Source organism: Dendropsophus ebraccatus, chromosome 4 (assembly GCF_027789765.1).
Source record: "Dendropsophus ebraccatus isolate aDenEbr1 chromosome 4, aDenEbr1.pat, whole genome shotgun sequence".
NCBI lineage: Eukaryota > Metazoa > Chordata > Amphibia > Anura > Hylidae > Dendropsophus > Dendropsophus ebraccatus.
This window is the reverse complement of record NC_091457.1, coordinates 20,876,360-20,948,448: the sequence shown is the minus strand read 5'-3', so window position 1 is coordinate 20,948,448 and position 72,089 is coordinate 20,876,360. Positions and strand designations below refer to the sequence as shown.

The 72,089-nt window shown below is 46.0% G+C and overlaps 1 protein-coding gene across 1 annotated transcript; it reads left to right on the top strand.

Moving 5' to 3' along the window:
• The first annotated feature begins 29,270 nt into the window (after nucleotides 1–29,270).
• On the top strand, nucleotides 29,271–43,853 carry LOC138789214 (protein kinase C delta type-like). Its single transcript, XM_069967824.1, has 3 exons — nucleotides 29,271–29,872; nucleotides 42,591–43,309; nucleotides 43,557–43,853. The coding sequence occupies exons 1-3, from the start codon at nucleotides 29,272–29,274 to the stop codon at nucleotides 43,851–43,853; spliced, it is 1,617 nt and encodes a 538-aa protein (XP_069823925.1). The 5' UTR covers nucleotide 29,271.
• The last annotated feature ends 28,236 nt before the right edge of the window (nucleotides 43,854–72,089 follow it).

The window sequence follows — 72,089 nt, the reverse complement described above, 5'->3', positions numbered from 1 at the left end:
TGATCACCAGGCCAATTATTGTTTTTGCGTTTACGTTTTTTCCTCCTCGTGTTTAAAAGGCCATAGCGATTGCATTCTTTTACCTACAGACCCACACGAGCCCTTATTTTGTACGACACTCATTATACTTTGCAATCACTGACTTAATTTCTCCATAAAACATGCAGAAAAACCAGAAAAAAATTATTTGTGTAATGAAATTGAAAAAAAGAAGCAATTTTTTACACTGATCTCTCATGGACATCTATGCAATACTTATAGATCTATGAGGGAACTATTGCTCTGAGCTGCCGAAGCCCATAGCAATGGAATGCTGAGCCGGGATCAGTGCCATTACGGCACAACGACCTGGCCCATCAGCAAGCAGGGATTGCCCCATAGCGATCGCATCGCGGGGTGACAATCCCGCCTTTAGACCACCATGGATGGAGAACACAGGCCATTTAAATGCAGCTGAAAGCTGCATTTAAATGGCTATTTAGCGGGCCACGGCAATTGGACTGTGACCGCTAGAAGGCTCAGTCCCCAACATGACCCCCCTCTGAACTTTCCTACCCACCCTGTGGGTACGTCCTGAGTTAAGGGGTTAAATGGTTAATTAGTCATAACGAAATAATCTGATAGCAGCCGGGAGCTGCACAGTACAGCGCGGCTCCAGTCATACCAGGATTCCAAGTGTCATCAAGTTTCAGAATGTCTCCAGCATCCAACACAGTCACTTGCAGGAATCAAGAAGGGATAGGAGACGTCAAGGAGAAGAACAAGGAGGCATCAGGGTCATAGGCTGCACCACCTCTACAGGTAAGAAGCGTCACACCTTCTGTACTGTATCTCTATAGGCATGTGTGAGATTTTTTACACTAGTAACCAGATTTCCTCACATCCATGAAAACACAGCCGGCCAGATGGCACCCTGTATGTAATTTGCTTTTGGCGTCCTGGGTACCCAGGGCCTCTATATCGTAGGTAGGCCCCTCTGTGCCCCTATATAATAGTAAGGTCCATATATAGGATAGGTCCCTCTGTGCAGTGCATGTATAAGACCCTCTATACAGTCCCCATATAGTATTAGGACCCTCTGTGCAGTCCCCATATAGTATCCATGACCGTGCAATGTCACACAGTAACTTATTAGTATCACTTATTACTTATTAAATGCTTTTATATAGAGATAATAAAGCTCGGCCTGCACCCCCCAAAGCCCCATAACTAAAATATGTTTCTCTATAATGAATATAAACAATTGATTCTTAACAATTTCCCCCAATATTGTTAGTAAGTTATATGGGCCCAGATTATTATATCCAATTTCCATCTATTTTATGATCCCACCGGCAGCACTTCTGCCCTCAGGTGGTCCCTACACTAACACTGTATATGTAGCCCAGGATCCATGTGGTGTAAAAGCTTTATCACCTGCAATGTATAGTCAGTCCCTGTAGAGAAGCCCCTAGCAGACAGGTTAGAGGAATTGGAGGATAATAAGAATAATAGTGTTAGTGTAGGGACCCATCTGAATGAGGTGGCCGTGACGTGGCAGATGGGCTCGCACAATGTGATCAATTGTGCGCTAAGAACCTCACTCCTAGGAACGCTCATTCCTGATAATCGGCAAAACGACCAGTGATCAGCTGATCAACGACCAACTGTAAATGTGCGGCCAATAACCATGAACTGTTGGGCCATCTAAAAGGACGACTATTGATCAGAAAGATCAGCATTCGTTTGTGGGGCCTTTACACGGCACTAAAGAATCAAGTGGCCGAGCTGTACGTCCGATCCTTGTATTATTTGTGCAGCAATGGAAACTGATAGCACAGAGCCACAGATATGTATATAGGATATGTATATACCTGTTGTGTCAATTTGCAGATCACAGCAGTGCATACTTACCTAGTGCGCTGCCGCTGTGATCCAGCATCCCACTTTCCGACTCTCCCATTCAGCTACTATTGCCTTCAGGCTCCACCTCCTTTGGCTGTTTATCATTCTAGAGAGAGGCTACCCGCCATGTCTAGTCATCTAGTCGTCTGGTAGGGTGGCTGTCCGTAACTAGTCACAGCTCTCTTCCTCTCCAATTCAGCTGGCTCCACCTCCTTCGACTGTCAATCATTCTAAAGGAGGCTACCCGCCATGTCTAGTCATCTAGTCAACTAGGTATCTGGCCGGGTGGCTGTCCGTAACTAGTCACAGCTCTCTGCTCGTCAGCATGCTCTGCAGGGATGATTGACAGGCAGAGAGCAGCGACTAGTTACAGGCAGCTCTCAGATGACCCCTCCCCCCCTTCTTGGCCTCGCGCACCGGAATAAAACCACTTTTTCCCCTTTGTAAAGCTACAGCTGCAGACATGGCTGGTGGCCTCGGGGAGCAGCACAGTAGTCTATACTCTGCAGCTGGGAAACATATCAGCACAATCTTGGTTCCCTTTAAGAGATTAATAGAAGCAGCTAAGGGAAGGATTTTCCTCTGCGTATAGTTTGCATTTTGATTATCTCGAAAGGGGTTCTCCACAGATTACAGATTTATATTCATTACATATTTCTTTGTAAAATAATTTTAAAAAAGTATAGTTTTTTTATTTGCGAATACTACAGTACAGTATAGTAAGCTCCGGCCGCTTGCTTCATTGTGTGCTAGGAGAGTTCTGATGCGAGCACGCGCTGATACGCCCGAATCAGAACACTGCGGCCGGAAAGATGATCCGGCCGGTGCTTAAGTAACAGCCGAAATGATCTTTGCAGAGACCGGCCATTCCGTGACTTGGCCGGGTCACGGAACGTCCGGTATCTCATGTAGTGGGAACATGGCCTAAAAGTTATTAAATAAATCATAGAAGAAAAGCTTATTGAGAGTCTACCATTAGATATATGTATACACACACACACACACACACACCGTATTTTCCGCCTTATACACTTTTCTTTGGAGTGTCGAAGTGGGAGGAAAAAGTTCATGTGTCCTATAAAGCAAAGTTAAAGGGGTATTCTACCTAAGAGCTGACCAAGTGGTGAGGAAAGTCAATGGCTGATCACTACTGCCGGGAACCATGCACCTGTGCTCGGATCGCTGTCTGGCAGGAACAGCCCAACTGGAACACGAATGGAAAAGATATTAAGCAACAACTGTAGTCCAATCCTCACGTCTTTGTATAAAAACACACTCCAAAACCTTCAGACCAACATGTTTCAGGCTCGCAGGTCCTTGCTCATGGTATTCCACCCCCTAGGGCGCATGCCCGCCAGCTCAGTTAAATTTAAAGGGGCAGTACACTCTTAACTTGTCTTTGCTCCTAGCACAGCCCCTATAAATATCTGACCCTGCCCTGACCTCCCCGTTGGTGCCTCTGCTTAGCTATCCTTAGAGTATGGCCCCAGCTCTGCCGTGATTCCTGCCCGTGGTTCCTGCACGTCTCTGCTGCCAGTGGTTCCTGCTGTCTGAAACTACTGCCCTGGTTCCAGCCGTGAGTCCTGCTGTGATCCTGCCTGTGTGTAGTGATTGGGGTCGCCTGCTGCAGCAAGTCCAATCCACTTCGCGGCGGGCTCTAGTGAAAACCAGAGGCGCCTTAGAATTCACTCCCTGGTGCAGCTTTGACATCGCTAGCGGTTATTCAGCGGATCCACTACTCCAGCCATTACATTATGTCTTATCCTCCAGAGCTGCACTCACTATTCTGCTGTTCCATTATGTCCTATCCTCCAGTAGTGTCCATATTAGGACATAGTCAGAAGTACGAGTCAAGAATCATTTCTACACAAGTGTGACACCTGACTCTTATACCTCAGCATTGACAACTAACTTCTGACAACTGACTATTGACTACTGACAACTGACTTTTGACTCCCGACAACTGACTTTTGACAACTGACGTTTGACTACTGACTTGAGACATCTTATCTCTGAAATGTCAGCAGTAAAGTATTACAAGTCCCTATTTTGTTGGAGTTTCACTTTAATTGCTAGGCAGCAGCACAGGGTGCCGGTTGTGACATTTTCCACCTCCAGCCCCACACATCCCATCCCTGGCAGCGTGATCCCGGCAGCTGCAGACAGAGCAGTGGTATCAGTATGCACTGAGCTCTAGTATGCAATCAACCAGCGCCCCATGCGCTCCCGTCTCTCACAACATAAATAACGTCCCTGCCCAGACACTTATTCTTCATGCAGAGAAGCTTCAGGGCTCCACACATTCAGTCAGCAATTTTAGTGCTTCTGTTCCAGGTCAGCAATAGGTCGGCTATTTGCAAAACTGAAGCAAATACAATGTTTCAAAACTTCTGACAAGTTAGAGATCAGATATCACTTCATTTTGTTACCTGAATACTGAAAGTGAAAGTGAAACTCAAACTGAATAGGGACTTGTAATACATAAGTGCTGACATTTTAGAGATAAGATATTACACAGGGGTGATTCTAGCCTCTCTGCTGCCCGAGGCGAACTATAGAATGACGCCCCCCCCCCCCGTCAATCCGCCCACATTATAATCCACTACTGCCCCCCCCCCCACTGCTGTCCCCAATAAACATAATGTTTGGTCCCTTTCTGCACAGAGGATGTCAGGAGAGGAGGGGGCTGACTTTATAGGAGAGGTCCCAGCAGCACAGAGGATGTCAGGAGAGGAGGGGGCTAATCCTATAGGAGAGGTCCCAGCAGCACAGAGGATGTCAGGAGAGGAGGGGGCTAATCCTATAGGAGAGGTCCCAGCAGCACAGAGGATGTCAGGAGAGGAGGGTGCTAATCCTATAGGAGAGGTCCCAGCAGCACAGAGGATGTCAGGAGAGGAGGGTGCTAATCCTATAGGAGAAGTCCCAGCAGCACAGAGGATGTCAGGAGAGGAGGGTGCTGATCTTTTAGGAGAGGTCACAGCAGCACAGAGGATGTCAGGAGAGGAGGGTGCTGATCTTTTAGGAGATGGTCCCCCTCTTCCCCCCTTATAGATGGTCCCCCCCCCCTTATAGATGGTCCCCCTCTCCCCCCCCCTTATAGATGGTCCCCCCCCCCCTTATAGATGGTCCCCCTCTCCCCCCCCCTTATAGATGGTCCCCCTCTCCCCCCTCCCTTATAGATGGTCCCCCTCTTTCCCCTCCCTTATAGATGGTCCCCCTCTTCCCCCCCCCCCTTATAGATGGTCCCCCTCTTCCCCCTCTCCCCCCCCCTTATAGATGGTCCCCCTCTCCCCCCCCTTATAGATGGTCCCCCTCTTCCCCCCCTTATAGATGGTCCCCTCTCCCTTATAGATGGTCCCCCTCTCCCCCTCCCTTATAGATGGTCCCCTCTCCCTTATAGATGGTCCCCCTCCCCCCCTTATACATGGTCCCCCTCTCCCCCCTCCCTTATAGATGCCCCCTTATAGATGGTCCCCCTCTTTCCCCCTCCCTTATAGATGGTCCCCCTCTTCCCCCCCCTTATAGATGGTCCCCCTCTTCCCCCCCCCCCCTTATAGACAGTCCCCCTCCCGCCCCTCCCTTATAGATGGTCCCCCCCTTATAGATGGTCCCCCTCTTCCCTCTCTCCCCCCCCTTATAGATGGTCCCCCTCTCCCCCCCTTATAGATGGTCCCCCTCTTCCCTCTCTCCCCCCCTTATAGATGGTCCCCCTCTCCCCCCCCCCTTATAGATGGTCCCCTCTCCCTTATAGATGGTCCCCCCCTCCCTTATAGATGGTCCCCCTCCCCCCCTTATACATGGTCCCCCTCTCCCCCCTCCCTTATAGATGCCCCCTTATAGATGGTCCCCCTCTTTCCCCCTCCCTTATAGATGGTCCCCCTCTTCCCCCCCCTTATAGATGGTCCCCCTCTCCCCCCCCCTTATAGACAGTCCCCCTCCCGCCCCTCCCTTATAGATGGTCCCCCTCTTTCCCCCCTCCCTTATAGATGGTCCCCCCCTTATAGATGGTCCCCCTTTCCCCCCTCCCTTATAGATGGTCCCCTTCCCCCCCCATAGATGGTCCCCCTCTTCCCTCTCCCCCTCCCTTATAGATGGCCCCCCCTTATAGATCGTCCCCCTCTTCCCCCCCTACCTTATAGATCGTCCCCCTCTTTCCTCCCTCCCTTATCGATGGTCCCCTTCCCCTTCTACCTTATAGATGGTCCCCCTCTCCCCCCCCCCCTGCACAGCAGATAAAACAAAAACAAAAAACAGCACACAACTCACCTGCCCTCCGTTCCCCCGTCGAGCCTCTCTGGTCTGGTCCAGGCTGATGTGCGGCTGCCCGGGGTGTCCCGTCCTGTCCCCGGCAGCGCGCGCATCAGAGAGCTCCCCGTGTGCCTGTGGCTGTGACTTCCGGCGCACGGGGATCTCTCTGATGCGCGCGCTGCCGGAGACAGGATGGGACACCTCCGGCAGCCGCACATCAGCCGGGGGACTAAGGCTGCATTCCCATGTTCCGTGATCCTGACGGATCACGGACGTGGAATGCATTTACCGGAGTCCCCCCGCGCCCGGACAGCATCTGTAATGAGATGCTGTGAGCGGGGGAGACTGTATTCATAAGCGCCGCGCTGTAGTAACAGCACCGCGCGGCTGATTCATTACACCGCGGCGCTTATGAATACAGTCTCCCCCGCTCACAGCATCTCATTACAGATGCTGTCCGGGCGCAGGGGGACTCCGGTACATGGTACAATCAGTGGCGGATTATAATGTGGGCGGGCGGCCGCCCGAACCGCTCATATTATAGTCTGCCACTGAATGCCGCCCCCATGAAGACAGCTGATGGCGCCGCCTGAGGCAGACGACTCAGGTCGCCTCATGATTGCGGCGCCCCTGATATTACACATCATGTGATAGGGACTTCAACAGGAGAGAAGTATACAAATGGATGGCTTCCAAAGGCGCCTGTACCCTTCAGGATCCAAGAAAAGCTGCGTCCAACAGAAAGTGCACAGCAACTCTTTTATTGGTTAAATGGAGAACATTTTTCTAGGTTATTGGTGCCCTCTTCATTACCAATAAAAGAGTTGCTGCCAACTTTCTATTGGACTCAGCTTTTCTTGGATCCTGAAGGGTATGAGAACCTTTGGAAGCCATCCATTTGTCTACTTCCATCCTCTTGATCTACTTACCGGACCCAGGAGGGCGTTCCGAATGGTGGCGGCAGCTCCCCATCTACTTTCACGCTGTATTTTGAGTTGTGTCAAACAACACGACTGATCCAGGTGACCAATACGGAGCTGTTTTATTCTTAATAAGTTTTTAAAGGATCTAATCGCACATGCGAGCACCCCTGCTTTATTTATTTTTTTATATGAATAGGGACAATAAATATCTATAGTACAAGTGATTTTAAGAAACTCTGTAATAACACATGCTCATATCTCATTAATCCCTAAACCAGGGAAACATCCGGCTGATTGCGGAAGTTACCGTCCTATCGCTCTTCTAAATGCGGATCTTAAGTTATACACCAAGGTGCTTGCCTCCCGACTGTCGAGATGGTTGCCCCAAATTATAGATAAGGATCAAGTAGGCTTTGTCCCGTGTCGACAGGGGGGAGACAACACAAGGAGAGTGATAGATTTGATAGATGCAGTTAACAGGGAACACGGGTCTGCACTCTTGTTAGGCCTCAACACGGAGAAGGCCTTTGACCGTCTGGGATGGCCCTTTATGACAAGGGTCTTAGAGACGTTTGGCATTCGGGGGGCATTTCTCAGAGCGGTTAGGGGCCTTTACTCTACACCAACTGCCTCTGTCAAGTTTCCCCACGCCATTTCACGTACGATCCATCTCCATAATGGCACCCGCCAGGGGTGCCCCCTATCGCCGCTAATCTTTGTAATGTGCATTGAACCCCTGGCGGCTGCCATCCGCAATCACCCCGACATACATGGGATCCAAATCCGAGGGAAGGAATATAAGTTATCCCTATTTGCTGATGATGTGTTACTGACTGTTACCCAGCCGCATATCTCCCTTCCCAACCTTCATACGCTTCTGTCTACCTTTAGTCATATCTCCGGGTACAAAATAAACGCCTCCAAAACTGAAGCCCGTCCCATAAATATTCCTGAACCTCTTCTGTCTACCCTCCGCGTGAATTTTAATTACAATTGGAAGGATGTATCTCTTAAATATTTGGGGGTACAAATTACAAACTCATACTCATCCCTTTACATGCGTAATTTCCCAAAATTATTTGCCGAAATTCGGTCCTTGCTGGACAAATGGAACACGTTACCCATCTCCTTGCTGGGGCGTATAGCGGCAATCAAAATGACGATTCTCCCTAAAATCCTCTACTATTTCGAGACCCTCCCAATTCATGTGCCTATGAGTGCTCTGAAGGCAATCCAGACCTCCATCCTGCGCTTCGTGTGGGCACATAGGCGACATAGAATTGCTAAGAATATCCTGCAGGCTCCTAAATCTTTGGGAGGACTAGCCTTACCTGACTTGACCTGTTACTACTCACCTGCGCCATATCCCAGCTTGGTCAGCGCCTTTAGCCTACACGAAATGGATGATGCTCGAGAAGCTCTGGATCGCCCCGATACACCCTAATTCCCTTCTATGGACTACCCAGAATACGCCTTTGCAGGGTCCAATCTTGGGACCCATAGCACACACTCGACAAATATGGCATACGTGTATAAAAAAGTTTCCATTAGCTTCTAAAAAATCCCCTATGACCTTCCTCCTGTACCATCCGGACCTCCCGGTCAGTCTGACTAGCAATATGGCTAGGGTTTGGCAAGCTAGCAAACTATTTAGATTGGCTGATCAGGGGCGGATTAACGTTACCATAGGCCCCGGGCTGTTCACCAAGCCTGGGCCCCCCAACCCACTGTAACTATGGCGGCACTAGCCTGGCGTTCATAGTACAGTATAGATAATGTCATGATGTCCTGATTTGTGCAAACTTGCCATGAAAAAACTGTGATTTTTTTGCAAATCATGGCGGAAGTGTAGCCAGGAGACAGTACACCACTGAAAGTATAAGTCTTTTTGGGTGGTCATGGGCCCCCCAGGAGCTCGGGGCCCCGGGCTGCCGCCCCGGAACGCCCCTATTGTAATCCACTACTATCGCTGATATTGTAAACCCTAGAGATAGAACCCTCCTACCATTCTCTACTTTAGCCGCTGATCATGAGCTACCTCCCGCAGCACAGTATCACAGTAACACCCTGCAATCTTCTCTCAGCAAGTTCCTAGATAAGCACTGACCTTTCTGACCCCTGAATCCAGCGGTTTAGGTGCCCAGACAGTCTACAAACAGCTGATCTTCATGTCTCTTCTTCCCGCTCACTCATCTCCCTCGGCCCCTCCCCCCTCTATAGGGTATAATGGACAAAGCAGAACCCATCTTCACTGGCTTCTCTGTAATGAAGATGGATTTGCCTGATAATGAACAGATAAGAAGTCGGGGGGGGGGGGGGGGGGGGGAGGCTGGGAAAATGCTTTTTGATTACAGAAAGAGGCTTTTTTGCCTTGTAAAACCTATTATACAGTTTCTTAAAATCGCTTATACCACGGATTTCTGCAAAAAAGAAAAAAATTACAGTTACGCTTTGACTACTGACATTTCATAGATAAGATAGCACACATTATTTTATCAGAAGTCAGGTATACATAGTCAAAAGTCAGTTGTCAATGGTCAGTAGTCAGGTATAGGTAGTCAAAAGTTAGTTGTCAATGTTCAGTAGTGAGACGTCAGGTAGAGGTAGTCAAAAGTCAGTTGTCAATGGTCAGTAGTCAGGTATCAGAAAATACTTGTCACACTTGTGTAAAAATGATTCTTGACTTGACACTGTAAAGATGAGCGGTGACACAGCCGCCGCCGCTGTAACAATGTAGCTATTTGTCCAGATCTCATCATCCACAGATCCAGCCCCAGGAATTCAGCTCCTTTGTCTCCATCTGTAGGAGTGTGACTGCTCCTCTCACTAGGGGGATAGGAGAGAAACAGTAAGTGAATAGTAAAGGGGTTTGCTGCATCTAGAACAGTTCCTGTGTCTCTCCTATCCCCCTTGTGAGAGGAGCAGTCACACTCCTCCAGATGGAGACAAAGGAGCTGAATTCCTGGGGCTGGATCTGTGTATGATGAGATCTGGACAAATAGCTACATTGTTACAGCGGCGGCGGCTGTGTCACCGCTCATCTGGACTCACAGCGGCGGCGGCTTCATATCCTGCTAGGGTTCTATTACACAACACCTACTTTTCCACCCAAAAATAGACACATGATACCAAGTTATATTAATTTAATCTTTATTCATGATTATCCATATAAAAATATCTAAACACCCCATAAAAGCAATGATGGTTTGGGGTTACTATGTGAGCAAGTGTTAGTACAAGGTCATTTACATATGAATAGTTACAATATTCTATAAAGTATTCTCAGGGATTGTAACAATCACTAAAGAATAGTAAAGTGCATGCGCCTAAATAACAATGGCAGTAACCACAGTAACCCTCAATATCACATTGTTCCTACTGGACAATCAATAAAGTGCATAGTGTGATATAAACTATATAGCTGCCAGAGGTAACGTGCTATACCTCAGGTGGTTATATATTTTTCTTATGACATATAACATACTATAATGTAGATAATATAATATAGATAATTTTTGTGACTGTATATTAGACTAATAATAGTTATTGTTATAGCTGTCATCTATATAGGTTTATTACACTTTTCTATCATATATTACATATTGCTCTGGCACTTTCTATCTGGAGAGTAGATGGGGATATAGGTGATCTATCACACCTGTAAGGAAATGGAAGAACTTATGGAATAGGATGCCGCTATCTAGGTCAGATAAAATAGGGTTAGTCAAAATGATTTGGCTTCCCCAATTGTTGTATGTCCTCTCCAATTCTCCAGTTTGGATTAACAAAAACATATTTAAAAAAATGGAAAGAGTATAAAACGAGCTTATCTGGAATCAGAAAAGAGTAAGGTTAAAGTTGGATATACTGCCGCTTCCTGGGTGGTGGGTTGGATGTACCTTATTTGTTTGGGTACTACTTAGCTTCATACTTAGCGTGGTTAAAAAAGTGGAAGATGGTGGATTCCCTGCAAAACTGGGTCACAGAAAAGAGGGGAGTGACAGAGGATATTTTTGAGGTATTAGAGGGGGAATTAAAGACTGTATACTCAAAAAACTGCTTGAGAGGGTTAGTAGTGAGAGTGTGGAAGGAGGTGAGAAACTTAGCAAAGATTACAGGGGCAATGGAACACACTCCACTGCTGCGGAACAGTGATTTCCCAGAAGTAGGAAAAGTTCAGGATTTGGGGTACTGGACTTCAAGGCGGTTGGTGAAAGTGTCCCAGTTTTGTAGGGAAGGTAGAATAAAAGAGTACGGAGAAATAAAGGAGATAGTAGATAGTGACATTTGTCGACTGAGATACCGACAGATCAAAATGGCCATACAGGGGATTGAAAATAAGGAGAGATTGGTGGTTAAAAATTCTTCACGCAGTTATTGGAGATTAAAGGACATGCAAAAGGTAAAATAGGGAAACTTTATAGAATTTTAGGACAGATGAAACAGGAAAATCTAGTAATTAGGTCACAAGTTAAAGAGGACCTGTCCCCCCCCCCCCCCCGTGCCGGGGTGACAGGCTCCCGACCCCCCGTTACAGCCAGCTATACTCACGTGATCCCGACGGGCCCCGCTTCCTGAGCCGGTCGGGTCCCGGAGATATCAGCGCCCGAAGCCTGGCGCGCGCACTGAGAGGTAAGTCCGATGCCCATAAGGTTAGAATTGGTTATCATGATAGGATCAGGGAAGGTGGAAAAGGAGGATATGGGGATGAAGAGGGGTAAAATTGTACAAAGATTGAGATGTGAATGGGGGGGTATACTGCGGGATTGCTGGAGGGTGCCCAAGATTGTAAAATTGGGGCTGAGAGACTGCCAATCCCTGTCCATGTATAAAAGTAATGAATAGTAATTGTGGTAAAGAGAATTTTATGGCGAAATGAAGATTAAGTAGTAAAAGTAGGTTAGGTGGAGATATAGTAATAGATAACGGATAGCAGGGTACTGGTTGGGGCATTGTGGTCAGTGGCCTCTTAGGTTGAATGGGTTGAGTAATTGTGGCTAAGCAGGTCAACTGAAATAAAATGAAAATAGAGGTGGGCGCCCCACAGAATGAGTGGTATAATCTGGTTGGTGGTGGGGTCTCTTGGCAGGGGTCCTCAGTTGCCGCAGAACGGTGCAAGAATTGGGGCATCTGACTCAGCCCTCGTGGCACATGAGGATATGTGAGTTGGAATGCCCGGTAGTTTGAAGACTAGGCAGGTGGAGTGGATAAGGTCCCTAATATAGGGACATTCGCTGTACCAAGTCGGACTTCAGTGGATGGGTGGAAGGGGCACCCACAAAAATAAGAGTGTGGCCATGACCGCTTAATTTGTTGGATGAATGTGGTTAAGGATTGTAAGGTGTTGGAGGCCGCTGGGTGCACTGCTTCATCCAGTACAATAAATAAATGGCCTGAGTCATTCCTCTTGAGGAGTGTTAGTAGGTAATATCACAGATTGTTGAGAACAAATTCGTTTTGTAGTGGTAGGTGTTGGATGCATAAGAGGCGAAAAATAATCATGGAAAAGGGAGAAGCAGTATCTTTTGCAAGGGGCTAAATTTTAGCGGGTCCAGTGTAAGAAGCATTAGATGACCTAGAAGCATTCTCGGGGATACCCCCTCTTGAAATTTGGTATAGATGTAATCTTCCTGGATACACCCCTCTGTTTGGAATAATTCAAAACTACTGTTCTTGATCCTATATGATTTTAAACATTAAAAAAAAAAAAAAAAAAGAAATAGAAGGACTATTGGTGGTGTGCTTTGTCCAGCTACAGTGCGGCTACTGACGTCCCATGTATCAGACAGGATGGTGACCGGAGGAGCACGCACAGCTGGCGGTCAATGAGCACGTCCCCTCCGTGTGGCCTCAGTATCCCTGCTGTGTAGGTCCCTGATGTCATGGCTTCTCGGACATGCGCGCCTGGGTTGAGCGGCCGGCACAGATGTGACGTCCCTTTGACTTCCGTTACTGTGTGCCGAAAATCCTAAAGAAAAGGATGCAATGGAGTCAGATAGAGACTATAAAAGGGAGAGGATGGATGTGGATGTGTGAAACGCGCGTCGGGACATCCAGCGTGTGTGTGCGCCACCATGTGATAATGGGTGAGGGCAGGAGAACAGGACGTCTGTGGGGAAGTTAATGCAGATCTGGGCCGGATACAGGTAGATATAAGAGAGAGTATATTACCCTGTACTAAAAGTTTATATGACACTTGGACATATTTCATGGTCACTACTCACATTTTATATGGTCATTTCTGTAACATTTTGTAGTTATTATATTGTATCTTATGTTTTATCTCATCCTGAATAAATAGCACAAATGTCCTGGAAATTCTGCCCATGGTTTGTTGGTGTATAAAGTATTGCTGGGGGTTTCTGTATATAAGTAATAGACACTGACACCTAGTGGCACAATAGGGATATAGCATATCTTTCATTATCTATTGCTTGTGAAGCTATTGTTGTCTGATTTATTGGTATCCTGGCAACCACAAGTACTAGGTATTACTGGTATCCAGGCAACCACAGGTACTAGGTATTACTGGTATCCAGGCAACCACAGGTACTAGGTATTACTGGTATCCAGGCAACCACAAGTACTAGGTATTACTGGTATCCAGGCAACCACAAGTATTAGGCATTACTGGTATCCAGGCAACCACAGGTACTAGGTTTTATTGGTAATGCTATCTAGACAACCTCAGGTAGTAGGTGGTATCCAGGAAAGCACAGGTATTAGGCATTACTGGTTTCTGATACTAAGCTTTACCTGTATCCAGGCAACCACCAATACTAGGCATTAATCGTATCCAGGCAACCACCAATACTAAGCTTTATTAGTATCCATGTAACAACAGATACTAGGTTTTCTTGGTATCCAATCAACCACAGGTACCAGGCATTACTAGTATCTGGGTAACCACCGGTACTAAACTTTGCAAGTATCCAGGCAACCAAAGGTACTAGGTATTACTGGTATCCAGGACACCACAAGTATAAGACATTACTGGTATCCAGGCAACCACAGCTACTAGACTTCATTGGTATCCAGGCAACCATAAATACTAAGCATTACAGTTTTTTTCTTCCCATAGACTTGTATAGGATGGGGGGCATAATGGCGTCTTCCCTGTGCCCCCCCCCCCCCCCCCCAATTCTTTACTTCAAGAGTCACTGTCGTGATTTTTTTTTTTTTTTTTTTTTTCAGAAATCAATAGTCCAGGCGATTTTAAGAAACTTTGTATTTGGGTTTATTAGGCAAATATGCCATTATCTGCATTTTAAGAGCCTTTTCCCAGGTCTCCCCCTCCTCTCCTTTCTTTCATCCACTGCTCAGAATCAGGACATCTCAATCACACACATCCTGTCTGTGCTATGGAGAGGGGAGGAGAGATGGAGTAGAAATGTGGCAGCAGAGAGCAGAGAACAAAGGATTACACAGCGGGGGAGCTATTCAGAGATCAGAGAGGTCAGTAGTGACTGCAAAGGAGAGAGCCCTGTGATGTAGCTTTTAATTAACTCTTTCTTGTCCTGTTTTGGTGTCTCATTTCCCTCTCTCTATAGAAGAACAATGAAGACAGGGGGGAGAGCTTCAAACTGCTTTTTCATGATAAAAATTCATTTTTCGGCTAATAAACCCAATTACAAAGTTTCTTAAAATCGCCTGGACTATTGATTTCTGCAAAAAAAATTTCACGACAGTGACTCAGATTCTGCAACATGACTTGTAATGGAAGAAAAAACATGGGATAAAACGCAGATAAAATATTGTCTATATTTATTTATACTAAAGGAAGAAAACACCTGAAAATCTGCTAGAAAAAACACCACAAGCAGGAAAGACTACTACTATATGTACCTGTATATGGCAGAGCCCCCCTTTTCATAGTAAGGGGGACAGACAGATTTGTATCCCCTCTTCTAGCTTAGTGTTAGTTAAGGCTTTTAGGGCGGTTGGTTTAGTCCTCGGATGTTCTCCCCCGTTTTCTCTCTACAGATGGTTTGGCTCTTCTGGAAGTTTCTGTCTCTGGGCAGTATATGGCAGCTGTCTCCCCTGAATGGCGGCTGTCAGCCAGCGGGAAAAGCAGCAGTTACTATAAGTGGGGGTGCGGAGGGTCCGTGGTCAGTCGGTGACGGTCACTACAAGAAAGAAGAGCCCGGCCGCCATTATTATGATGACGTCCTCCATGTGGCAGCGTATAATAGTGGCAGCTAGTCTCCCAGCTCTGGCAATGGCTCATGGGATTTTATGTTTTCTTTAAATTAATTTATTAAATATTTATTTGCCATTTGCTCTGTTATTTTATTGTCCTTTATTAAACGAATCGGGGACGTTCATGTGTTTGTTTATTTATTTATTGGGGGGATTGCAGCTCCACACAGAATATGACGTCCTGACAGGCACGGCCATGTGTGACTGACATCATGTAATGCCATGTACAGTACCAAGGCTGACAGGGGCGGCCGCCATATTGTCACCTGGGGAACAAGTTCACAGCGATGGCCGGGAGTAGCCACCAATCCTCAGGCAGCCGTCACATGGACTTAATCCGGTCCGGGTTTTATGTTGCAGATTTGAGGTATTTATATAAATTGATGGAATCGGCAGCATCAGATCCGCAATGGACTAAGTATGTGTGAACGTGCCCTTAAAGAGAAGCAGTGAGGTCCATACCAGGTGCGGAGCTGCAGATCCCAGCAGACAGGTGCTGGGGAGATAGAAGTGACAGGACCTTTAGCCCCGCTGATCACCGCTTGTAATGTGTTATATTTGTCCTTTTCGTTACCAGCTGAAGTGTCACAGAGGCGGAGCCAAGCCACAGCCCCACCTCCTCCCGCCCCTTCCTACACTGAGTGACACACAGGGCGGTGCTGCTGCTGCTGTCGCTCTGACACTTCAGCTGCTTATGAAAAGGACGACTTCAAAGGTTTACAAACGGCGACTAAAGATCCAGTCACTTCTATCTCCCTAACACCTGTCTGCCGGGATCTGCAGCTCTGTACCTGGTATGGAGCCGACATATTCCCGATATATCGGGGTTATCCAGGAATAAATAACACACCGCTGATTCTTTTCTAACAACAGCGCCACTCTTTTCCTTCTCCTTTGTGTGTGGTATTGCAGCTCAGTTCTATTTAGGTGAATGGAACCAAGTTGTAATACCACTCCCAACCTGAGGCCAGGTATGGCGCTGTATTTGGAAGAAATCAGCACCAGGGGGCAGAAGGCTTCAGCCATGTCATGTATGGAGACTGATAACAGCGAGGCAATAGCTGCACATGTGCATATTGTGATAGTGAAGCATTTACCTAACAGGGAGATACCCTCTCAGGCAGTCTGTGTATTATACACATGTCCAGCTATTGCCTCTCTGTTATCAGCCACCATCCATGACATTACACACCCTAATATCCCATTGTGACAGGTTCTCGTCTCCTCCGTATCCGGCAGCTGTGATGTCACATAAATGTTTGTGGACACATTCTGAAACCAACTATGAATTGCACAGAAGCCGCTGGGCCACGGTATATGTTGGCATCCCCTACTGACAGGTTTGTGATGTCATCTTCTCCCTTATAGGAAGAAATGGCCTCCATGTCACCTTCATTATACTAAACAATGGAGAAGCTTCATTTCCAAAAGCAATAAGGGACCTCCGGATAGTCTCCATATTACAGAACAACGGCCGCGGTGATGCTGATGCTGCGGGACGTGTGCCGGTTATTGGGATGGACAGGATTGTCTCTCTGTGCCCTATTCCTGCTGTTCATTACCCGAGCAGAGCTCCTATATGACCCCCTATGTGTATATATATATATATATCCTGCACAGCTCCTATATGATCCCCTATGTGTATATATATATGATCCCCTATGTGTATATATATATCCTGCACAGCTCCTATATGACCCCCTATGTATATATATATATATATATATATATATATATATATATATATATATATATCCTGTACAGCTCCTATATGATCCCCTATGTATATATATATATATATATATATATATATCCTGCACAGCTCCTATGTGATCCCCTATGTATATATATATATATATATATATATATATATATCCTGCACAGCTCCTATAGGATCCCCTATGTATATATATATATATATATATATATATATATATATATATATATCCTGCACAGCTCCTATATGATCCCCTATGTATATATATATCCTGCACAGCTCCTATAGGATCCCCTATGTATATATATATAAATATATATCCTGCACAGCTCCTATATGATCCCCTATGTATATATATATATATCCTGCACAGCTCCTATATGATCCCCTATGTATATATATATATATATCCTGCACAGCTCCTATATGATCCCCTATGTATATATATATCCTGCACAGCTCCTATAGGATCCCCTATGTATATATATATATATCCTGCACAGCTCCTATATGATCCCCTATGTGTATATATATATATATCCTGCAGCCTCTAGGTAAGGCTATTCAGGAGTAACACTGATGTCATGAAGCAATAAGAAGCCCAGTGACATAATGTTTTCTCCTCCAGCCATCAGCCTCCTCCATGCTGTACACTGCAGCACATCTCACCCACCTACTGACTCCTTTATTAGAGAGTTATCAGCTCCGCTCCGGGCCCTTTCCTGGACCATGTGACCTGCGCCCAGAAATACTATAGGGGGTCTATAAAGCAGAACCCCAACCCCTTCCTCAGATCAGCAGGAGACACAGATCTAATAACATAGTTAGGTAGAAGACGGCACTCTGTCCAGTGAGTGGTGCTCGTGGTAGGAGGAAAACCCACGCACTGTAGAAGATAAATCCCGGCACTCACAATAAGGTAATGATTCTTTTATCAAAGTGATTCAAGCAGGTACATGTGAGAGGAAGTGTTTAGGCGCTGATGAAGGCTATAGGCCGAAACACGTCCTCTCACATGTACCTGCTTGAATCACTTTAATAAAAGAATCATTACCTTATTGTGAGTGTCGGGATTTATCTACTACAGATCCAACAACATGACCCCCACTATATCTAATCCAGTGGTGTCAAACTCAAATACACAGTGCGCCAAAATTAAAAAAATTGGACAAAGTCGCGGGCCAACCTAGATAATTATTGAAGCACGAATGCTGCGGTGCTGGCACTGTCAGAGCAGCGTGCGTTGTTCTTGGCACTGTCAGTGGTGTGCGTCTCCCAGCCCCGTGCACTATGATAAATGACATGATAAATTGCTATGATATGATTACACCACAACCCATATATTAGCCCCCCCAAAAAATTGGCCCACATAGTAGCCAGCCCCCCAAGTTTCCCATATAGTAGCCAGCCCTCCCCAATAGTCTCATATAGTAGCCAGCCCTCCCCAATATTCACATATAGTAGCCAGCCCTCCTCCATAGTCTCTTATATAGTAGCCAGCCCTCCCCCACAGTCTCTTATATAGTAGCCAGCCCTCCCCAATAGTCTCATATAGTAACCAGCCCTCCCCAATTGTCTCATATAGTAGCCAGCCCTCCCCTATAGTCTCTTGTATAGTAGCCAGCCCTCCCCCACAGTCTCTTATATAGTAGCCAGCCCTCCCCAATAGTCTCATATAGTAGCCAGCCCTCCCCAATTGTCTCATATAGTAGCCAGCCCTCCCCTATAGTCTCTTGTATAGTAGCCAGCCCTCCCCATAGTCTCTTATATAGTAGCCAGCCCTCCCCAATAGTCTCATATAGTAGCCAGCCCTCCCCAATAGTCTCATGTAGTAGCCAGCCCTCCCCAATAGCCTCATGTAGTAGCCAGCCCTCCCCAATAGTCTCATATAGTAGCCAGCCCTCTCCCATAGTCTTTTTTGTATAGTAGCCAGCCCTCCCCAATAGTCTCATACAGTAGCCAGCCCTCCCCAATAGTCTTATATAGTAGCTAGCCCTCCCCAATAGTCTCATATAGTAGCCAGCCCTCTCCAATAGTCTCATATAGTAGCCAGCCCTCCCCATTAGTCTCATATAGTAGCTAGCCCTCCCCAATAGTCTCATGTAGTAGCCAGCCCTCCCCAATAGTCTCATGTAGTAGCCAGCCCTCCCCAATAGTCTCATGTAGTAGCCAGCCCTCCCCCTAGTCTCTTATATAGTAGCTAGCCCTCCCCAATAGTCTCATGTAGTAGCCAGCCCTCCCCAATAGTCTCATATAGTAGCCAGCCCTCTCCCATAGTCTTTTTTGTATAGTAGCCAGCCCTTCCCAATGGTCTCATATAGTAGCCAGCCCTCCCCAATAGTCTCATATAGTAGCCAGCCCTCTCCCATAGTGTCTTATATAGTAGCCAGCCCTCCCCAATAGTCTCATATAGTAGCCAGCCCTCTCCCATAGTCTTTTTTGTATAGTAGCCAGCCCTCCCCCATAGTGTCTTATATAGTAGCCAGCCCTCCCCCGTAGTCTCTTATATAGTAGCCAGCCCTCCCCCGTAGTCTCTTATATAGTAGCCAGCCCTCCCCAATAGTCTCATGTAGTAGCCAGCCCTCCCCAATAGTCTCATGTAGTAGCCAGCCCTCCCCCACAGTCTCTTATATAGTAGCCAGCCCTTCCCAATAGTCTCATGTAGTAGCCAGCCCTCCCCAATAGTCTCATATAGTAGCCAGCCCTCCCCAATAGTCTCATATAGTAGCCAGCCCTCCCCAATAGTCTCATATAGTAGCCAGCCCTCCCCAATAGTCTCATATAGTAGCCAGCCCTCTCCCATAGTCTTTTTTGTATAGTAGCCAGCCCTCCCCCATAGTGTCTTATATAGCAGCCAGCCCTCCCCCATAGTCTCTTATATAGTAGCCATCGCGGGCCAGATGTAATTAAAACTCTGAATTGCCTGGTGGGCCACAAATAATGGCACCATGAGCCAGAGTTTGACATGACTGATCTAATCCATAGGACTTGTACCCTGAACTTGCTGGATGCTATAAAGTTTCCTTGGCAACCGACCACCCCGACCTCTGCTCTAAAACATAATCCGCTGTATGATATAGCTGTACTGAGCGCAGGTCACATGGTCCAGGGATGGAGCGGAGCCCATAACTCACTAATAATGGCAGGACAATGAGATGTGCTGCAGTCTACAGCATGGAGGGGGCTAATGGCCACAGGGAGAACAGTATGTGCCAGTGCTGCTCTATGGGGGCAACTCACACAGGATATATGATACAGCAAACTGCAATAGACATCTCCATAACAGGGACCACCATAGACCCCTACAGTAGTGTCAGCTGTAAATGCCCCCATAAGAGTGACAGACATAAACCCTCTCATACCAGTGGCAGCCATAGACCCCCATAATAATGGCAGCTATAGTATAGAGCACTTCCCAATAACAGTGACCGCCATAGACCTCCCTCATAGCAGAGACCCTGACCCCCTCCCCTATAATGACAGCCATTGCTTCTCTATAGCTTGTCTCCTATAGGACCCCGTACAGAGAGAGTGACAGGACCCCCAGTAGTAGTAGAAGGGCCCCCATAACACAGAACAAGGAGCAACATACAGCAACCTCTTACAGGATCCACTCCTAACCCAGGAAGATGGAGGCCGCATCAGTAACATGGAGCAGGTGTGTGTGTGGGTTATACTGCCACCTGCTGGCTGCACCTGTCATACCTCCAGCAGCCTGGATGTAGGGGCAGCATCAGTAACATGGAGCAGGTGTGTGTGTGGGTTATACTGCCACCTGCTGGCTGCACCTGTCATACCTCCAGCAGCCTGGATGTAGGGGCAGCATCAGTAACATGGAGCAGGTCTCTGTGTGGGTTATACTGCCACCTGCTGGCTGCACCTGTCATACCTCCAGCAGCCTGGATGTAGGGGCAGCATCAGTAACATGGAGCAGGTGTGTGTGTGGGTTATACTGCCACCTGCTGGCTGCACCTGTCATACCTCCAGCAGCCTGGATGTAGGGGCAGCATCAGTAACATGGAGCAGGTGTGTGTGGAGGTTATACTGCCACCTGCTGGCTGCACCTGTCATACCTCCAGCAGCCTGGATGTAGGGGCAGCATCAGTAACATGGAGTAGGTCTCTGTGTGGGTTATACTGCCACCTGCTGGCTGCACCTGTCATACCTCCAGCAGCCTGGATGTAGGGGCAGCATCAGTAACATGGAGCAGGTGTGTGTGTGGGTTATACTGCCACCTGCTGGCTGCACCTGTCATACCTCCAGCAGCCTGGATGTAGGGGCAGCATCAGTAACATGGAGCAGGTGTGTATGTGGGTTATACTGCCACCTGCTGGCCGCCATACATAACATGACATGTCTTACTATCACATTGTGACATATTCCATCTCTTTTCCACATAAATGTCTATGGACACATTCAGAAAGCAGCACTTCCCATAATGTCTGTGATGTCATCACTAGAGATCAGCACTGCCATGAGATCATGCATATTGTGAGGTCATCAAGGAATTTCCACCAATCAGAAAACAGCAATGCCTATAATATATGCGATGTTATGGCTTGGATTTTCCACCAATCAGAGAGCAGCACTCCTATTAGGTCATACATATTGTGAGGTCATCAGCTAATTTCCACCAATCAGAAAGCAGCCCTGCCCATAATGTATGCAATGTTATGGCTTGGAATTTCCACCAATCAGAGCGCAGCTCACTGGGTATAAATAGCTGCACACAGCTGCTTGTGGTCATTCTTCACAGAAGCAGCAGCCAGAGAGGACCAGGAGAGGAAGCAGCTCCAAAGCCAGAAGCAGCATCCAGGATGGATCAGCATGAGGAACTGCGGCATTCAGGAGTAGCATCCAGATGGATCAGCATGAGGAACAGTCACAGATAGCAATATCCAGGATGGACCAGCAGGGGGAAAAGCTACAGGTGTCCTGCCGCTGACTGGCTGAGTGGGCCTGGAATGTCACATGTTATGTATAAATGTAATGGATGGTTTATGTCCTGTATATATAGTTTGGAGATGTTGTCAATAATGTGTGTAGTGTTTAAGTAATGTAGAGATGCATTATGTAGTATATGTCCTGTATATAGTGTGAAGATGTAATATATAGTGTATGAACTATACATGTAGTGTGGAGATTTAATCTATAATGTATGTACTGTATATATAATGTAAAGATGTAATGTATAGTGTATGTGCTGTATATGTATTGTAACAATTTCATTTATAATTTATGTCCTGTATATGTAATGTAGAGCTGTAATGTATAATGTATATACTATATATGTAGTGTAGAGCTGTAATGTATAATGTGTGTACTGTATATATAATGTAAAGATGTAATGTATAGTGTATGTACTGTATATGTAGTGTAGAGATGTAATAGTGTATGTACTGTAAATGTAATATAGAGATGTAATGTATAGTGTATGTACTGTATATGTAGTGTAGAGATGTAATAGTGTATGTACTGTATATGTAGTGTAGAGATGTAATAGTGTATGTACTGTAAATGTAATATAGAGATGTAATGTATAGTGTATGTACTGTATATGTAGTGTAGAGATGTAATAGTGTATGTACTGTATATGTAGTGTAGAGATGTAATAGTGTATGTACTGTAAATGTAATATAGAGATGTAATGTATAGTGTATGTACTGTATATGTAGTGTAGAGATGTAATAGTGTGTGTATTGTATATGTAGTGTAGAGATGTAATAGTGTATGTACTGTATATGTAGTGTGAAGATGTAATGTATAGTATATGTACTGTATATATAGAGCCAGGGAGGTAAGTGCATGTTATTCTTTTTACCCATCATGTAGAGCTGTAATGTATAATGTATGTACTGTATATATAATGTAAAGATGTAATGTATAGTATATGTCCTGTATATGTAGTGTGGAGATGTAATGTAAAGTATATGTACTGTATATATAGAGACGGGGAGGTATACGTGTTTTAGAGATAAACTGTAATTTATATACTGTATATTTAATGTAAATATGTAATGTATAATTTATGTTATATATGTATTGTAGAGATGTATTCTATAATGTATGTACTGTATATGTAATAATAAATAATAATAATTATATTTATTTGTATTATTTTTTATTTTATATTTATATTATAATATTTTTTTATATTTTATGTTTATATTGTAATATAAAGATCTAATGTTTATTGTATGTACTGTTTATGTAAAGTGAAGAAGCAATGTATAATGTATGTCCTGTATGTGTAGTATATGGATGTAGATATTGTGTACACACTGTATATGTATTGTAGAGATGTAATGTATAGTGTATGTACTGTATATATAGAGCCGGGGAGGTAAGTGCATGTTATTCTTTTTACCCATCCCATAGTATATGTCCTGTATATGTAGTGTGGAGATGTAATGTATCGTGTATGTACTGTATACGTGTTTTGGAGATAAACTGTAATTTATATACTGTATATTTAATGTAGATCTATAATGTATAATTTATGTTCTATATGTATTGTGGAGATGTATTCTATAATGTATGTACTGTATATGTAATAATAAATAATAATATTAATAATAAATATATTTATTTGTATTATTTTATATTTATATTGTAATATTTTTTAGACTTTTTTTTATATTTTATGTTTATATTGTAATATAAAGATCTAATGTTTATTGTGTGTACTGTATATGTAAAGTGAAGAAGTAATGTATAATGTATGTCCTGTATACAGTATGTAGTATATGGATGTAGATATTGTGTACACACTGTATATGTATTGTAGAGATGTAATGTATAGTGTATGAACTGTATATGTACAGCCGGGAAGGTAAGTGCATGTTTTTTTCTCCCACCCCACAGTGTATGTCCTATAGTTGTAATGTATAAATGTAACATATAGTTTATGTCCTGTATATATAGTTTGGAGATATAATTTATAATGTGTATACTGTTTAAGTAATGTACTTGTGCATTATATAGTATGTCATGTATATAGTGTGGAGATCTAATATATAATGTATGTCCTGTATATGTAATGTATAGATATAATGTATAGTGTATGTCCTGTATATGTAATGTATAGATATAATGTATAGTGTATGTACTTTATATTTATAGCCGGGAAAGTAAATGCTTCCTATTTTCTCACCTACCCCCATACTGTATGTCCTGTAATGTATAAATGTAACATATAGTTTATGTCCTGTATATATAGTTTGGAGATCTAATATATAATGTATGTACTGTATATGTAATGTAGAGATCTAATGTATAGTGTATTTACTGTGTATGAAATGTAGAGATGTAATCTATAGTGTATGTACTATAAATGTAGTGTGGAGTTTAAACCTATAATGCATGTACTGTATATATATATATATATATATATATATATATATATATATATATATCATGCAATGATGTAATGTATAGTGTATGTACTGTATATGAGGTGTAAGAATTTTATTGATAATGTATGTCCTGTATATGTAATGTAGAGATGTAAGGATGTCGAGGAGGTAAGTGCATGTTATTTTTTCACCCACCCCGTATTGAATATCCTGTATATGTAGTTTGGAGATGTAATGTGTAGTGTATTACTGTATATGTAGAGCTAGGAGGTAAGTGCATGTTTTTTTCTTTACCTATCCCATAGTGTATGTCCTGTATATGTAAAGTGAAGAATTCATGTATAATGTATGTCCTGTATACAGTATGTAGCATATGGATGTAGATATTCTGTACACACTGTATATGTATTGTAGAGATGTAATGTATAGTGTATGTTCTGTATATGTAGTGTAGAGATGTAATGTATAGTGTATGTTCTGTATATGTAGTGTAGAGATGTAATGTATAGTGTATGTTCTGTATATGTAGTGTGGAGATGTAATTTGTAATGTATATACTATATATATAACGTAGATGTGTAATGTATAGTTTATGTGCTGTATATATTGTAGAGATGTATTCTATAATGTGTGTACTGTATATGTAATATTAAGATCTAATGTATAGTGTATGTACTGTGTATGTAATGTGGAGATGTAATGTATATTATATGTCTTGTATATGTAGTGTGGAGATGTAATGTATAATCTATGTCCTGTATATGTAGAGCCGGGAGGTAAGTCCATGTTATTTTTTTCCCCTACCCCATAGTATATGTCCCACATGGGCTTTTCCCACATCTATCATGATCCTAAATTGTCTACTGTATCTGGTTTTGGAGAGTAATAAAGTTCCCCCCCTAGAGTCCATGTCCTTCTAGAGATATTGTCACCAATTCTAACGTCATCGGAGCGAGCGGATCCCGTGAGCACCTGGCAGAAGAGGATCCACAGACCGAAGACCATGAAGAGCGGACCCCCAAGTACCATCAGATGTCTTCAGCATCACCAAGGACACCGACACCTGCAGGAAGGAAGGAAACAGGAAGAACAACATGGACGGAGCCCTGCACAACAAGCCAGTAGGCTGGCACCACCACAGGTAGGTGGAGGCGCTATAAGATCTGCGCTGTATGAGGCATGTAGGAGATTTGTTACACCGGTGACCAGATTTTCTCCCATCCATGACCGCACCAGCTCCTAGTGCTGTGCTGGATGAGAGAGAAATAAACTGATTTCGTGTTTTTTATTCCATGCCTCTAATAATTCCATCCTTCTGGTACTATATACAGACTTATACTATGTGTATAGTACAGGAATATATACCGGTGATTGGATTTCCCTGGGTCACTGACAATGCTGTCATGGGTCTGGGGAAAGAGGTGAGAGATGGCCGGCTATTAAGGGGTGGAGGAGGCCGGATTTTTTTTTTTTTTAACCCTCATTATCTGTTTTCTACCTTCCATGAGTCCGTATCAGTGTGATATCCCTGTTCATGGACCCCGCAGCTATGACCAGCATCTTCATATCTTCTAAATTTCCAATTTCGGCTCCCATGATGGGGCATTAGGGGGGGCTGGCCGGGCTCCTTTCAATAAATTATTTGACGATATTGACACAAAATGGCGCCGGCTGAAGAACCCGTGGTCAACGGTGATCAGGTAAGTATAGATGTACAATACTTCTGCCGGGGGAAATCAAGGGAGAGATAGGGAAGGGGGGCAAAAGGTATTTGAAACACATTACAAAGTTATATAAATCTGTAATATGTTTCAATTACTAAATAATTTTCGCTGGAGTCGTACTTTAACCCCTTAAGGACCTGGCTCATTTTGTTTTTGCACTTATGTTTTTTTCTCCTCGTGTATAAAAGGCCATAGCACTTGTATTTATTCACCTACAGACCCAAATGGCGTCTTATATTTGGGAAACCAATTATACTTTGCAGGGACACACTTTCCATAAAATATAACTGCAACTCTCCATGTAGAGGCCCCTGGCTTCACAGATACTCTGAGGTGAGCTGGGAGCAGATATCTGGGTTCCCCGACTGTACCCCTACTGAACCTTCTTTTCTTTCCGTTTCTTCCCTTTCCTATCTATATGTTTGTTTTTCTTTCCTTCGGTGTTTTGTGGTTTTTCATAAGTATGACTTATTGCTTTACACTTGTTCAGAGAAAGACCAGCAGACTATATGACGTAGTAGTGTATTACATGTCATAATAACCAAAGGGTTTTGTTCCTCTTTCTCATGCCTTATTGTTTGAAATGCAATGCCATTAGCCTTATTCTGTACAGGCTTTATGTTGTTTTGTATGTATATTATGCCTTTCTTAAAAAATTTTCAGGATGTGATTGAAAATCTGTGCCTCTACATAGTAGTAAGGTCTATAAATAGTATCAGGCCCCTCTGTGCAGTCCCCATATAGCATCAGGCCCCTCAGTGCAGTCCCCATATAGTATCAGTGCAATGTCACACAGTAAGGAGAAAACGTATTACTTACAAATGCTTCTATATAGAGATAATAAAGCTCGGCCTGCACCCCCAAAGCCCCATAACTAAAATATATTTCCCTATAGTGAATACAAACAATTGATTCTTAACAATTTCCCCCAGTATTGTTAGTAAATTATATGGGCGCAGTTTATTATATCCAGTTTCCATCTATTTTATGATCCCACCGGCAGCACTTCTGCCCTCAGGTGGTCCCTACACTAACACTGTATATGTAGCCCAGGATCCATGTGGTGTAAAAGCTTTATCACCTGCAATGTATAGTCAGTCCCTGTAGAGAAGCCCCTAGCAGACAGGTTAGAGGAATTGGAGGATAAGAATAATAATAGTGTTAGTGTAGGGACCCATCTGAATGAGGTCGCCGTGACGTGGCAGATGGGCTCGCACAATGTGATCAATTGTGCGCTAAGAACCTCACTCCTAGGAACGCTCATTCCTGATAATCGGCAAAAGGACCAGTGATCAGCTGATCAATCCCCAACTGTAAATGTGCGGCCAATAACCATGAACTGTTGGGCCGTCTATAAGGGTTCGGCCAATGCAGAAATCAGGAATTGATGATCACTGCACATACGCAGGGGCGGACGCAGACTGTATATTGTGTGTAGGGCCACCAGACAAAAAAGACGTTAGTGAATATTGTCAGGAAGATTTAGTAGGAATAGAATGGCAGCTTGTATAGAATAATAAGCTATTTCTGTCAGTAGGTTTTGTAAATTTTGGGGTGTAACAGTCACAATTATAGGACCAGTCACCGACACCCCCTTACTGGTAATCAGCAATCCAAGGAATTCAGATTTTTCTATGTCCTTTTCCTCTTGGCTCCTCTGACACCTGATGGAAGCAGAACTGGCAGTATGGAAGCATTTTATTCTCTTCCTGAATAGAATGGAATTCTAGTGATCTGGGATGGAAGCGGGATCCTTGGTGACACAGACAGGACTCATTGGCCTCCAGTCCATGACACCTCTCTCTCTCTCTCTCTCTCTCTCTCTCTCTCAGTGGTTAATGTGTATTAGAGGTCACTCTCTTTAAACTACTCCCTACCTCTACGCACAACAGAGATGGTTTACTTAAAGGGGGTTTCCATGCTTAAAAAATATTAGCTGCTTTAGAAAACGGCATCAAGGCCCCATAATAATCAAAGCTCTATTTGCTGGGTGGTGATCGGCCACAGCTTTTATTTCTCGGGAACCAATCTAACTGTAACCACCTGGCAGGCAACGTCCACCTCACATGTCTGTAGCACACAGTGTGGTGATGATGGACTCCCACCGCTCACGTCCGACCTGCTCCCCCCATCAGATATTCTCCGGCCGCTGTGACTGACCTGATACAGCAAATTATATCACATACATTTATATTCTCTCTCGCAAGAGGTGACCGCCCTACCATACCACACACAGCGCTTTCTGTTACACTACCAGGGAGGATTAGATGGACGGACTAGATTTGTTGTTAGTGAATAGGTCCAGATACTGGAACATGATTTTTTCTTCACATTGTTGGTTTGTTTTCATTTCATGTTATTGTGGGGCGGCCATCTTGCCTGAGCTCTTTCTTACAGACATGGTTTACGGACATGCTTTACGGACATGCTTCATGGACATCCCCAGCCCCTATTCTCTGTACATAACTTCTATTAAAAAATCTCAAGTCTTTTAGTATATATCAGCTGCTGTATGTCCTGCAGCATGTGCCGTATTATTTCCACTCTTAACACTATATATATATATATATATATATATATATATATTATTATTATTTATAAAAACAAACTATTAAAGAAAATATGATTTTATTTTTTTGTATATTTCCAGTGACTGGCAGCAGTAAGAGGAAAGTCGCTGGTTACTGTGGCATCTAGATGGTAAAAGCCGTGTGCCAGTTACTTCCAGTGTCCAAACAGCCTCAGTGACAGAACTGGGTAGAGACTTGCTGTAATGTCATCCATGGGGCCATCTGCGGCCTCTGAGGCTACAATGAGGCTACACTGGTATATTCTGCCATAGACAAACTGTAAGAGGGAATCAGCAATGTACAGTACACGGCTATACACATAGTATTACAGCATACTGACCAATGCATAGTCCAGGCCTCTAAGGCCGTGTTCCCCAACTCCAGTCCCCAAGGACCAATAACAGGACGGCTTTTATTATATCAGAGCTCATCAGTATTTGTAAGCTGAGCTGTGATTGGTTACTATGGACAATAAGGAGAATCTTACTATAAGACGGCTGATAAATCTCCCCAATGGTTTTCTGTCACCTATACATGTAGAGTTAGTCCTTGTGGGAACCAAAGTGAAGCCGCCATTATACTACTTGTAATCCATATCCCTATAGCCCATAGAGGTGAATGGGATCACTCACTGATCACATGACCATTGCCATGCATGCGGCCAGGGCAGCTGAGATGTTATCAGTGACTGTTGCTAGGAGACAGAGAGAGTTGTTTACTGGACCAAGGCAGAGCGCCAACATGGAGGACCAGGAGGAGATTGTGAAGAGAAAGGCAGCGAGGAAGAGGAGAAGACTCATCTTGGACTCATCGGATGGTGAGAAGACTTCAGTGACGAGCCAAGGGAGGAAGAGGAGACGGGAAACCTTGGGCTCTGAGAAGACACCAAGATGCACCGTGGACTCATCGGACGATGAGAAGACTTCATTGAAGAGCCAGCGGAGGAGGAAGAGGAGCTCTGAGAAGTCCAACCATGGAGAGAACAGACAGAAGAAGGAAGACATGGCGAGGAAGAGAAGACCCATCTTGGACTCATCGGACGATGAGAAGACTTCATTGAAGAGCCAGAGGAGGAGGAAGAGGAGCTCTGAGAAGTCCAACCATGGAGAGGCCAGACAGGAGAAGAAGGAAGACATGGCGGGGAAGAGACAGGCCAAGAAGAGGCACATCCTGGATTCTGCAGTGGAAGAGAAGAAGCCGCCAATGAAGATCCAGAAGAAAGAAGAAAAGCAGGAAGACCAGGCCGGCTCAGGTACACCCCTATATGTACACGTATATATGTATATGCCTGGGACATATGGGGGTTATCATGTACTCAGCACATTATGGCTATGTTCCCAGTACAGGATCATAGTGGGGACTGGCGGCTTTTTCGTAACAGTGATCATGATGTTACGAGACGGCCGCCATTCCTATCTATGGTCCTGTAGTGGGCACATGGCCTATATGATACAACTATAATATGGGGGGGGGGTTACTTTGCTGAATGTTTCTCAACTATTGCTCCAATTTCTCCAATACACCGGCCACACTGCCACCAGATTACTTATGTATTTTACAAAAAGATGAGGCCTAAGGTAAAGAGGTGTGGCCTACGGTAAAGAGGTGTGGCCTACGGTAAAGAGGTGTGGTCTGTAATATACCATAGAGTCCCCACATTGTGACAGTAAGTTATTATGTGATGTATAGATGGTACACAGCGTTTCCTGCAGTATAACTTTTGTTATTTGTTGATATAAATCATTGGCTCGATAATTTTTTGCTTTTCTGTATGTTACAATGTGTGACCCTGAAATGCCGTCCTTTCTGCTAGCAGCCCACTGGATGGCTAAACAGAGAAGGAGCAGGGATGTAGATTTTAATAAATTATAATAAATAAATTATACTAAATCTTTTGAAACTATCTATCCTCCGGCTCCGGCTCCTTGTGCAAACTCAAAGTGTCACTCTGGTGAAATGCTTTTTCTTTTACATCAACCGATATTAGAAAGTTTAAAAGATTTGTAATTTACATTTATATGAAAATCTCCAGTCTTCCAGTACTTATCAGCTGCTGTATGTCCTGCAGAAAGTGGTGTATTCTTTCCAGTGTGACACAGTACTCTCTGCTGCCACCTCTGTCCATGTCAGAAACTGTCCACAGCAGGAGCAAATCCCACATAGAAATCCTTTCCTGCTCTGGACATTTCCTGACATGGACAGAGGTGGCAGCAGAGAGCACTGTGTCAGACTGGAAAGAATTCACCACTTCCTGCAGGATGTACAGCAGCTGATAAGTACTGGAAGACTGAAGATTTTTAAATAGAAGTAAATTACAAATCTGTAGAACTTTCTGACATCAGTTGATTTAAAAACTTTTTTTTTAGCCAGAGTTCCCCTTTAATGTTACAGGTTCCCATCAAAACAGAAGAGGGCAGGGGAGCATCAGGATAATAGGGGCAAAGCCTAGCGGCTGACACCGCACTACTGATACCGGGCAGATGTAACACATAAGATAGGAGGTTACTGATGGATAGATGAGACGCTCCGGTCCTGCTGCTCCCCCTCATGACTGTCAGAATCCTACAGCGGCTGCTGTGTGACCAGGAATCCCCTTCTCTATGCATCTCACTGAGACTCCCATCCAGTATCTCATAGAGAAGCCATGGAGAAGGAGACCTGGGATCACACAGCCGTCACTCCGGGAATCACACAGACACAACAAGGCTTAAAAGTTGCATCAAAATTGGGAAAATGGCAAAAATGTCAATTTCTTTATTGTAGATTTTAAATCTTTGTCTTCAGTAAATCTTGTTGGCGCCTCCCGCTCCCATGTGTTACGTCTGTTTTACCCCTCAGTGACAGAACGAATTGTAGCTTTGAAAAAGGATAAAAAAATGTTTCCATCATTCAGTATTTTTTCCACTTTTTTTAACCCCATTCACACTGGGATGAAAGTAATATAGTATGTTATATTGCTCTGGTTGTAACAATTGTGGGAATAACAAATACTGGTTGTGGGGGGATTTAAAAATCTCCAGTCTTCCAGTACTTATCAGCTGCTGTATGTCCTGCAGTGGTGTATTCTTTCCAATCTGACACAGTGCTCTCTGCTGCCACCTCTGTCCATGTCAGGAACTGTCCAGAGTAGCAGCAAATCCCCATAGAAAACCTTTCCTGCTCTGGACAGTTCCTGACATGGACAGGGGTAGCAGCATAGAGCACTGTGTCAGACTGGAAAGAAAACACCACTTCCTGTAGGACATACAGCAGCTGATAAGTACTGTAATTCTATCTTTTAAAAAATATATATTTTTAATCATTTTTAACATATTTATGGTACAAACACGATGGACGGGAAATCCCACCGTAATGGTAAGTTGACAGTATATGCCAACCGGCCCAACGTAGGCCGGAAGCGACACAATAATTAATGAAAATAAAAACATGTTACATCAAGGAGACCCAAAAATGTCTGGACAGGGGGCATGTGACTAGACCATGTACCAGGTCCGTGCATCTGGCATTACAGTCAGGGCAGGCCTCTATGCGCTCCGGGTTCACTGGAGTCCTGGGGAGGGTAAACCCATAGGTTGTGTGATGCATGATTTTATACTGAGATTCCCTCCAGGTCTCATTTATCACTGCCTTACGCACTGCCAGCCAGCCATCTATTATGGGTTTAGTGAGGTCCTCTTTATCAAAGTAGGACTCCCAGTATTTAAAAACATGCCATGTCTCAAGCTTGATGACTTGCTGTCTAAGGGCCCAATAAAGGTAAGATAGAGAGTGTATAGGCACTTCCACTCTAATAGCATCTTCTATAAAGTTCGACTTGAAGAAGGAATTTAAATCCCTACATCGTGCCCGTAGAAAGGATGTCACCTGGTTGTATAACAAAAAATGGCCCGAGCCCAGAGAATATGTTGCCTGTAATTCAGCAAACCCAAGATATCTATGTTCATGGTCGTGGAGGATGTGAGAGACTTTAGTGATGCCCTTTTGCGTCCATTCCTGGGAAAACCTATTACTCGCCTCTTTCCGCAGTTCAGGGTGGGACCAAATTGGCATACCTCTGCCGATTGCATATGGTAATTTCATATCCCCTAGGCATGTCTTCCATGCAATAATAGTGTCCGCAACAGGGTACATCTCTTAATGGGGGGGGGGGGATAGCCGGCAGTTTAGTATATAATAAAGCCGGAAGCGGCCAGGGGGTTGCCATCGCCTCCTCCAACTTCACATTAGTGAAAGCTCCTCCACCCCTCATCCAGTCTATCCCATGCCTGAGCAGACATGCCAGGTTATAGCGCCGGATGTCCGGGAAGTTCAATCCCCCCCGATCCCGAAAAAAGACCAATTTTTTAAGGGCTACGCGTGGGCGTCCCCCCCCCCCCCCATATAAATTTTGTAAATGCCGAATTAATTTGTTTTATGTCCCGATGCTTAAAGGGGTATTCCGGGAAAAATCAATAAATTAGCTATGGAAAGGGTTAACCAAGGTTAACCCTTTCCTAATATACTTACCAGTCCTTTATTGGCCCCCCAAGGAGATCTCCGGTCTGGTCACGTGACCTGCGACTCGCGGATCCTCTTCTTCCGGTTCGGTGACGTCACCATACCCGGCCGGCGTCTGGCTTTCCTGCTTTTTAGCAGCAGAGCACTGAACCCTGACTGGCTGGCTAGCGTGTAGCCAATCAGGGTTTAGTGCTCTGTGTCCCACCACGCTCCAGGTCCCCTGATCTTGCTGTACCAGGGGTTGTGGGGGCTCAGTGCCGGTCTGGGCCGGCGTCAGCACTGTGTGATGGGTCCCTGCATCCAACATCACCCCCCCCCCCCCCCCGTATGTCAGCGATGCCGACCGTGTCCTGGGAGGGGATGCAGCGGGCGGCATTACTTCATTCATAACTACCAGACACCCAGAGCGGAGCGGAGCTATGAATGAAGTAATGCCGCCCGCCGCATCCCTTCCCCTTCCGGGACTCAGGGTCAGCATCGCTGACACCCGGGAGGTAAGTGGTGGTGATCCCCTCCCCCGGCCCCCCCTCCCTGTGTGATCTCAAAGATCTCTCACCCCCACCCCCCCGGAGTGTGCTGCCACGAATCCACGGTGGGGGGAGATGAAATAAGTAAAATCAGACCCCAGATCAGCCCCCCTAGTGCCCCAGTCACTAACCCCCCTCCCCGCGGCGGCCATCAGATCCAAGATAGCCGCCATCATCACTGTGAACAGACTAATGTCTGTTCACAGTGATCAAAAAAGAAAAATGAATAAAAGCCCCATGCTCTCCGCCACCCCCCTGTGGGATCCCGGTACAAGCGATCAGCAGTATATACTATATACCGCTGATCGCTTGTGCCATGTGCCGCCGGCACTTTTTATCCCCTGTCACCATAAATGATTGGTGACAGGGGATAAAAAGTGATACCCACCGCAGATTATCTATAAGGACTTTAGTTTATCCGTAACCACCCCAGATTGTCTGTAACCACCCCAGATTGTCCGTAACCACCCCAGATTGTCTCTAACCACCCCAGATTGTCTGTAACCACCCCAGGTTGCCTCTAACCACCCCAGGTTGCCGTAACTACCCCAGATTGTTCGTAACCACCCCAAGTTGCCGTAACCACCCCACGTTGCCCATAACCACCCCATGTTTCCCGTAACCACAGCAGGTTGCCTGTAACCACCCTAGATTGTCTGTAACCACAGCAGGTTGTCCGTATCCACCCCACGTTGCCCGTAACCAACCCAGGTTGCCTCTAACCACCCCAGGTTGCCTGTAACTAACCCAAGTTTCTTATAACCACCCCAGGTTGCCTCTAACCACCCCAGGTTGCCTTTAACCACCCCAGGTTGCCTGTAACTACCCCACGTTGCCTGTAACTACCCCAGGTTGCCCGTCACCACCCCATGTTGACTGTAACCACCTCCAGAATTACCGGAACCACCCCAGACTGTCCGTAACCACCTCCAGATTACCCGTAACCACCCCACATTACCTGTAATCTAATTTTTTTATTGTACTTTAGTAACTGCGCTATTATAATAACTATTACTAGCTGCGGTTTTGCTCCAGCAAATTGGCACTCCTTCCCTTCTGAGCCCCGCTGTGTGCCCATACAGTGGTTTATACCCACATATGGGGTACCGTTGTACTCAGGAGAACTTGCGTTACAGATTTTGGGGTACATTTTTTCTCCTGTTCCTTGTGAAATTTTGAAACTTCAAACTAAACCAACATATTATTGGAAAAAATCGAGTTTTTCATTATTACTGGCCAATTTTGAATACTTTCCTCTAATACCTGTGGGGTCAAAATGCTCATCCTACCCCAAGATGAATTCTTTGAGGGGTATACTTTCCAAAATGGGGTGACTTTTTTGGGGGGTTCTATTCTGTAGACATTACAGGGGCACTGCAAACGCACCCGGCGCTCAGAAACTTCTTCAGAAAAATCTGCACGGAAAATGCTAATTAGCGCTCCTTCCTTTCTGAGCCCGGCTGGGTGCCCATACAGTGGTTTATGCCCACATCTGGGGTACCGTTCTACTCAGGAGAACCTGCTTTACATATATTGCGGTAAGTTTTCTCCCCTGTTCCTCGTGAAATTGATAAATTTCAAACTAAAGGAACATATTATTGGAAAAATTTGAGTTTTTCATTTTTACTGTCTACTTTTGAATACTTTCCTCTAATACCTGTGGCTTCAAAATGCTCACCACACCCCAAAATGAATTCTTTGAGGGGTGCACTTTCCAAAATGGGGTGACTTATGGCAAGATTTTACTCCACTGGCACTACAGGGGCTCTGCAAACACCTGGCGCTCAGAAACTACTTCAGAAAAATCTGCACGGAAAATGCTAATTGGCACTCCTTCCCTTCTGAGCCCCGCTGTGTGCCCACTGTGTGCCCACAGAATAAAGAGGACATATCGGTAATGTGACTTAGTAAGTAATTTATGTCATTTACGACATCTTTTTTTAGAAGCAGAGAATTTCAAAGTTCATAAAATGCTAATTTTTTTTTAAATTTTTCATGATATTTTGATGTTTTTCACAAAAAACACACAAAGTAGTGACCAAATTTTGCCACTTAATTAAAGTTCCATATGTAACGAAAAAAATAATCTCAGAATCGCTAGCATATGTTAAAGCATCACTGAGCTATAAGCGCATAAAGTGAGACAGGTCAGATTTTGAAAAATGAGCCTGGTCATTAAGACCCAAATAGGCTTGGTCTTGAAGGGGTTAACAAGGCCTTAAAATTCTCGTCTCTAGTGAGACCTACTGGAAATTTCCATAGGAAATCCGAGCCCTACAGGATGGATATCATGTAGTGTGAGGGCTAATGGGGCATGATCAGATATAACAAGATCTAAGATCTCAATTCGGTCCACCCTGGACAAGAAAGTTGGCGAGAGAAAGAGGTAATCTAGCCTTGACCATGAGTCATCTGGGTGGGAGTAATGAGTAAACTCACGGGCATTTGGATTAGACCATCTCCACACATCCTCCATTCCCACTGAAGATGACCAGGGGGATAAGATGGCGTCTCTCTGTCGGGGAGGAGCCAACTTGGTGTGATTCGATTTCCGATCTTCCACATAGTTCATCACTGCATTGAAGTCCCCCCCAACAATTTTATGGGGAAACCGGTGCTGAAGAACTAGGGTGGACAGAGAGGAAAAGAAGGCAGAGTTAGTATCATTGGGGCCATAAACATTTACTGCAAGAAATTCTTCCCCTGGTGTTTTGACATGAAGTGTACATATCCTCCCTTCGTCATCCGACCACTCATCCAATATCTCACAACTAAAAGCCTTGTTTACTAGGACCAGTACCCCGGCCTTTCTATCCACCGCTGCCGAGCCAAAGACCTGACCCACCCAATGTTTGCGCATTCTGAAAAAGTCTGAAGAATCTAAATGTGTTTCTTGTAAAAAGACAAGGTCCGGTGAAAACTTTTTCAGATGGCGCAATACCATGTGTCTCTTATGAGGGGACTGGAGCCCTTTTATATTCCATGAAATAATACAGACCATAAAAAGGAATAGAATTGCATTTCCTCTGCACCCCTCCCCCAAACTTGTGAGACAGACCGTGAGCATCCCTCCCCCCACCCCCCCTTCCCAACAACCCAAAACTATAACAAATAACACAGTTAACATGACCATTTTACCCCACTCAGGGTGATATGTTGCCTCAGACCCTGAAAGCACGGGGTTAGGGACTTCGCTTTTTTCCAAGCTGTAGGGAACTGTACCCCAGCTGATTGACTACTGTCCAAACCACCCTCCGCCCCGGGCCCCTATATAAGAGCTTGGCAATACGCCAGAGGAGTATGAAATCGCTAATTACCACGATATTCACTACAGTAGAAGAGGGAGAAGATACTAAACAGAATATCCGAGAGGAAGGAGAAGGGAGAGAAGAGAAAAAGAGAACAGGGAGGGGAAGGGCTAGACGGGAGAGCGGGGGGGGGGGGATGAAGGGAGGGAAGGAGGAGGAAGGGTATGGGGGGAAAGAAGGGTGGAAGGGGGGAAAAGGAAGGGAAGGGGGAAGACAAGGAATGGGAAATAGATGAGTTAAGCTAGGAAGGTGCATTAGGATATGGGGGGACATTGGGAGGAACAGGGAACATGGGAGGGAAACGGGGATAGGAGACAGGAAAAATGGTGGAGAGAGGCAAGTGGACCATATAGATATAAAAGGTAACCCCAGACAGCCAGCAGCAGATGGTAACAACTAGAATAGGAACAAAACATCTGGGACAAATGTTCTCGTCAGGGAGGATGTAAACCAAACAAGCCGGCAGCTCAATTATCTCCAGTCCATGTCCCTGAGGAATGCCAGACTGCCTGGCTGTCAACCTGGGTCCTTTTAACGGGTAAACGGTAGTGGAACGTAGTGTCATAGGAAGGATACCCGGAGCACTGTCTTCAGACTGGTGCCTCTACAGCCTCTTTGATTCTTTGCTCCTGAGAAATCACCAAATATAAGTAGCCTCCGACCCTTGAGCAAAAGGACATCTCTCCTATTGCGGAAGGCCCGCTGAATGAGGACTTTGTCAGTAAAATCAAGGTACCTGACTATAACATGACGTGGTCTTTCTTTCTGGGTCAGTCCTGGCCGCACTCCTTTGTCTGGGACCTGTCGAAGATCTGGCCCCAACCTGTGAGCTCTTTCAACCTTACATGGGTGAGTGATCCCCAACAGACCAGGAATGACGGTTTCACACAGGTGAATGAGGTCTCTCTGGCGCACCGATTCCGGGACCCCCACGAGCCGGAGGTTATTCCTCCTGGATCTGTTCTCTAGATCCTCCACTTTATCCCAAAGCCGCCTATTCTCAGTTTCCACAGCAAGGATCTTTGCTGACACAGAGTCCTCCTTGTCCTCCATGACATGCAGCCTCTCTTCAACCGCTGCCAATCTCCCACCCTGTGCTGCCAGCTCCCTCTGTACCTGTTGCAATGTGCTGGTGATCGCTGTAGGCACCGATTCTTGCAGGCCAGGAGTGATCCTTTTGGCCACCTCCGCTGCCATGGCAGCATAGTTTATTGGCAGCGTGTCCATGTCCTCCTCTCCCCCGAGGACTCTCTCTCAGACCTGTCCTGTGAAGTAGCGCGGGATGAGGCGGGAGACGCCGCCATGTTGGAATCCCCTTTGTCCAGGCGCCGCGATTTTCTGCCTCCAGCTTGCGGCTGTGTGCCCTTTTTTTGTATATATCAGTCCATCGTAGTGGGGGGAATAAGGGGAGCCCCCCGAATCTTCCCTCTGATAGGTTGTGGGTGTGCGGGCTGCAGTCAGGCGGGACCCGGGAGCGGAGTGAGGCTGAGGCACGTCTTTACAGCATGGGGCCGGAACCGGAAGTCTGTGATACTATCTTTCTGGCACCAGTTTATTTCTCCGGAGTTCCCCTATAACTATAGAATGTAACATACTGGGGGGGGGGGGTATAAACCATTTGTGGCCTCAGTGCTGCTTTATCTTGTACGTCAGGAGCTGATAAAGTGATAATGTGAACACAGCCTCATAGTGATAGCAGTGCTGTATAATCTAGTACAGCGCCCCAGAGATTGTCCCATCCCATATGTATAGTGTAACAGTATGCCATGGCCTCTGCCCCCTCACACACAGTAACATATAGCCAGACACTTATAGCAATAGATCTCTGTGCTTTGTGCGTCTGATAACTATGTCCCCATTTTGGATGGGACTACAACCCCCAGTATCTTCTATTATATTTCTCATTGGAAAAAGAAATTATAGGTCAAGGGGGTAATTCTTCTTCTTCTTCTTCTTTTTTTTATTCATACAATTCTATAATTTTATTAAAGAAAATGTAATTTTTACAGTTTTTTTTTTTTACATATTTCTAGTGACTGGCAGCAGTAAGGGGGAAACATGGCCTCTCTGCTGCCCCCAGTGGTTGTGTTGGGAACTACAGCGTTTTAGAAGCCCTGGTCCCTGCAGTTAGATATCTGAGCTTTCCTTATTGTCTATTTTCCTGCATATTAGTACCAGAATAAACCTTCCATCTGGGGAAGCCGCCTGTCAGTAGCCGCAGCCGCAGGACAGAGAAGCAGAGGGACCAGTGACTGACAGCTCTCCCCGCTCGCTCTGCGTCACTGTGCGGTGGCTGCAGCTCCTGACAGGCGGCTTCTCCAGATGTAATGTCTATTCTAATACTAAAATACAATAGAATAGACAATAAGGGGAGGATCAGTATCTAATGCTGCACATAGCAGTATCTGCAATATCTCACTGTGCCAGGACCAGAGCTTCTGAAGCATTTAGACCATTAATGCTGATAAGTGAATCAGGAAGTGTTGAAGTGGTAGCATCTCTTCATAGGGCGGGACTGAAACAGGTAGGCGATATTAGGTTCGGTAGTGGTATTAAAAGTTGGGATGTAGTCAGAAAGAAGTTTAAGATTGAGGAGCAGTATTGGTTTGAATTTAAAAGGTCTTAAATAAAGGTCTTAAGAATATTAATAATATCATATATAAGCCGCCTCTATTGATTAAAAAATTACAAGAAGGAACAATTAGGAAGAAAGAACTGGGTATTGGGGAGACTAGTAGGCAAAAATGGGAAAGTGAGGTAGGGGGACTTGAAGACTCTCAATGGGAGGGAATTGTAAGAAATATCAAGATGGTATCCAAGGCGGACTGTAATAGAATGGTTCAGTTTAATATAAATTATATCATTTATACTATACCCCCAAGTTTCTATATAAAATTAAGAAATGGAACGACAGCAGGTGCCCGAGATGTGGGGAGGAGGGAACGGGCACAGGACACATGCTGTGGTTTTGCAAGGCTATAAGGAAATATTGGGATCGGGTATGTGAATGTATCGTTAAGAGGGTGGAGGGGAATTTTGAGCTCGAACCTACATGCTAGGAGACACCTCTAAGCTGAGAACGAAACGGGGGGAAAGAATGAGCATACTTAGGCTCTTATTTCTTGCCAGGCTTGTTATTGTGAGACAATGGATGTCATCTGGTGCTCCGACCTTGGAATATGGGAAAAGATGTATTAAAATATATCAAGGGATGGATTAGTGTGAGCGAGGGATGGGGGAGAGAGGAGGTCGAGAAGGAAGGGGTTTTTGATATATTGTTATGGAATTGTTGATTTTTATAAGTGAAATTGTTATACTGGATAAATAATTAAATTAAAGACACTTGATGGTTCACGATCCAGATCTGGAGTGAGAGTATAGAGAGTGGTACCGTCGTGAGGACTGGGTTGTGTGTTGAGAGTAGAAAATGAGAGGAGTAGAAAGGAGGATGTCGTCAGAGTCCCAACCCAAGTAGTACTGTGCTCTGCTGGGAGGTCGGAGGTGTAAATACTTGAGAAGAGTGAGAGAGAATACTTGTGCCCGTGTTTTGACTTTTTTGTACATTTGAACACCTATTGCCCTACCAGTGTCAAGGGAACCCGTCCTAGTGGGTGACACAAGCCCCAGAACTTGTTACCTGCGATGAGAGAAATGCTGAGCGTTCCCTGCTTACACCTGCGCTGTGACATAGAGTTCATAGGTTTCTAGCAACTTTGCTCTATCAGTTCCTTTACTTTATATGGATAGTGTCCTGCACTGTGACTCTCCTTGTCCACAGCGTGGGTTGAGATGATCTCTGACTTGCTAGTGAAGGGTTTAACACTGCATAGTGTTGAGTGGAGTTAATTGAGAAGAAACTGTAGGTTGCATGTGCCTAGGTCTGCCTCTAACTGCACACTGAGACTGGGGACTTGGCAGAGGGCCAGGGCCCAACTGAACTGCTGTAGAGAGCGTTCTGGCTTGTGTCCTTCCTCTACAGAGTCTAGTGACAAAAGACACTACACTTTCTCTACCTATGTGACTTCCTATCTACAGCCCCGGTAAGGTGTGCTGTGAATGGGTGAAGAGTACATTAGTGAGAAGTAAAGAGAGAAATGATAAGATAGAAGAAGAAAGTACTTTCATTGGTCTATAGATCCATGTGACATATAAACAAACAATAACCCCTTCAGTACTACAGCTGTGAAATAACTGAATACACATACTTACAACAGTGACATCTTGTGGCAAAACTTTAACACTCTATCACCACTTCCACACAAAAAGTACAGGCTTTTACAAAGGTTGTAACTAGGGATGGTCCGAACCTGGTTCGGTTTGGGTTCGTACGAACCCGAACTCTCGGCAATGATTAATGCTGTCTGCCCGCTCCATGGAGAGGGTGGATACAGCGGGAGGACCGCCTGGAAAACTGAGATACAGCCCTAGTCATAGGCTGTATCCCAGTTTTCCAGGCGGTCCTCCCGCTGTATCCACCCGCTGCACGGAGCGGGCAGACAGCGGGAATCTGATGCCTAGAGCTCAGGTTCATACAAACCCGAACCTCGGCAGGTTCGGACCATCCCTAGTCGTAACCAATAGCAACACCAGTGGTGGGACACCACACATGGATACAACCACGCCAGGTCCGTACTGTGTAGAAGCCCTATTGGATCAGAATGGGGGTTGCATGCAGTATCGCCCCTGCATGGTCGTATCCATGGATACCTGAAATTCTTGCAGCAGAGTGGATGTTACGCTGATGGGCTGAGTGTACTCCATGACAGGTACACTATCGAGGTGTAAGCAGCCTGCAGGTAATGTGTATAATGGAAGATACAGGAGATTGCTACTCTAATGCCCGAGCAAGTTATACCAAGAGATAACTCCCATCATGGTATTAGAGAGCTGTGGATGATGGAAGTTGTTTGGGCAAAACCTGTAGCACCCTCCAGGTACTCCTTCCTGTCTGATCTGGAGTCCAGTCTGATCTCTAGTCCAATAAATAGGAAACCAGCGAGCTTTAGGAGATGATGTGTATAGTGTGTGAGCTGCTGGGGGGCTAAGGAAAAAATTGCTAAGGAACTCAGTGGAATTTTTTTCCTTCAAATCAACTGGTATCAGAAAATTATATAAATTTGTAGATTACTTCCATTTAAAAATCTCAAGTCTTCCAGTACTTATCAGCAGCTGTATGTCCTACAGGAAGTGATGTATTCTTTCCAGTCTGACATAGTGCTCACTGCTGCCACCTCTGTCCATGTCAGGAACTGTCGAGATCAGAAGAGGTTTTTTTATATGGGGATTTGCTACTGATCTGGACAGTTCCTGACATGGACAGAGGTGGCAGCAGAGAGCACTGTGTCAGATGGACTGGGATCCAGTCTGGGGTCTGATAATCTGGGGGGCTGGCTACCATGATACCATGCGGCTTAGGGCTGGCTCTGTGGGGTTGGTGCTTTACCTCTCGGTGCACTGATCCTCCTGCCAGAAACTCAAGAGGTGTAAAGTACAGTCCCCAATGCACCAAACACTCTCATAAGTATATCCAGAAAAGAATAAGATTTTGCTCTTAGTTTCTCTTTACAAATTGGTGTCATAGAGAATAATGTATATTACAAGTGTGAGAATCTCTCCCATTTATTTTTCTCTCTTTTAGGAGGTCCCAGCGGTGTCCGACCATCCGGCAGCCCGAGCACCATCTCTAGCACCATCCGGCAGAGACTACAGTTCCACCATGTGCTCGGCGAAGGAAATTACGGGAAGGTCGTGTTGGCAGAAGACATCGTCACCAGCCAACGATTCGCGGTGAAGGTCATCATGAAGCGACTCCTGCTAGAAGACATCGAGGAGGCGGATGTGATGGTGGAGAACCGAGTGCTACAGCTGGCATCTGGGAGCCCCTTCCTGGTCCACGCAGATTTTGCATTCCAGACCAAGATGCTTGTTCTACTTGGGCTGGAATACGTGAGCTGCGGGGACTTCGACCAATTCCTGAAGACGAACGGGCGGCTGAACATCCCCAGCACAAGATTCTACGCCGCTGAGCTCGTGTGCGGCATCCAGTATCTCCACGCAAGAGGCGTCATCCACCGAGACCTCAAGCCCGAGAACATCCTGGTGGCGGAAACAGGGCATGTGAAGATAACGGATTTCGGCCTTGCCCTTGAGAACATCTTCGGAGACCGAAAAGCCACCGAATGCGCTGGGACCAAAGGCTACATGGCTCCTGAGATGCTGGCGGAGGAGGGATATGGTGCCGGAGCAGACTGGTTTTCCTTTGGTGTCATCATGAACAAAATGGTCACCGGACGACGCGAATACCACCCAGCGCTCTTCGATGACACCAGCTCCGGCGCCGAAGACTTCATCATACAGGTCAGTGTCTTACTATTATAGGTTACGTATATCGTACATGTTACGGCTATGTTCCCACAATGTCTTTTTGGGCAGAATAACTGCTGTTATTGTATAGTGATGGCGGCATATAATGTTCATGAACATTACATGCGGTCGTTATTATCAGAAATCGGCAATTATTATACCAAAAAAAGTTTTAGTATAACATGGTAGATTTGTCACTTACAGCTTCCCAGAGATTCACACCCAGCTTTTCTCCTTCCAGCTCCTCCAGAGAGATCCTGCTCAGCGCTTGGGAGTCGCCCAGAACATCAGAGAACATCCGTTTTTCCAGTGCATCGATTGGGTCTCGGTGGAAGCCCTCGGGATGACCCCACCAAACAACCCTGAGGTAAGTAAACCATCTAAGAAGCCTCAGCGAAAGACCAAGAAGGCCAAGAAGAGGGAGAAGTTCCGTCTTTCCACCATGGAGGCAGACGAGGTCAAGAAGAAGCGCTTGTCACCCAAGGACCAGGCCGAATTCCGAGGATTTTCCTTCGTCACCTCGAAGATCTTTGGCTGAACACAAACTCCAACGTCATCGGAGCGAGCGGACACCCTGAACACCTGGCAGAAGAGGATCCAAAGCCTGAAGACCATGAAGAGTGGACCCCCAAGCACCATCAGATGTCTTCAGCATCACCAAGGACACCGACACCTGCAGGCAGGAAGGAAGGAAACAGGAAGAAGAACATGGACGGACCCCTGCACAACAAGCCAGTAGGCTGGCACCACCACAGGTAGGTGGAGGCGCTATAAGATCTGCGCTGTATGAGGCATGTAGGACATTTGTTACACCGGTGACCAGATTTCCTCCCATCCATGACCGCACCAGCTCCTAGTGCTGTGCTGGATGAGAGAGAAATAAACTGATTTAGTGTTTTTTATTCCATGCCTCTAATAATTCCATCCTTCTGGTACTATATACAGACTTATACTCTGTGTATAGTACAGGAATATATACCGGTGATTGGATTTCCCTGGGTCAATGACAATGCTGTCATGGGTCTGGGGAAAGAGGTGAGAGATGGCCGGCTATTAAGGGGTGGAGGAGGCCGGATTTTTTTTTCCTTTTAGTCTTATCTTAAAGAAAAAAAAAATAGCACTTACCATCTGTGCACTACTTACCCTCACTCCTGAGTTCAGGTTCGGCTCCCATGATGCCATTCGGCTCCCAGTGCATCATTATCCGGCTCCCCTTACAAGCTCCCGCTCTTGGCTGGAGAGCAGCAGATGGCTTACAGCTTGATCAGCCAATCAGAGCTGAGTAAGTGGAGTCATCTGGCGACATAGTAGAAAGGGGCGGGTCTATCTAAGGGACGGAAGTTAGGCAGCCTCCCCTTTGAATACATTTGATGGCAACATCAACACAAAATGGCGACCTGTGGTCGAGGGGGAGAATAGGGAAGAGGGGCAGATACCTAACCAAAACACATTATAAAGTTATAAACTCTGTAATGTGTTATAATTGCTGGATAAATGATTTTCGCTGGAGTCGTCCTTTAACCCCTTAAGGATCGGGCAAATTTTTTTTTTTGTACTTCTGTTTTTTCCTCCTTGTGTATAAAAGTCCATAGCACTTGTATTTTTTCACCTACAGACATATGGAGTCTTATTTTTTCAGATACCAATCGTAATTTGCAATTATTTTTCCATAAAATATTCTGCGAAAACGACAAAAATGACATGCGCTGTAAAAAAGAAAAAAGCTTGTTTAAATTTTTAGGTGGGTTTCATCTTTTCGCCATTCGTCCTGTGGTAAACCTGACCTGTTATCTATGTTCCTCAAGTCAGAGCAATTACAACTTAAATAACTTTAGTGTTATGTTACTGCTTTAAGAAAAAAAAAACCTTTTAAAAAAAATAACTAAATGTGTATAAAATTACTCTATTACCGTCCTTATGAGGCTTTTATGTTTTGGTCTATGCGGCTATATGAGACGTAATTTTTTACCATTATAAGGCTGCTGTGGATGTCAGTGTTGAGAAGTCAGAATTGAAGTCACTCTTAAAGGGCCGTTACCGAATTAGCTGTTAAAGGGTCAGCAACAAGGTTGCTCTTAAAGGGATGACACCAAAGTCTCTCTTAGAAGGTTGGCACCAAAGTCATTCTTAAAGAGACGGTACCAAAGTTGCTCATAAAGTGCCAGTGTCAAAGTCACTCATAAAATTAACAGTATCGAAGTCGCTGTTTAAGGCATAGTACCAAGGTTGCTCTTAAAGGTGCAGTACCAAAGCCGCTCTTAAAGAAGTGGTACCAAATTCGCTCTCAAAGGGGTGGTACCAAAGTCGCTTTTATAAGGACAGTACCAAAGTCACTCTTAAAGGGCTGGAACCAAATTTGCTCTTAAAGGGGTGGTACCAAAGTTGCTTTTAAAGGGACGGTACCAAGGCAGCTCTTAAAGGGGTGGTAGCAAAGTCGTTCTTAAAGGGGCGGTACCAAAGTAGTTGTTAAAGGGGTGGTACCAGAGTCGCTCTTAAAGGGCTAGTACCAAAGTAGCTCTTAAAGGGTTGGTACCGAAGTTGCTTTTAAAGGAGCAGTACCAAAACAACTCTTGAAGGGGTGGTACCAATGCCGCTCTTAAAGGAAGTGGTACCAAAGTCGCTCTTAAATCGACGGTGCCAAAAGCATTTGGAAAGGGGCGGTACCAGAGTCGCTCTTAAAAACAGAGCCAATTTCTGTTTTTGCGTTTTCGTTTTTTCCTCCTTGTGTTTAAAAGGCCATAACACTTGCATTTTTTCACCTAGAAACCCACCTGATTTTTTGTGTCACTAATTGTACTTTGCAATGACAGGCTTAATTTTTGCATATAATATGCTGTGAAGCCAGAAAAAAAAGATATGCGCAGTGAAATTGAAAAAAAATTGCAATTCTTTTTCTTATTTTTTTTTCGTTTTCACGCCATTTGTCCTATGTAAAAATTAGAAGTAATATACGTTCCTCAAGTCGGTACGATTAAAATGATATGAAACTTGCATGACTTTTATATTGTTTGATGTTTTTTAAAAAAATAAAACCTTCTACAGATAAGAAAACATTCCTTAAAATTGCTCCCATGCTTATAACGCTTTTATCCTTTGGTCTATGGGGCTGATTGAGGTGTAATTTTTTTGCGCCATGATGTGCTTTTTCTATCGGTACCTTGATTGCGCATATGCAACTTTTTGATCGCTTTTTATTACAATGTTTCTGGATTTGATGCAACCAAAAATGCAAAATGTTTGCACTTTGGCGGGTCTTTGCGCTTACACTGTTTACTGTGCGAGATCAGGAATGTGCTAAATGAATAGTTCACGCGATTATGCACGCGGCGATAACAAACATGTTTATTTATTTATTTTTAATTATAAAATGGGAGAAGGGGGGTGATTCAGACTTTTATTAGCGGAGGGGTTTTTTATTAATGAAAACACTTAATTTTTTTTACACATACACAGTAATTAGAAGTCCGCCTGGGGGATTCTAATACAACTAAACTGATCTCTCACGGAGATTAGTGTAGCTGTATAACACAGCACAGATCCATGAGATCGGTGCTCTATTGCTTTGGCCTGCTGCAGACCATTGCAATAGAATACCGAGCCGGGATCAGCGTCATTTCGACGCTGAGGCCCGGCTCGGAGAGATAAAGGGATCCACCCCTCCGTGATCGCTGCATCTAGCGGTCCTAATTAGCGGTCCTAATAGCCGCCGTCTCGTGCTGCAGATAGCAGTCGGGATCGCGGCAGTTCAGAGTAAGGTCGCGGCGTGGCCCCCCCTCTGAACTTCTCTTGTGGACATATGCTGTACGGGTGCGGCATATGTCCTTAAGAGGTTATAGGGCTGGTACCAACGCAAAGCTTAAAGGAGTCTGTGACAAATTAGTTCTTGAAGGGACTGGGCCAAATTAGCTCTTGAAGGGGAGGTATCAAACATACTCTTAACGGGACAGTACCGAAGTCGCTCTTAAAGGAACAATAACAAAAAAGCTCTGATAGGGACGGTACCATAGTCGCTCTTAAAGGGCAGGGGCCAAATTAGCTCTTAAAGGGGCGGTACCAAAGCCACTCTTAAAGGGGTGGTACCAATGCCGCTCCTGAAGGAGCGGTACCAAAGTCGCTCTTAAAAAGAGGGCACCAAAGTTGCACTTAAAGGGATGGCACCGAAATTACTCTTAACGGGACTGCAATAAAGGCGGCACCTAAGTTGCTTTAAAAGCACAATACATAAATAGTTCTTGAAGAGACCACAACCACAATTTTGGCTTAAAGGGAGGTAATCAAGGGTTGAACTTTCTCTTAAAGGGAAGTAACTGTAAAGGGGCGCTCTTTTCAAGCACTATGTATTTTCTTCTGGAAATGCACATCCAGTTTATTTATTTATATTTATAAAATGGGAAGAAGGGGAGGCGTGGCTTAGCCATGGTGGTGTGCGGACGCATCTGAGAGGAGCTCCGGACACAGCGGCACGGCTCAACGGATTTGCAGACCCCATCCACTCCTCTGGAATGCCCGGAGGGCGCCGACGTCCCGCCAGCAAAGTCACCCGCCGCCCGACACGCTCAGCTTCGCTGCAGAGCACCCTGGATAGGTTCCGGTGCCCGTCCAGTCAGAGCGCGCCGCGAGGCCCTAGCCCTGTCATGGCGCCGACGCGACAGGAGGAGGGGGACAGTGCGGGATCTCCCTCATCATCACCAGGCAGAAGACAGGGTGAGTCGTCCCTGGCGGGCTCCCCTCACCGGGCTCCTGTACCCTGGTCCACAGCCACAGCGTCCTCCTCATCCCCCCGCTCAGTTGCGGAAGCGGCGGGTCTGAGTGACTCTGCAGCCGCCATTACAGCAGGCTCCCTGCAAGGTGAGCTACAGATGCTCCGGGAGCTCATTCAGGCACTGCCCTCCAAACAGGACTTACACAGCGTGGTCCAGAGGATTGAAGCTGCACAGCAGCAAGCCATAGACAGTGTGAGGGGGGAAATTGAACAGTTGGCCGCCAGAACAACCACCACTGAGACTGTTACAGCCTCCTTGGATGCTAGGGTTCTGCTGTTGGAACAAGAGGCTGTGGTGAATCGGCGCCATTTGCAATCTCTAGCCCTACATCTTGATGACCAGGAGAACAGAGGCAGACGGAACAATGTCCGGATCAAGGGTATGGCTGAACTTTCCTCTGCTGATAACCTAATTACTAGAGTGTCTTGCCTCTTTAATCAGCTGACTAATAGGCCGCCTGATGCCTCGTTCAAGATTGACCGAGTACATCGAGTTTCCAGACTGTCTCAGGGGCCCCAGTCTGCTCCTAGGGACGTGCTCTGTCGTTTACATTATTACACTGACAAGGAGATGATCCTCAGAGCCGTACGAGATGTTAATCGCATTGACTTTGAGGGGTCTGAGATCCATGTGTACCCCGATGTCTCTGCGCGCACCCTCTATATGCGCAGATTGGTCCAACCCCTATTGCTCAAGATTAGAGAGGCAGGAGCCACCTATAGATGGGGCCACCCGTTCCACATTGTTGTCAGAAAAGACTCTGCCTCATTTGTCCTGCGACGCCCGGAGGAGCTGCCGGAGCTGTTTGTGTTCCTCAACATTCCAGTGGTTCTGGTCCCCGATTGGCTTGCTGTGAGTCGCCAGGATCACCCGGGCGGCAGCGGTAGACGACGGGGACCCTCGCGTAGAACCTTGCGGGAAGATTCGGATCACCCATCACCGGATCTCCGGGGAGCTGACCTCTCTCTCCCGTTCCCACTGGAAGCCTAAGTCGCGCTCCTAAGATGGAGCCTCGGGAACATTGAGCCCATGCCAAGTGAATAGTCTGCCCTTGTTTTCTCGGGTCCGGGACTGTGCTTAAGTCTGTCCTGGTTGCTGCTGAACTCACTCCTCCTTGGAGGGGTCCGCCTTGATGTGTGTTGTCATATTGCACCTTTTTGCTGGGTTCTTGGTGGGGGGGCGGGGGGTTGGGGGGGATGTCTATGCAATATCGGCTCAGCTATGGGGGAAAACCTCCTCATGTCTTTATGCACTCAGCCTGCTTACATGATTTGCCGTGTTGTTGTTGTTAATTTGCATATTAGGCACCCTGGAAGATGACTCCCAAGGTCCCCACAGTTGGCGGATCTTGACCTCCCCTCCCTTTCCCCTCCTTCCTGTCCCATTCCCCAACCCCCTTCCCCCCCCCCCCCCCCCGTCTTCTCCATTCCCTCCCTCTTAGTGTTCATTGGGGTCTGTTTGCAGTTGGCTCTTACAGTTGCATTTGTAAACGAGTTGTGCTGCTGTGGGGGACTTCTCCCTCCATGGTTTTCTACTCTTCCTCTTTTCTTCCGTAGGTCGTTCTGTCCTACTTGCACTTCGGTGCTTTCTTGTTTGGGTCTGTGTATTCTTACTTTTTGTGTTTTGTTTTTTCTCCCTTTTTGTTTTTCTTTTCCGTTGCCCTCTCTCTTGGGCTCTTTAATTCTCCCCCCTCCTTGCCTTCTTCCCTCAACCTTCCCTTCCCCAGTGGTGTGCCTGAGGGCTGCTCTCTGCCATGTCTACCTTCACCCAGGGGGACTTTGTGCTTGGCTCGCTAAATGTAAAAGGATTGAATGATCCTGGTAAGAGATCTATACTGCTTAATTCTTTGAGGGCTCAACATGTACAGGTCGCTTTCCTCCAGGAAACTCATGTAACCGCTAATGTTCTGTACCGCTTATCTAATAGGTGGTACCCGACGGTCTACCACAGCCTCACGGATGACTCCAAAGCAAGGGGTGTGAGTATTTTACTCTCCCGCTCTCTCCCCTGGGAATTTGTGGACTCCCGTGGTGATGAAGAGGGACGGTTCTTAATGGTAAAGGGTAAGATTGCCTCAGCTATGTATACTTTAGCAGTTGCTTATTTACCTAACACGGGCCAGGATGCCTCTCTGAGACGGTACTTGGCTATGATGGATGACTTTGCCGAAGGGGTGTGGGTGTTGGGGGGCGACCTGAATGTAGCTGTTGACCCACATATAGATACGTCCACGGGGTCCTCTCACCTCCCTAGACCATTGATCCATAGATTCAATACCACCCTGCGCGATCATCAACTGGTAGATACGTGGAGGACATTACACCCTAGAGACAGAGACTTCTCTTTTTACTCTCCGGCCAGGAACGTTTACTCTAGGCTAGATTATTTTCTACTCAAACATAGAGATCTTCATCTCCTTTCCTCAGCAGAGATAGGGTCCATCACCTTTTCCGATCATGCGCTAGTTACGATCAAATTGTCCTTTGCCCAACCCATTCCTAGACAATGGAATTGGAGATTGAATGACTCTCTCCTTTCGGATGTAGTGGTCCTAGCTGACTTGAAGAAGACCCTCACGGAATACTTCCTTACCAATAATTCTGCGGAGGTCTCCTCCGGGGTTCTCTGGGAGGCCCACAAATGTGTAGCTAGGGGGGTGTTGATACAACATGGAGCTAGGCTTAAGAAGGAGCATGCGGTAAAAACTCTGAAACTCTTAGACGCGGTAAGGGAATTGGAGGCTCTACATAAACAGCTGCCATCGGAGGACAATCGGGTAGCCCTACTGCAATCTCGAGATCTCTTGCGTACACACCTCGTCAAAAAGGCCAAGGCCAAACTAGCCAAGTGTCGCCGACATTTTTACGAATATGGAAACAAGTGCAGCAGGTCACTAGCCAGGGCGCTTCGGACACAACAACAACAATCCTACATTCCCTTTATCCAATCCACCCCGCACACGCGTGTTCACACCTCCTCTGCCATCGCAGAATCATTCCAGCGATTCTACACAGACTTGTATTCGGTGGACAAGGGTAACCCAGCCACTACAGATCCTCTCTTTAGGGATAAGATCCGTCAGTATATTGCACGGAGTGGCATGCCCACCTTGTCCCATGAGGATGTGGAGTCGATGGAGGCACCTATAACAGCAGAGGAACTCGCAGTGGCAGTACAGTCCACGCAAGCGGGCAAATCCCCGGGACCTGATGGGTTTGGGCTCACATATTACAAGACATTTCTAGACATACTCAGTCCCCATTTCTTGACAGCCTTTAACTCTGTGTCGGGGGGGACTTCCCTGCCGCTGGATGCTACGCGGGCCCACATTGCGGTCGTGCCCAAGACGGGCAAGGATGGCTCCCACTGCTCTAGCTACAGGCCTATATCCCTTTTGAATGTGGACCTGAAGCTTTTTTCCAAAATCCTGGCCTCCCGTCTGGTGCCTTTTCTTGATTCCATTATACACCCAGACCAAGCTGGCTTTATGCCGGGGCGGGAGGCAAGAGACAACACCATGAAGGCCATTAATCTGATCCACAAAATGAATCTTTTGGATTCTCCTCTAATGTTGTTGTCCACCGATGCCGAAAAGGCATTCGACAGGGTTAATTGGTCCTTCATGGTGGAAACTCTAAAATATGTGGGCGTGGGGCCGTCCTTCCTTGCTTGGGTGTCCTCATTGTACGTGGCCCCTAGCGCCCAGGTTAGAGTGAATGGGATCCTATCAAACAGCCTACAGATCCACAATGGCACTCGGCAGGGATGCCCTCTCTCCCCTCTAATATTTATACTTACTCTGGAGCCCTTTCTGTGCCATGTCAGAGCGAATCCGAACATAGCAGGTGTCAAGCTGCGCAGAGCCCACTACAAAATTGCGGCTTACGCCGATGATTTACTCTTTTTCATTTCCAATCCACGCGTTGCACTCCCTAACTTAATGACGGAATTCGCCTCCTATGCTAGGCTTTCTAATTTCAAGATCAATTTTTCAAAATCGGAAGCCTTAAATATCTCTATTGCGGACGAGTTGGTAGTCCAGCTCCGTTCCTCGTTCAGCTTTACGTGGGCGACTAGTTCTATCAAATATCTTGGAATATACTTGGCAAGGGATCTGAGTACCCTTTACCAGCTTAATTATATTCCTCTGTTGAACACCATTAAGACAGATTGTGCTCGGTGGATGAAGGGCCTTCACACATGGTTTGGTCGCTGTGCGATCTACAAAATGAATGTCCTCCCTAGGTTGTTGTTTCTTTTCCAATGCCTTCCGATTCGGGTCCCCTCGGCGTTCTTCCGCTCCCTTTCGGCGGCCCAGACGCAATTTATTTGGGGGGGCAGGTCGGCACGCATTCGGAAAGCGTTTCTCACCCGCCCCAAGGAACTGGGAGGGATTGGTCTTCCGGACACTAAGAAATACTATCTGGCTGCTCAGCTGGCACACATAGTGGACTGGTGTAGAAATGGGGCAAGGAAACCGTGGGTTGAGATTGAGCAGTCGTATACGGGGCTGCCGCTGAAGGGTCTTCCGTGGATACCCGGGGATCGCATCCCGGATCTTAAATACCATCCCACTGTGGGTCCCATACTGGCTGCGTGCTCGGAAAAGGTGATAAGGAAGTACTTTGTCCCTCTAACATCTAGTATGACGCCCATTCTGGGACATCCAGATTTCAGTCCTAGTTTGACGGATAGGGTCTTCCGTGACTGGATAGGGGCCGGGACTTTCAGGGCTGGTCACTTCTTGCAAAATGGTCAATGGTCCTCGGCGGAGATCTTGGGAGATATATCGGCGCCTTGTGGGCTAGGACCCTGGCGTGTAACACAACTGCGCCACTATATGGCCTCTCTCCCGACCTCCAGCTGTTTTATGGGCTCTCCCACCCCTTTTGAATCTATATGCGCGGTTAATGAACCGATCCGCCACACACTGTCCCTGACGTATCAACTATTAATTACTACCCCGGAGGAACCCCCTCCTGCCTTCCTGCTGGCGTGGGAATCTGACCTGAGGATCACCCTGACTGACTCTCAGAGACAGAGAATTTTACACTTGGCTCATAAGTCATCCATCAGCTCTAAGTATCAGGAAGCTGGATATAAATTGCTGTCCCGCTGGTACAGAGTACCCTCCAAACTGCACAAAATGATACCCCAGGTAGACCCGGTCTGCTGGAGATGTGAGGCTGATGAGGGAACGTTCTTGCACGTGTTTTGGGAATGTTCGCAACTACATCACTTCTGGTCGGAAGTAGCGAGGGTGACCAAAATGGTCACTGGCACGGCCTGCGATCTGGGTCCGGCTCTGTTCCTTCTTCAGCACTGCGGGATTCCGCTAAAAATATACAGACGGTCGTTGCTGAGTTTCCTGGTGATGGCGGCCAGGGCATGCATTCCGTTGTGTTGGAAATCACGCTCTCCCCCACCAGTGTCGTTGTGGGTATCTAAAGTAAATGATTTGATGCATATGGAGGATCTCACCTCTGAATTACATGCCAGAAATAAACGCTTTCATGCCACTTGGTCTCCCTGGTTGCAGTTTCAGGAGTCGGTCGAGTACAGAGACCTTCTGAGATCTCAATCCTAAACTTTAGAGGCGCACCCGGACGGCTCCTTGAGACAGCGGGGGGCGCTGTTCCCCTGCGCTGTAGGAGTAGCCGAGGGCATACCACCCCCCCCCCCTTTTTTCCCTCCTTACCTCCTCGATTCCCTACCCTTCTCTTTCCTGCTGTCTTTGTGTCTCTTCTCTTGTCTTTTCTGTTTTCCTACTTTCTATGTCCTTTTTGCTCTTTTTCTGAAGTTCACCGTTCGGTGGTGGTCCCCACCGCCGTTTATGTTATTGGATAAGTGGAAAAAGTGGTTTGGGCTGGGCGGGGGTGGTTTGGGCTGGGCGGGGGTGGCGGGCCCTCTGGGGCGGTCCCAGCTGATACACATGGTTCTCACTTTTACTTACTGACTTGTTGGGTTTTTTTTATACTTACTTTTGATGTAATTCCATGTTTGACTCTATGTTCCTTCTGGTCCTCGGCCCGTGGGGTCCGCTGGGCTCCGTCTGGTTCATTGTTGTGGATAAATAAAGAATTAAAAAAAAAAAAAAAATGGGAAGAAGGAGGTGATTTACACTTTTATTATGGGATGGGATTTTTTTATTTAAGGATCGGGCTAGTTTTTGTTTTTGCACTTCTGTTTTTTCCTCCTGGTGTATAAAAAGCCATAGCACTTATATTTTTTCACCTACAGACATATGGAGTCTTATTGTTTGGGATAGCAATTGAAATTTGCAATTAATTTTCCATAAAAGTGCTGTGAAAAAAAGCTGTTTCATGGATTTCATCTTTTCGCCATTCGTCCTATGGTAAAACTGACCTGTTATCCTGTTATCTATGTTCCTCAAGTCAGAGCGATGACAACTTATATAACTAATGTTATACTGCTTTATACTGTTTTGTTACTGCTTTAAAAAAAAAAAAAGAAAAGAAAAACGTTTTTTTAAAAATTACCAAATGTGTATAAAATTGCTCTATTACCATTGTTATGAGGCTTTTATGTTCTGGTTTATAGGGCTATATGAGACGTCATTTTTTACCATTATACGGCTGCTGTGGATGTCACTGTTAAGGAGTCAGTATCATAGTCACTCGTAAAGAAGTGGTACCAAAGTCACTCCTAAAGAGGCGGTACCAAAGTCATTTTTAAAGAGGCCTGTGCCAAAATTGGGGTGAGGCCAGATTAGCTTCTAAAGGATTGGTACCAAATGTGCTCTAAATAGGACGTTCCAAAGTCGCTCTTAGAGGGATGGTACCAAAATCACTCTTAAAGGACTGAGGCCAAATTAGCTCTTAAAGTGGTGGTACCAAAATTGCTCTGAAAGGGATAGTACCAAAGTTGCTTTTAAAGGGGCGGTACCAGAGTTGCTTTTAAAGGGCCGGTACCAAAGTAGCTCTTAAAGGAGTCTGTGACAAATTAGCTCTTAAAGGGACGGGGCCAAATTGGCTCTTGAAGGGGTGGTACCAAACATCGTCTTAAAGGGACAGTACCAAAGTAGATCTTAAAGGGGCGGTAGCAAAAACGCTCTTATAGGGACGGTACCATAGTCGCTCTTAAAGGACAGGGGCTAAATTAGCTCTAAAAGGGGCGGTACCAAAGTTTATGTTACAGGGACAGTACGAAAGTTACGCTTAAAAGGATGGCACTGAAATCACTCTTAAAGGGCGGCACTAAAGTCCCTTTTCAAGGGGCAGTACCAAAGACACTCATAAAATTAACGGTACCAAAGTAGCTCTTACAGGGACAGTACCAAGGTTGCTCTTGAAGAGGCAGTAGCAAAGACGCTCTTAAAGAGGCCTGTGCCTAAGTAGCTCTTAAAGGGGCGGTACCAAAGTCGCTCTTAGAGAGACGGTACCAAATCACTCTTAAAGGGCTGGAGCCAATTTAGCTCTTCAAGGGGTGGGACCAAAGTTGCTCTTTAAGAGACGGTACCAAAGTTGCTTTTAAAGAGGCGGTACCAAAGCCACTCATAAAGGGGCTGCACTAAAGTCACTCTTCAAGAGTCGGCTTCTAAGGTGCTTTAAAGAGACAATACTCTTGAAGGGACGGCTCTATAATTTCTCTTAAAGGGATGTAATCAAGGGTTGAACCTTCTTGTAAATGGATGTCACTGTTAAAGGGGCGCTCTTTTCAACCACTATGTATTTTCTTCTGGAAATGCGCATCCAGTTTACTCATATATTTTTATTTATAAAATGAGAAGAGGGAGGGGATTTACACTTTTACTATGGGATAGGATTTTTTATTTCTAAAAAAACGTTGTTACATTTTTTTGTAGTCCCCCTAGGGAACGCCTATGAGCAGTGCTATGATTGCTTATAGGGATGAGTGCAGTACATATGTTCTGCATTGATTAATGTTTTATTTTCACTCAATTGTTTTAGGCAGCTGCAGATAGCCTGAAATGATCACCAAGCCAGGTACATCGCTGGGAACCAGAAGAGGATCCGTGCTGTAAGTATGATGGATCGGATTGCTTCAATCGCATCACAGCAAGCCGATCACACCACCATCCCACCAGGGATAGCTTGTACAAGTTGTCAGTTTTGACAGCAGCATTTAACCCTTTGATCACCAGGCCAATTTTTGTTTTTGCGTTTACGTTTTTTCCTCCTCATGTTTAAAAGGCCATAGCGATTGCATTCTTTTACCTACAGACCCACACGAGCCCTTATTTTCTGCGACACTCATTATACTTTGCATTGACTGACTTAATTTCTCCATAAAACATGCAGCGAAACCGAAAAAAAAATTATTTGTGTAATGAAATTGAAAAAAAGAAGCAATTTTTTTATTTCATTTCAGGGGGTTTATGTTTGCGCTGTTCACCCTATGGTAAAACTGACATGTTATCTATGTTCCTCACGTCTGAAGGATATTCAACTTATTATAACTTTCAAAAAATTAAAACCCTATTTAAAAAACTACATTTTCTTATAATTGCTCTATTCCCATCCTTATAATGCTTTTATCCTTTGGTCTATTGGCTGTGTGAGGTGTCATTTTATGCACTATGATCTGTACTTTCTATTGGTACCTTGCTTGCGTATATGCGACTTTTTGAACGCTTTTTATTACAATTTTTCTGGATTTGATTTTACTTAAAATTTGCATTTTTGCATTTTTTCCACTTACACTCTTTACTGTAAAAGATCAAGAATGTGATAATTTAATAGTTCAGGCAATTCTGCACGCGGTGATTCCAAATATGTTTTTAATTTATTTACTTTTATTTATAAAATAGGAAAAGGGCTGATTTAAACTTTTATTAGGGGAGAAGATTTTCTCCTCTTATAACTACGCTGATTTCTCATAGACATCTATGCAATACTTATAGATCCATGAGTGATCTATTGCTCTGAGCTGCCAGAGCCCATAGCAATGGAATGCTAAGGCGGGATCAGTGCCATTACGGCACAACGCCCTGGCCCAGCAGCAAGCAGGGATTGCCCCTTCGCTATCTCATCGCGTAGTGACAATCCCGCCATTAGACCACCATGGATGGAGGATGCAGGCCATTTAAATGCAGCCAAAAGCTGCATTTAAATGGCTAATTAGCGGGCCACGGCAATCAGACCGTGCCCGCTAGAAGCCTCAGTCCCCAACATGACCCCCCTCTGAACTTTCCTACCCGCCCTGCGGGTACATCCTGAGTTAAGGGGTTTAATTAATAATTAGTCATAACGAAATAATCTGATAGCAGCCGGGAGCTGCACAGTACAGACGGGGCTCCAGTCATGCCAGGATTCCAAGTGTCATCAAGTTTCAGAATGTCTCCTGCATCCAACACAGTCACTTGCAGGAATCAAGAAGGAAGGGGAGACCATGTCAAGGAGAAGAACAAGGAGGCATCTCTATAGGCATGTGTGAGATTTTTTACACTAGGAACCAGATTTCTTCACATCCATGAAAGCACGGCTGACCTTAGGCCAGATGCCCCCCTGTATGTAATTTGCTTTTGGCGCCCTTGTTACCCAGGGCCTCGATATCGTAGGTAGGCCCCTCTGTGCCCCTATATAGTAGTAAGGTCCATATATAGGATAGGTCCCTCTGTGCAGTGCATGTATAAGACCCTCTATACAGTCCCCATATAGTATTAGGCCCCTCTGTGCAGTCCACCCTCTATACAGGACCCATATAGTATCAGGCCCCTCTGTGCAGTCCCCATATAGTATCCATGACTGTGCAATGTCACACAATAAGGAGAAAACATATTACTTACTTATTACTTATTAAATGGTTTTATATAGAGATAATAAAGCTCGGCCTGCACCCCCAAAGCCCCATAACTAAAATATATTTCCCTATAGTGAATACTAACAATTGATTCTTAACAATTTCCTCCAATATTGTTAGTAAATTATATGGGCGCAGATTATTATATTCCATTTCCATCTATGTTATGATCCCACCGGCAGCACTTCTGCCCTCAGGTGGTCCCTACACTAACACTGTATATGTAGCCCAGGATCCATGTGGTGTAAAAGCTTTATCACCTGCAATGTATAGTCAGTCCCTGTAGAGAAGCCCCTAGCAGACAGGTTAGAGGAATTGGAGGATAATAAGAATAATAGTGTTAGTGTAGGGACCCATCTGAATGAGGTCGCCGTGACGTGGCAGATGGGCTCGTACAATGTGATCAATTGTGCGCTAAGAACCTCACTCCTAGGAACGCTCATTCCTGATAATCGGCAAAAGGACCAGTGATCAGCTGATCAATCACCAACTGTAAATGTGCGGCCAATAACCATGAACTGTTGGGCCATCTAAAAGGACGACTATTGATCAGCAAGATCAGCATTCGTTTGTGGGGCCTTTACACAGCACAAAAGAATCAAGTGGCCGAGCTGTACGTCCGATCCTTGTATTATTTGTGCAGCAATGGAAACTTATAGCACAGAGCCACAGATATGTATATAGGATATGTATATATCTGTTGTGTCAGTTTGCAGATCACAGCAGTGCATACTTACCTAGTGCGCTGCCGCTGTGATCCAGCATCCCACTCTCCGACTCTCCCATTCAGCTACTGTTGCCTTCAGGCTCCACCTCCTTTGGCTGTTTATCATTCTAGAGGAGGCTACCCGCCATGTCTAGTCATCTAGTCACCTGGCAGGGTGGCTGTCCCTAACTAGTCACAGCTCTCTTCCTCTCCAATTCAGCGGGCTCCACCTCCTTCGACTGTCAATCATTCTACATGAGGCTACTCGCCATGTCTAGTCATCTAGTCAACTAGTTATCTGGCCGGGTGGCTGTCCGTAACTAGTCACAGCTCTCTGCTTGTCAGCATGCTCTACAGGGATGATTGACAGGCAGAGGGCAGCGACTAGTTACAGGCAGCTCTCAGATGACCCCCCCCCCCCCCCCCCCTCTTGGCCTCGCGCACCGGAATAAAACCACTTTTTCCCCTTTGTAAAGCTACAGCTGCAGACATGGCTGGTGGCCTCGGGGAGCAGCACAGTAGTCTATACTCTGCAGCTGGGAAACATATCAGCACAATCGTGGTTCCCTTTAAGAGATTAATAGAAGCAGCTAAGGGAAGGATTTTCCTCTGCGTATAGTTTGCATTTTGATTATATCGAAAGGGGTTCTCCACAGATTACAGATTTATATTCATGACATATTTCTTTGTAATATCATTTTAAAAAAGTATAGTTTTTTATTTGCGAATACTACAGTACAGTATAGTAAGCTCCGGCCGCTTGCTTCATTGTGTGCTAGGAGAGTTCTGATGCGAGCACGCGCTGATACGCCCGAATCAGAACACTGCGGCAGGAAGGATCATCCGGCCCGTACTTAAGTACTGGCCGAAATGATCTTTACAGAGACCGGCCGTTCCGTTACCCGGCCGGGTCACGGAACGGCCAGTCTCTCACGTAGTGGGAACATGGCCTAAAAGTTATTATATAAATCATAGAAGAAAAGCTTATTGAGGGTCTACCATTAGATATATATATATATATATATACACACACACACACACACCGTATTTTCCACCTTATACACTTTTTATTTGACTGTGGGAAGAAAAAGTTCATGTGTCCTATAAAGCGAAGTTAAAGGGGTATTCCACCTAAGAGCTAACAAATGAAATGCTCCCAAATGTAACTGGTCTTAGTTACCAAGTGGGGAGGAAAGTCAATGGCTGATCACTACTGCCGGGAACCATGCACCTGTGCTCGGAACAGCCCAACTGGAACACGCATGGAAAAGATATTAACCCCTTAAGGACAGAGCCTGAAATGGCCTTAATGACAGAGACAAATTTTATGAATATGACCAGTGTCACTTTAGTCATTAATAACTTCGGGATGCTTTTACCTATCCGGCTGATTCTGAGATTGTTTTCTCGTGACATATTGTACTTTACATTTCTGGTAAATTGGAGTCGATAATCATAACAAATCTTTATGAAAAAAACCCAAATAATGTGAAAAAATGTGAAAAACTGCATTTTTCCAACTTTGAAACTTTTTTGCGTATACAGAAAGTGGTTATACCACATAAATTATATATTAAATAGCATTAGCAACATGTCTACTTTATGTTGGCGGCATTTATTAAACGATCTTTAATTTTTTTTAGACAATAGGAAGCTTAAAACATTAGCAGCAAATTTCCAAATTTTCAGTAAAATTTCAAAATCAGATATTTTTAGGGACCTGTTCAGGTTTAAAGTGTATTTGAGGGGCCTGTATGTTAGAAAGCCCCACAAAGCACCCCATTTCAGAAACTGCACCCCCCACACTCTGCAAAAGCATATCCATAAAGTGTTTTAACCCTTTAGGGGAGTCACAGAAATAAAAGCTAAGTTTGTAAGAAATTTGAAAATTTTAATTTTCTGTGCAGAGATTTTATTGTAATCCAATATTTTTCATAATTATAAACCTATTACCAGAGAAATGCACCCAAATAATTATTGCCCCGTTTCTGCAGTTTATAGAAATACCCCATATGTGGCCCTATTGCGCTATTTGACGCAACCACAAGCCTCAGATACAAAGGAGCGCCCAGTGAATTTCAACGCCTCCGTTATATTTGGTCATTTCTGACTGTACCACTTCAGGTTGGCAGAGGCTCTGGGGTGCCAAAACCTAAAAAACACCCCTAAAGGGACACCATTTAGAAAACTACACCCCTCAAGGAATGTAACAAGGGGTGCGGTGAGCATTTGGACCCCACAGGTGCTTCACAGATTTTCCGAACAATATGGCGTGAAAAAAGAAAAATTTATTTTTTACACTAAAACGTTGTTCTAGCCTTCAATTTTTCATTTTCTTAAAGGGATAAGAGGAAAAAAAAGACACAAAATGTGTAGCGCAGTTTCTCCCGAGTACGGAAATACCCCACATGTGGCGATAAAGTGCCAAGGGGGCGCAGGACGAGCCTCCAAAGGGAAGGAGCGCCAATTGGCTTTTGGAAGCTGAATTTCACTGGAAAGGATTTCAAGGGCCATGTCGCATTTACAGAGCCCTCGTGCTGCCAAGACCCTGGAAACCCCCCACAAGTGACCCCATTCTGGAAACTACACCCCTCAAGGAATCTAACAAGGGGCACAGTGAGCATATGGACCCCACTGGTGACGGGCACAAATGTGGAACAATGTGACGTAAAAGTAAAAAATTTCATTTTTTCACTTTCATGGCACAAATGTGCCCGTCATCAAGGGGTCCATATCCTCACTGCACCCCTTGTTAGATTCCTTGAGGGGTGCAGTTTCCAGAATGGGGTCACTTGTGGGGGGTTTCCAGTGTTTTGGCAGCACGAGGGCTCTGTAAATGCGACATGGCGTTCATCATCCATTCTAGCCAAATCCAACCTCCAAAATCCAAATGGCGCTCCTTCCCTTCGGAGGCTTGCCCTGCGCCCACATGGCGCTTTATGTCCACATGTGGGATATTTACGGACTCGGGGGAAATTGCTCTACACATATTGTGTGTTTTTTTCTCTTTTAACCCCTTGTGAAAATGATAAATTCAAGGCTAAACCAACATTATAGTGTAAAAAATGTAATATTTCATTTTCACGCCACATTGTTCCACATTTGTGCCCGTCACCAGTGGGGTCCATATGCTCACTACACCCCTTGTTACATTCCTTGAGGGGTGTAGTTTCCATAATGGGGTCACTTGTGGGGGGTTTCAACTGTCTTGGCAACACAGAGGCCTTTTGAATGCAACATGGCCCCTTAAAATCCATTCCATCCAAATCCAGCCTTCAAAAACGAAATGGCGCTCCTTCCCTTCGGAGGCTTACCCTGCACCCGAATGGCGCTTTATGTACACAAGTGGGATATTTCCGTACTCAGGGGAAATTGCTCTACACATTTAGTGTTTTTTTTTTATCTTTTAACCCCTTGTGAAAATGAAAAAATCATGACAAGATTAATGATTTAGAGTAAAAATTTTACAAAAATTACACTAAATGTTGGTCTAGCCTTGATTTTTTCCATTTCCACAAGGGGTTAAAAAAGAAAATTAACACAAAACGTGTAGGGTAGTTTCCCCTGATTACGAAAATACCCCATATGTGGGTATAATGTGCCATATGGGCACAGGGCAAGCCACCAAAGGGACAGAGCGCCATTTAGAGGCTGGAATGGAGGATGGAGGCCATGTCGCAATTACAAAGCTCCTGTGCTGCCAGGTCAGTAGATACCCCCGACAAGTGACCCCATTCTGGAAACTACACCCCATAAGGAATCTAACAAGGGGTGCAGTGAGCATATGGACCCCACTGGTGACAGGCACTTACGTAGAACATGTGCCGAGAAAATAAAAAATACAATTTTTTTCATTTTCACGTCCCAAATGTGGCCGTCACTTGGGGGCCATATCCCCGCTGCCCCCCTTGTTAGATTCCTTATCGGGTGTAGTTTCCAGAATGGGGTCACTTGTGGGGGGTTTCTACTGTCCTGGCCGCACAGAGGCTTTGTAATTGCATCATGGCATCCTCTAATGGGAATGGCAGCCATACCTACTTAGCTGGGGAAAAGGGACAATTCTAATTTATTTGGGGGTATTAGGCCAATTATTAGTTTATAAGGTTGGAAATGACAGGTGTCCATCAAATTCAACCTGTGTTGATCCAGAGGAAGGCAAAAAACCCTCGTGAGGCAGACGACAGTAGCCTCATCAATGGGAAAAATTCCTTCCCGACTCCATAATGGCGATCAGAATAATCCCCGGACCAACGTGACCCCTGAAATAGGAATAAGGGACAGAATTTAGATAATGTAGAACCCCAGTGACGTGTGGTGCGCCTTGAAGCGATCCAATATGTAGAGGCCGGGGTGATCAGGACAGGCGTCACACTGGAAATGGTGTCCTTCCTGATCCCCCTGTTACGCCACACTCTGCACTTCTTCTGGGGTCTCCTGTTCTCCAGTGTGGGGGACGTCACCTGGAAAATGTTGCCCTGGTGCGATCCGGGGTCCCTCATATCCAGAAGCGCTGGGTCCGCTCCATGGCTGCTAAATATTAGGGCGCTATTACTACTTCTGATATGTTCGGATCGTGCCGCAAGCTACAGTAGCTCGGGCAGTGAGGGACCGGAAGAGGGGGTGCTGGTATAAAAGTTATCCCCGTACAGGTGGTGACCTTTATCCAGCAGTGGGAAGATCAGTTCCCGGACGATCTTTCCACTTGTTCCGAGGATGGGAGGAGAGGGGGCATCTGGGGCTGGATTCGGGTGTTCCTTCCTACATACACTCTAAGGGTACATGCACACTGCGGAATCGCGACAGATAACCCTTCGTGCATTCCGCAGTTGGCACCCGCCGGCGGACTGATGCAGGCGCACGTCTCCGTCCGTGTCATAGACTCCATTCTATGCACGGGCGGATTCCGCTCTCCGTCCAACGTGCTCATTCTTTGGATGGACGACGGAATCCGCCCGTGCATAACATGGAGTCTATGACACGGATGGAGACGCGCGCCTCCATCAGTCCGCCGGCGGGTGCCAGCTACGGAATGCACAAAGGGTTATCCTTCGCCATTCCGCAGTGTGCATGTACCCTAAATCTGTAAGTGTACCCAGAGGTACGCTCACAGAGTTTGTAGAATTTCACACCATACCGTCATCTCTTATTGGGACGGTACTGGCGGAAAAGACGTGTCTGGGGGGCAGCGTACGCTACGCTACCCCCAGACACGTCACTGGATGATGAGGATGAATGGAGGAAAGAAGGATCCCCCCCATTCATCCTCACTGGCTGTTTCGGTGTCGGAGGCAATAATAACGTATCCCTCTGACACCGAAAACACCCTGGGGGCCATCTTTATATGGGGACTAGTATATGGGGTATGTAGTGGTGTAGTGTCAAACTTTATTCAATGTAGTGTGGTGTAATGTAGTGTTTTTTACGTGTTTTTTTTACAGTAAGTATAAAAAAATCTACGCCAACAAAGGAGTTGCTGATAAATGCCGCACTTATGTGCGGCACTTATAAGCAGACCGTGGCAGTAGAATATAGAAAAAAAACACCCTACGCCAAAAAGGTGGAGTTGCTGATTAGCAGCGCACTTTCGTGCGATGCTAATCAACACTCAGCGGCGATAGGGTGCGGAAAATAGAAAAAAAAAAATTGGGGAAAAAAAAAAAACACTTTTTCTATATTCTGAATATCCCTGTAGCTGCTGATAAGTGTATTACACATATCAGCCGCTAGGGGGCAGCAGAGCGCAAAATCCGGAAAATGACGAGGCTGGAGCCGAAAATAGCCGAAAGAAGACGACGAGGACCGCCGGAAAGACCCGAAGACCGAACGGAATGACGGAGGACGCCGCGAACCCGGAAGCTGCCGATCAGGAGCCCGGGACAGGTGAGTAATGTACAAATACCTGCTCTGGACCCCTCGGCTACCTAGCTGAGGGGTCCAGGGCAGGTATTTACTATTTTGTGGGACTCTGATCGCCGTGCCACCGGCCCGATCGCCGTGAACGGCCGGCCGGCCGTTCACGGCGATCGGGCCGGTGGCACGGCGATCAACATTACTTTTTACAGTAATGGCGGTCGGTGCCGTCCTCGGACAGCACCGACCGCCATTTTTTTCCGGGTCATCGGGTCACCGATGACCCGGAAAGGTTCCGATCGCCGCTATTGGCTGATCTGAATTGATCAGCCTATAGCAGCGATCGTAAGCACGGGGGGTGTTAACCACCCCCGTGCCGAGAAGCTATGATGGCCTGCTATGATTTATAGCAGGCCATCTTCCCCGACCGCTGTGTGTGAACACGCAGCGATCGGGGAAACATCGGGCGTAAATTTACGCCCTGATGCGCTAAGTACCAGGGCGCCAGGGCGTAAGTTTACGCCCGATGTCGTTAAGGGGTTAAGCAACTCGGTGTAGTCCAATCCTCACCTATTTGTATAAAAACACACTCCAAAACCTTCAGACCAACATGTTTCAGGCCCGCAGGTCCTTGCTCATGGTATTCCACCCCCTGGGGCGCATGCCCGCCAGCTCAGTTAAATTTAAAGGGGCAGTACACTCTTAACTTGTCTTTGCTCCTAGCACAGCCCCTATAAATATCTGACACTGCCCTGACCTCCCCGTTGGTGCCTCTGCTTAGCTATCCTTAGAGTATGGCCCCAGCTCTGCCATGATTCCTGCCCGTGGTTCCTGCACGTCCCTGCTGCCAGTGGTTCCTGCTGTCTGAAACTACTGCCCTGGTTCCAGCCGTGAGTCCTGCTGTGATCCTGCCTGTGTGTAGTGATTGGGTCGCCTGCTGCAGCAAGTCCAATCCACTTCACGGCGGGCTCTGGTGAAAACCAGCGGCGCCTTAGACTTTGCTCCCTGGTGCAGCTTTGACATCGCTAGCGGTTATTCAGCGGATCCACTACTCCAGCCATTACATTATGTCTTATCCTCCAGAGCTGCACTCACTATTCTGCTGTTCCATTATGTCCTATCCTCCAGTAGTGTCCATATTAGGACATAGTCAGAAGTACGAGTCAAGAATCATTTCTACACAAGTGTGACACCTGACTCTTATACCTCAGCATTGACAACTAACTTCTGACAACTGACTATTGACTACTGACAACTGACATTTGACTACTGAGTTGAGACATCTTATCTCTGAAATGTCAGCAGTAAAGTATTATAAGTCCCTATTTTGTTGGAATTTCACTTTAATTGCTAGGCAGCAGCACAGGGTGCCGGTTGTGACATTTTCCACCTCCAGCCCCACACATCCCATCCCTGGCAGCGTGATCCCGGCAGCTGCAGACAGAGCAGTGGTATCAGTATGCACTGAGCTCTAGTATGCAATCAACCAGCGCCCCATGCGCTCCCGTCTCTCACGACATAAATAACGTCCCTGCCCAGACACTTATTCTTCATGCAGAGAAGCTTCAGGGCTCCACACATTCAGTCAGCAATTTTAGTGCTTCTGTTCCAGGTCAGCAATAGGTCGGCTATTTGCAAAACTGAGACAAATACAATGTTTCAAAACTTCTGACAAGTCAGAGATCAGATATCACTTCATTTTGTTACCTGAATACTGAAAGTGAAAGTGAAACTCAAACTGAATAGGGACTTGTAATACATAACTGCTGACATTATAGAGATAAGATATTACACATCATGTGATAGGGACTTCAACAGGAGAGAAGTATACAAATGGATAGCTTCCAAAGGCGCCTGTACCCTTCAGGATCCAAGAGAAGCTGCGTCCAACAGAAAGTGCACAGCAACTCTTTTATTGGTTAAATGGACAACATGTTTCTAGGTTGTTGGTGCCCTCTTCATTACCAATAAAAGAGTTGCTGACAACTTTCTATTGGACTTAGCTTTTCTTGGATCCTGAAGGGTATGAGCACCTTTGGAAGCCATCCATTTGTCTACTTCCATCCTCTTGATCTACTTACCGGACCCAGGAGGGCGTTCCGAAGGGTGGCGGCAGCTCCCCATCTACTTTCACGCTGTATTTTGAGTTGTGTCAAACAACACGACTGATCCAGGTGACCAATACGGAGCTGTTTTGATTCTTAATAAGTTTTTAAAGGATCTAATCGCACATGCGAGCACCCCTGCTTTATTTATTTTAATTTTTTTTATATGAATAGGGACAATAAATATCTATAGTACAAGCGATTTTAAGAAACTCTGTAATAGGTTTTATTTACCAAAAGTTTCCTTCTGTACTGAAAAAGCTGTTTTCCTAGCTCCCCCCTCACTTCAGAAGAAGCAGGATTTGTGTGTCCATTATGCTCCATGGAGAGGGGAGGGGCTGAGAGGAGTGAGTGAGCACAGAGCAGTCCTGCACAGCACAACACTCTGCAATCTTCTCTCAGCAAGTTCCTAGATAAGCACTGACTTTTCTGACCCCTGAATCCATCGGTTTAGGTGCCCGGACAGTCTACAAACAGCTGACCTTCATGTCTCTTCTTCCTGCTCACTCATCTCCCTCGGCCTCTCCTCCCTCTATAGGATATAATGGACACAGCAGAACCTGTCTTCACTGGCTTCTCTCTAATGAAGACGGATTTGCCTGATAATTAACAGATAAGAAGTGAGGGGGGGGGGAGGCTGGGAAAATGCTTTTTGATTACAGAAAGAGGCTTTTTTGCCTTGTAAAACCTATTATATAGTTTCTTAAAATCGCTTATACTACTAATTTCTGCAAAAAAAAAATAAAGACAGTCATAGATAAGATAGCACACATTATTTAATCAGAAGTCAGGTATACATAGTCAAAAGTCAGTTGTCAATGGTCAGTAGTCAGGTATAGGTAGTCAAAAGTCAGTTGTCAATGGTCAATAGTCAGAAGTCAGTTGTCAATGTTCAGTAGTCAGACGTCAGCTGGAGGTAGTCAAAAGTCAGTTGTCAATGGTCAGTAGTCAGAAGTCAGTTGTCAATGTTCAGGAGTCAGACGTCAGCTAGAGGTAGTCAAAAGTCAGTTGTCAATGGTCAGTAGTCAGAAGTCATGTCACGGCCGCAGCGGCGTCCCGTGTTCCGGGCCGCCGCCGCGACCTCCTCCTGCCCCATGCAGCCGCCGGGGTCCTTGTGCAGGGACCCGACGCTGCTGCTAGTTCGGCCCCTGGGGGCGCCTCACCTCTCCTCCACTCCTGTCTCCGTCTGTGCCGGCCGGCGCGCGCGTCCCCGCCTCCTAGGGCGCGCGCGCGCGCCGGCTGTCTTAGATTTAAAGGGCCAGTCCGCCCCTAATTGGTTAGTTGCACCAATCACTCCCTATATATTCCAGCCCTGCCCCACTACAGGTGTTAAAGCCTCTATATGCTTCCCATAGCGTTTGGCCCAGCTATCTGTTGTTCCTGACCTTAGTCCTTGTCCCTTGTTCCTGTCTTCAGTCCTTGTCCCTAGTCCTTGCCCGCTGCCTTCCCATTGTTCCTGAGTCCTGTCCGCCACCTGCGAGCACGTCTACAATCCTCTGCCTGCACTATCTCCTGCCTACTGCTCCTGCCACGCCTCGCCTGCCGTCACTTGCAACCAAGCCAGGGGTAGCGACCTGGGGGTCGCCTGCCGCAGCAAGTCCATCCCGCCTTGCGGCGGGCTCTGGTGAAAACCAGCGGCCCCTTAGACTCCGCTCCCTGGTGAGGTTAGTGCCATCGCTGGTGACGGTCCAGTGGATCCACTACTCCAGGCGTTACAGTAGGCTCCAACCTTGGATCCCGGCGAGGTGCCTGATATCCGTGACATAGCCCGAGTGGTCGCCCAACAGGCGCAACAAATCCAGCAACAGTCGCAGCAGATCCAGCAACTCACTGCCACCTTACAGTAGCATACTACAGCCCAGCGCTCACCACCTCCTGCTGCTTTTTCTACACTTCGACTGGCTCTCCCAAGTAAATACTCTGGTGACTCCAAGTTGTGCAGAGGATTCCTGACCCAATGCACCATGCATATCGAACTTCTAAGCAGTCAGTTTTCCACCGAGCGCTCTAAAGTGGCTTTCATCATCAGCCTATTGGAGGGTAGAGCTCTGGCCTGGGCCACACCACTGTGGGACCATGATGATCCTGTGGCTGCTAATCTCCGAATTTTCCTGGCCGAGTTCCGCTCTGTCTTTGAGGAACCTGTCCATGCGTCTTCGGCTGAGACTGCTCTCCTCAACCTATCCCAAGGAACTTCCTCTGTTGGTGACTACACCATCCAGTTCCGCACCCTGGCGGCAGAATTAGACTGGAATGAGGCCGCTCGAATAGCCACCTTCAAGAAGGGCCTATCCAGTCGGGTGAGAGACGTGCTTTCCGCCCGAGACCTACCTTCCTCCCTGAACGAACTCATCCTACTGGCCACCAGGGTCGATACTCGTTTTTCTGAGAGAGAGGAGGAGGTCTGGCATGAACGGCGACTAGGCCTGTCCCGTCGCCATCACCAGCTGGCGCCGGTCTTCCAGAATCCTGACGTTCCGGAGTCCCAGTCGACTCCTGAGATTCCTATGCAGGTGGAATGGGCTCACCTGACGCCTGATGAAAGAATTTGTCGTCTGGAGCTGAATCTCTGCCTCTACTGCGGTGGTTCGGATCACTTTCGGCTGAGATGTCCCCAACGTCCTCAAGCGTCCAGGAAACGCCAGCACCTAGGTCCGGTGGGAGAGGTCTCCCTGAGTGTGAATGCCACCTCTGCAAAGTTGTCAGTGCCAGTCTCCATCCAGACACCCTCAGGACAAACTCACCAGACTTCTGCCTTTCTCGATTCTGGGTCAGCAGGCAGTTTTATTGCGGCAACATTGGTCCAAAGATGGCGGCTACCCGTGACCCCACTAGCCAGAACCCTGACTATCTCCTCGGTCACGGGCGAGATTCTTACCGACCATGTGCACTACCAGACCGCACCTCTAGTCCTCCAGGTGGGCACTTCACATCTGGAGAAGATCTCCTTCTACGTCCTGCCTCATTCTTCTTCCAACATCCTCCTGGGACTCCCTTAGCTGCAATTACATGCCCCTAAGCTGGACTGGAGAATCGGGAAGGTTCTTAGTTGTGGTCAGGACTGTTCTAACCAGTGTCTGAGGTCACCTCAGCCCAAGTACTCTATGTTGTCACCCGAGCCCGCCAAGCCTTTGTCCGGCCTACCGGCGGAATACCAAGACTTGCCTGATGCCTCCATCTGCAGTCAAGAAAGAGGGGGAGGCCAAAGGGGGGGGGTACTGTCACGGCCGCGGCGGCGTCCCGTTTTCCGGGCCGCCGCCGCGACCTCCTCCTGCCCCATGCAGCCGCCGGAGTCCTTGTGCAGGGACCCGGCGCTGCTGCTAGTTCGGCCCCTGGGGGCGCCTCACCTCTCCTCCGCTCCTGTCTCCGTCTGTGCCGGCCTGCGCGCGCGTCTCCGCCTCCTAGGGCGCGCGCGCGCCGGCTTTCTCAGATTTAAAGGGCAAGTCCGCCCCTAATTGGTTAGTTGCACCAATCACTCCCTATATATTCCAGCCCTGCCCCACTACAGGTGTTGGAGCCTCTACATGCTTCCCATAGCGTTTGGCCCAGCTCCCTGTTGTTCCTGACCTTAGTCCTTGTCCCTTGTTCCTGTCTTCAGTCCTTGTCCCTAGTCCTTGCCCGCTGCCTTCCCATTGTTCCTGAGTCCTGTCCGCCACCTGCGAGCACGTCTACAATCCTCTGCCTGCACTATCTCCTGCCTACTGCTCCTGCCACGCCTCGCCTGCCGTCACTTGCAACCAAGCCAGGGGTAGCGACCTGGGGGTCGCCTGCCGCAGCAAGTCCATCCCGCCTTGCGGCGGGCACTGGTGAAAACCAGCGGCCCCTTAGACTCTGCTCCCTGGTGAGGTTAGTGCCATCGCAGGTGACGGTCCAGTGGATCCACTACTCCAGGCGTTACAAGTCAATGTTCAGTAGTCAGACGTCAGGTGGAGGTAGTCAAAAGTCAGTTGTCAATGGTCAGTAGTCAGAAGTCAGGTATCAGAAGTTACTTGTCGCACTTGTGTAAAAATGATTCTTGACTTTGACTTTGTATTAATCAGGGGTCAGGTGTCAGACTTATGTAAAAGTGATTCTTGACTTTTACTTTTGACTATGTCCTATATGGATACTGTAAAGATGAACGGTGACACAGCCGCCGCCGCTGTAACAATGTAGCTATTTGTCCATATCTCATCATACACACATCCAGCCCCAGGAATTAGAAACATAGAAACATAGAAGATTGTCGGCAGAAAAAGACAACTGGGTCCATCTAGTCTGCCCTTTTAGTATTTTCTTTCTTATTATCTTAGGATGGATATATGTTTATCCCAGACGTGTTTAAATTCTGTTATTGTAGATTTACCAACCACCTCTGCTGGAAGTTTGTTCCAGGTATCTACTACTCTTTCAGTAAAATAATATTTTCTCACGTTGCTTCTGATCTTTACCCCAACTAACCTCTCACTGTGTCCTCCTGTTCTTGAGCTCAGTTTTTTTTACTAAAACACTTCCCTCCTGAACCTTATTTAGTCCTTTAACATACTTAAAGGTTTCAATCATGTCCCCCCTTTCTCTTCTTTCCTCCAGACTATACAGATTCAAATCCTTAAGTCTTTCCTGATATGGTTTATGCCTCACACCCTCCACCATTTTTGTAGCCCGTCTTTGGACCCGTTCTATTTTATCAATGTCCTTTTTCAGGTGAGGTCTCCAGAACTGGACACAGTATTCCAGATGTGGTTTCACCAGAGTTCTATACAGCGGGATCACAATCTCCCTCTTCCTACTGGTTATACCTCTGGCTATACAGCCCAGCATGCGATTTGCTTTCCCCAACGCCTGGTTGCACTGGTGACTCATTTTAAGGCTGTCAGAAATCACTACGCCTAAATCCTTCTCTTCTAAAGTCTTTTCCAACACAAAACTGCCAATGTGATACTCGGATAAAGGATTCTTCCTCCCCAAGTGCATTATTTTACATTTGGAAACGTTGAACTTCAATTTCCACTGTTTGGACCACTTATCTAGCAAAGCTAAATCATTTTCCATATTGCTGACACCTCCAGGAATATCAACCCTGTTGCAAACTTTTGTGTCGTCAGCAAACAGACAAACTTTACCTACCAACCCTTCTCCTATGTCACTTACAAACATATTAAAAAGAATAGGACCCAGAACAGACCCTTGTGGCACACCACTTGTAACCAGTCTCTGCTCGGAATATACACCATTAACAACAACCCTCTGATATCTATCCTTCAGCCAACCACAAATCCACTGAACTATCCAGGGATTAAGTCCACTTTTCTCCAACTTCTCTATCAGATCTTTATGGGGAACTGTATCAAAAGCTTTTCTGAAGTCCAGATAGGCAATATCCACGGCGCCACCTTCATCCAGCACTTTTGTGGCATAATCAAAGAAATCAATGAGATTAGTCTGACATGATCGGCCCTCAGTAAAGCCATGCTGGTTTGGATCCATCAAATTGTTGATTCTTAGGTGATCCATTATCTTCTTTTTTAGAAGAGTTTCCATCATTTTCACTACTACAGATGTCAGGCTCACTGGCCTGTAGTTACTGG

Bases quoted from the DNA above. Each gene is read 5' to 3' on its own strand.
- LOC138789214 (XM_069967824.1), top strand. From the start codon at position 29,272: ATGCATGCGGCCAGGGCAGCTGAGATGTTATCAGTGACTGTTGCTAGG. The intron at 29,873-42,590 runs GTACACCCCTAT...TCTCTCTTTTAG, and splicing joins GGAAGACCAGGCCGGCTCAG to GAGGTCCCAGCGGTGTCCGA. The intron at 43,310-43,556 runs GTCAGTGTCTTA...TTCTCCTTCCAG, and splicing joins CCGAAGACTTCATCATACAG to CTCCTCCAGAGAGATCCTGC.